General features: G+C 39.5%; 2 protein-coding genes and 2 non-coding genes across 4 annotated transcripts; all 4 read left to right on the top strand.

Moving 5' to 3' along the window:
• The first annotated feature begins 40356 nt into the window (after positions 1-40356).
• On the top strand, positions 40357-44212 carry Rpl21 (ribosomal protein L21). Its single transcript, XM_078016195.1, has 6 exons — positions 40357-40379; positions 41775-41853; positions 42133-42194; positions 42996-43108; positions 43782-43932; positions 44066-44212. The coding sequence occupies exons 2-6, from the start codon at positions 41787-41789 to the stop codon at positions 44153-44155; spliced, it is 483 nt and encodes a 160-aa protein (XP_077872321.1). The 5' UTR covers positions 40357-40379; positions 41775-41786; the 3' UTR covers positions 44156-44212.
• LOC120888762 (small nucleolar RNA SNORD102) lies at positions 42812-42882 on the top strand. Its single transcript, XR_005732449.1, has one exon. It is a non-coding gene; the product is annotated as a small nucleolar RNA SNORD102 (small nucleolar RNA).
• On the top strand, positions 43159-43285 carry LOC144365245 (small nucleolar RNA SNORA27). The gene has a single exon (XR_013423569.1). It is a non-coding gene; the product is annotated as a small nucleolar RNA SNORA27 (small nucleolar RNA).
• Positions 44213-54035: 9823 nt separating the features above from the next.
• Rasl11a (RAS like family 11 member A) lies at positions 54036-59564 on the top strand. Its single transcript, XM_005317051.5, has 4 exons — positions 54036-57178; positions 57546-57602; positions 57701-57780; positions 58844-59564. The coding sequence occupies exons 1-4, from the start codon at positions 57055-57057 to the stop codon at positions 59309-59311; spliced, it is 729 nt and encodes a 242-aa protein (XP_005317108.1). The 5' UTR covers positions 54036-57054; the 3' UTR covers positions 59312-59564.
• Positions 59565-72089: the final 12525 nt, after the last annotated feature.

Raw genomic sequence — 72089 nt, 5'->3', positions numbered from 1 at the left:
CCATTCAGGAACAGGCATGAGTCAGCCAGGGAAAGAGATGGATGGAGGGTGACTAAATAATGATCTCCTGCTACAGAAAGGACTCCGTCACAGAGGGAGGGGGAGGAGGAGAAGCAGGAGGCACATCAACTGTTATCTCCAGTAGGAACTAAGAGAAGGAAAAGTGAAGTGGAAGAGAAGAGTGTGGACCAGTGGAAGTGCACAGGCAGAGCCTGCAGGAGGCCCTGGGGTCCATCCCCAATGTTGCAAAAAAAGAAAAAAAGAAAAAAAAAGTGACTTAGGTAACATAGAAAGACAAATGTGCTGGTGGGGTTGGCTGTTAAAATACTGCATAACACAGCTATTCCATGAGGGAAATTGAGCCAAGGAACGAAAACCACAGATATCCAGGTTGTTCTTCCCATGCCTGTGCCCTGCCCCTACCATCCCCTAGGCCCCACCCCAGGGAGGAGAGCACATTCAGAGATGTTTTTTGGCATGGGGTAACTATGCTTCGAAGTTTACAAAAGAGATACTATATTGGTTTGAAAGGTAAGTTTGGGGTTTGTATGTGTACAGAAAATAATAACCAAACAATGTCCGCACATCACAGAAGAGATCCTATGAATAGAGAGGAATGCATTTTCTATCTCATGATTTTTTTTTTAAATTATAAAAGTAATAGAGTTCCTTCCAGTCAAGATGACATTTCATCTGCTGTAAACATTAAGCAATGCCAAGCAAAATTTAAAAAGTGCTTTGATTTGAATGTAGTTCGTTCTTGCCAAAACTCATATGGAGGCTTCATTCCCCAATGTAATGGTATGAGGTAGTAGGACTTTAAGGGAGATAATTAGGTCTTGGGGCACTGCCTGGGAAAGGAATAATTTCCATCTTGAGGAAGTGAGTTAGGTCTCCTGGGACAGAATTTGTTACCATTGGATCCAGTCGCTATAAAGCGAGTTTGGCTTTCAGGATTTCTCTCTCAATTCTTCCCTTTCCATATGATCTCTTTTGCACTTGCTCCCACCATGCAATGCCATCTGCCATGTTATGATGCAGCCAGTAGTGCCTCACCAGAGGCTGACTAGATGGGGCTTGGACTTTTAGCCTTCAAAACTATGAGCTAAGTAACCTCCTTTCTTTGTAAAGTGTACAGGCGTGGATAATTTGTTATAGTAACACAAAATAAACTAAGACACGAAGAGAAAACAGAAAAGATACGTCATGACTCAAACAAGATAATTACTATGAGGACCTAAAACAAAACAGAAACAGAAAGAGCCAAGTGAGGCAGAAACTGGAATGCATGGCTGTGAGTCTCAAAATAGGCAGGGCTAGCTGAGAGTCTGGCTTCTTTAGGGTAAATGGTGACTCACTGGAGAAGCCAGAGACTGTGTAGCTGAAAGCTCCGTCCTTGTCCCTGATGCCAATCCAATAACGAAGACACAGTTTTTAGAAAAAGGAAAAAGAAGGTTTTTTGCTTTGGTAGCAAAGGAGAAACATGGGGGACTCCTGGCCCAAAGGCTGTGATTCTGCATATCATCAGGAACAGCGGGCTTCCCAAGAGGTGACTCTAAGGCTACCTTCCTCAGGTTCTCTGCTACAGTGATAATTCACTGGTTAATTTGGAAGATAATCATTTATTTTTGGTTGTAGACGGACACAATACCTTTGTTTTTTAAATTCTTATGTGGTACTAAAAATCAAACCCAATGCCTCACATGTGCTAGGTGAGCACTCTACCACTGAGCCCCAGCCTCAGCCCCAGCCCCAGCCCCTGGGAGATAGTCATTTCTGAGATCTTCTAGTACCATCCCCAAAGTCTGGATTAATTCATTCCTATGGTGGGTGTGTACTCAAGGACAGATATCTCTGCCTCAGGAGGGAGAGAAAAGGTAATCCTGTTTTGAAAGGAAAGAAAGACGGAGACCAGGCAGAGATACACACAAGAGTTTATTTGTCAGAGCTGACAAATAAAGACCATCTCTCCATACAAGGAGAGAGGGGCAAAGCAGGCTTGGGGTTGAGGACTTTTATGGGGCAGGTTCAGGAATTAGAGTCAGGAGGGTCCCAATGTTATCAGTTAAGGGTGGGGTTAGTATGAGGGAGTGGTGAGCCTTTCTCAGAAATGGGCAGGAAAGTGAAGTTTTTCTTAAAATGGCACCTGTCACTTAAGATGGCCATCCAGATGCTAAACATAGACCCTACAGGTCTCCCCTGAGATTAGGGAGGAGGAGAGTTTAGGGAGGAGCAGGGAGTGAGGAAGAGAAAGAAATATGCCCATTTAAAAAATAAGTTGTAATATATCCTCAAAAAAAAAATACTTGGGAATCAACCTAACAAAAGAGGTGAAAGACTTATACAATGAAAACTACAGAACCCTAAAGAGAGAAATAGAAGATCTTAGAAGATGGAAAAATGTACCCTGTTCATGGATAGGCAGAACTAACATCATCAAAATGGCGATATTACCAAAAGTTCTCTATAGGTTTAATGCAATGCCAATCAAAATCCCAACGGCATTTCTTATAGAAATAGAGAAAGCAATCATGAAATTCATATGGAATAATAAAAGACCCAGAATAGCAAAAACAATGCTAAGCAAGAAGTGTGAATCAGGCGGTATAGCGATACCAGATTTTAAACTATATTACAGAGCAATAGTAACAAAAACAGCATGGTACTGGTACCAAAACAGGCGGGTGGACCAATGGTACAGAATAGAGGACACAGAAACCAATCCACAAAACTACAACTATCTTATACTTGATAAAGGGGCTAAAAGCATGCAATGGAGGAAGGATAGCATCTTCAACAAATGGTGCTGGGAAAACTGGAAATCCATATGCAACAAAATGAAACTGAATCCCTATCTCTCACCATGCACCAAAGTTAACTCAAAATGGATCAAGGAGCTTGATATTAAATCAGAGACACGGCATCTGATAGAAGAAAAAGTTGGCTACGATCTACATACTATGGGATCCGGCTCCAAATTCCTTAATAGGACACCCATAGCACAAGAGTTAATAACTAGAATCAACAAATGGGACTTACTCAAACTAAAAAGTTTTTTCTCAGCAAAAGAAACAATAAGAGAGGTAAATAGGGAGCCTACATCCTGAGAACAAATCTTTACTCCTCACACTTCAGATAGAGCCCTAATATCCAGAGTATACAAAGAACTCAAAAAATTAGACAATAAGATAACAAATAACCCAATCAACAAATGGGCCAAGGACCTGAACAGACACTTCTCAGAGGAGGACATACAATCAATCAACAAGTACATGAAAAAATACTCACCATCTCTAGCAGTCAGAGAAATGCAAATCAAAACCACCCTAAGATACCATCTCACTCCAGTGAGATTGGCAGCCATTATGAAGTCAAACAACAACAAGTGCTGGTGAGGATGTGGGGAAAAGGGTACACTTGTTAATTGTTGGTGGGACTGCAAATTGGTGCAGCCAATTTGGAAAGCAGTATGGAGATTTCTTGGAAAGCTGGGAATGGAACCACCATTTGACCTAGCTATTCCCCTTCTCGGTCTATTCCCTAAAGATCTAAAAAGAGCATGCTACAGGGATACTGCTACATCGATGTTCATAGCAGCACAATTCACAATAGCAAGACTGTGGAACCAACCTAGATGCCCTTCAATAGACGAATGGATAAAAAAAAAATGTGGCATTTATACACAATGGAGTATTACTCTGCATTAAAAAATGACAAAATCATAGAATTTGGAGGGAAATGGATGGCATTAGAGCAGATTATGCTAAGCGAAGCTAGCCAATCCCTAAAAAACAAATGCCAAATGTCTTCTTTGATATAAGGAGAGTAACTAAGAACAGAGTAGGGACGAAGAGCATGAGAAGAAGAGTAACATTAAACAGGGATGAGAGGTGAGAGGGAAAGGGAGAGAGAAGGGAAATTGCATGGAAATGGAAGGAGACCCTCAGGGTTATACAAAATTACATACAAGAGGAAGTGAGGGGAAAGGGAAAAATAATACAAGTGGGAGAAATGAATTACAGTAGAGGGGGTAGAGAGAGAAGAGGGGAGGGGAGGGGAAGGGAGGGGGGATAGTAGAGGATAGGAAAGGCAGCAGAATACAACAGACACTAGAATGGCAATATGTAAATCAAAAGTGTAATTCATGTGATTCTGCAATCTGTATACGGGGTAAAAATGAGAGTTCATAACCCACTTGAATCAAAGTGTGAAATATGATATATCAAGAACTATGTAATGTTTTGAACAACCAACAATAAATAAAAAAACTGAATGATAGACAAAGTAAAAAAAATAAGTTGTAATAATAAATAAATAAATAAATAAATAAATAAATAAATAAATAAATAAAAGTTGTAGTGGCAGAGCGGCAAGTGTTATTTTCAAAGCATAAAGTGGACCGCTGTTACAGCTGGACATTTGTTTTGCTTTTGGTATCAGAGATTGAACCCAGGGGACTTAACCACTGAGCAACATTCCCAACCCTGGTTATTTTTTTTTTTTTTTTTATTTTGAGACAAGGTCTCACTAAATTTCTTAGGGCCTTACTAAATTGCTGAGACTGGCCTTGAGCTTTCGATCCTTCTGCCTCAGCCTCCTGAGCTGCTGGGATTACAGGCATGTACCATCACAACCAGCCAGGGGCTGGGTCATAAAACTCCTTCCTTCTATACAAACCCCACTTCCCAGGGATAACCACTCCCCTTGCTTGGTTTTCCAGATGGCCTCTGTAGGAGGAGGACATTGTGGCATCTACAGGGCTTTCCACCTCTCTTCCCCTTTCTCTATTTCCATTCAATTGTGCCACTGCTCTTGCATCGTCATTCTGTTCTTTAACTATAATTAAGTCTGTTGTGCTTTGTCCATGAGTTTGTTGCAGAAAGTGATGTGACTGAAACCATAGAAAAGGGAAAGTATTCTATGTTATTAAGACTGTGTCATGATTAAATAGAACATTTTTTTTCTAAGTTCTATATTTAACTCAACATAATATGGTTTTATTTAGCTTCAGATTCTGACTTTCTTACAGGGCATTTGTTTTCCCCAGAGTTTCTGGTTCCACTTGTGTGTGTGTGTGTGTGTGTGTGTGTGTGTGTGTGTGTGTGTGAAGAGAGAGAAGAGAATTTGTATATATCTCCTCCTGTGGCAATACTATACTCTCACAATGCTTTTGACACCAGATGTATGGAGGTCTCTCCCACACACCAAGCAAATCTCCCGCAGACACCAGCTGTATGTCTAGGACTAATTCAATTCTGACACCATCTAGCTGGGTTAGAGTCAAATCCCACAAGTTGAAAGATTCAGTCCCACAGGTCTGCCCCTCCTTCAGACACCAGCAGCTAGCGGGTGTCGTCTATATTTCTGACCAACTAGCTGTAAATAGGGAGTCCCACGAATGCTAGGAAAGCTCCCAGAACTCAGAGAAACACATTTATTGATTTATTATAAAGGACATGACAAAGGATGAGCAGCCATGTGAAGAATGCATGGAGGAAGGGCTGTGAGAGGAGGCTTGGGCTTCCTTCCACACACCCTCCAGGAACCTCCATGCATTCTATAGCCTGGAAGCTCATCAAATCTATTTTTTAAGTTGTAGATGGACCCAATACCTTTATTATATTTATGTATCTTCATATGGTGTTGAAGATCAAAGCCAGTGCCTCACACATGCTTAGGCAAACACTGGACCACTGAGCTACAGCCTCAACCCTCAGCAAATCTTGTTGTCCAAGAGTTTTTATATAACTGATCTCCAGGCTCCCACACCCTTTCCTGGAGTTTGATGTGTGGAGCTGAAAGTTACAACCCTCTAATCCTCACTCACTTGATCTTTCTAATGACGGGCCTCACACTGAAGCAATCTCGAGGGCCCACGCTTAGTCACCTTATTAGAGTAAACTCAGATGTTATCAAAGGTTTTATTAACACTTTAGCTGGTGTGGTGACACATGTCTCTAATCCCAGTGGCCCAGGAGGCTGAGGCAGGAGGATCACCAGCTCCATAATTTAGTGAGGTCCTAAGCCACTTAGTGAGATCCTGTCTCAAAATAAAAAATAAAAAGGGGGGCTGGGGATATAGCTCAGTTGGTAGAGTGCTTGCCTTGCATGCACAAGGCCCTTGGTTTGCTCTCCAGCACCACAAAAATAAAATAAAATAAATAAAAAGGGCTCAGAATGTAGTTCAGTAGCAAAGTGCCCCTGGGTTCAATTTCCAGTACCAAAAGAAAAGAAAAAATAATAATACTTCACCCTCCGTTTAGCCTCCTATCATTCAGAAAACTCCAAGTGTTTCAGAAGCTCCAAGACAAGAACAGGGACAAAGACCAAAAATATTCTATATCATATGCCCCCCCCACACACAAAAAGGGTGTCTAAGCTAAGATCTGAAGAATGAACTGGTAGTACATGGGGGGAAGAGGAGGTGTGTGTGTAGAACCGGAAGGAGGAAGAGCATTCCAGCTTGAGGGAGAAACACATGAAAGTGTGCTGTTCCTGGGCAGGTGAGAGTGGGAACCTGAACTTCCTCATGACTCCTGGAGCAGGACTGACAAGGAACAAGTGGAAGAGAGGCCCAAACAAGTTGCCTCTGAAAGCTGACACCCTGTTCACCAGAGACTTTCCCTCCACTGTCACTTTTGTTTCCAAGGATGTGGGAGTCATCATGTGAAAGGACTTCTGCTGGAAATGCCTACATATGATACCTTCCTTAATTTTCCCAGAACACCTCAGAGATAGGCATTGTCATTACCAGTTAAGAAGAGAGGAAACTGGAGCTCAGAGAGGTTAAGGCAAGGTCACACAACTTGAGAGTGGTAATGTTGGGGCTTTAATCTGGGCATGTCCAGAGCCCAACTTGCTTTCCAACAGGAAGCACCCACATGGTAACAGCAATAGGGGATTCACCATTTTGTCCTGTGCCACCAAGTTCTGGATTCGTTTCCTTTGCAAATTGGCCCAAGTAAAGTTAATCCTTGTTTCCCCCCACCCGCTTACCCAACATTGCAATTCTAAACAAAAGGACCTTTCAATGACTGAGATACTAACTGCTGGAGACATCTATTGTAGGAAAAGAAATGAGGAAAACACTGGTCCTAAGACCTCCTAACCCGTAATCTTCCTTCAATTTTTCAGAACCTAGAACATCTGATGGTCTTCAGATAACATCAAAGTGTGGGCCAAGGACTTGCTAATCCTGTTCTTTAATTAAAAGTGGAATAATATTTGACTTGCAGGAAAGTGTGTTTGTCCAAAGAATGATAGGGACTGATCTAGGAAGTGAAGGTAACTGTTACCACAAGGATGTTCCAGAAAAAGAAAGAAAAACATCCCCTGAGGGATGGAGATGGCTTTCCTGTTTAGGTGTGAGACTCAGCAGACTCTCTTCCTCTGTGTTACCCCATTAACCTCTTTTCTTCTCCATAAAAGCCCATTTGTGTACCTGAGCTCCTTATGATGATAACCCTCTGAGATAATATCCCCTCATCTTCTCAGGATGCTTCCCCTTGAATAAAGCTGATTTCCTTCCCACTCTTGTCTCTCAAGTACTTGCTTTTGAGAGGTAAGCAGACTTGAGTCTAGGAAGAATCTCTCTCTCTTTCTCTCTCATTTTTCCATTTATTTACTTATTTTTATTTATTTATTTATTTTTTGGAATGGGAATTGAACCCAGGAGTTGTTAACCACTGAATCACATCCCCAGTTCTTTTTATATTGTATTTACAGATAAGGTCTTCTGAGTCACTTAGGGCATCGCTGAGATGCTGAGGCTGGCTTTGAATTTGTAATCCTCCTGCCTCAGCCTCCCAAGCCACTGAAATTACAGGCATTCGCCACAGTGCCCGACACATTTTTCCATTTTATTATTGTTATGGTTTGGATATGAGATGTTCTCTGAGAGCTCATGTGGTAATGCAGGAATGTTCAGAGATGAAATTATAAGAGCTGTAACCTAATCAGTGGATTAATCCACTTAATGGATTAATAACTTGAATGAATTACTGCGTGGTAACTCTAGGCAGGTGGGCCATGGCTGGAGGAAATAGGTCACTGGGGGCATGCCCTTGGGGATTATATTTTATCTCTGGCTTCACTTGCTGTTTTCTGCATGCCATTAGCTAAGCAGTTCCTCCACCATACCCTTTTGCCATGATGTACTGCTTTATTCAGGCCTAAAGCAATGGAACTTGGTTACCAGGGACTGAACCTGTAAGCCCAGAATAAATTTTCCTCTTCTGAATTGTTCTCCACAGCAGTGGAGAATGAACACAGATACATTATTTATTTATTTATTAAATATGCTATGTTAATACCAGCATGGTGGTGTTTTCCATTTGTATGTCCTGACTAATCTTCACCTTCTACATTTGCTTTGTGTCCCATAGTCTGAACTGAAGAATTGACTTCCAGCTGGGTTTGGTAAATTGCAAGTACCAGAAAGAAACTGAAAGGTGGTAGGTAAACAAGAGAGACTATGTGTTTATTACTCTGGATTTCTCTCGTTGGAATACTGAGGGTTGGTTGCTCTAAAGGCAACACTTTCTGGCACCTAGTTTGCAGCTAATGACCTAGAAAATGCTTTTATTATCCCCTCTATCAGCAAGAATAACTAAAGGAAGTTTGCCTTCATGTGTCAAGGACAACAATATATCTTAACTGTCATGCCTCAGGGCTAAATCAACTCCTTCTGTCATAATTTTGAGGAGCATTTGTTTATCTTGATATTTTAAAATCACACTGGTCCATTATGCTGCTGGCCTTATGCTGATTGGATCTAGTGAGCAGGAAGGACCATGTACCTTAGGTCCATTGGTAAAGCACACACATGCCAAAGAGGTCCTACATTGAGGACATTTCTTGAGGTCCAGTGATCTGTGGGGATCTCTTTCTAAAAGTGGGGCACTTTTCCCCACCTATCATGTAGGAGGCACAATGTTTACTGGGTTTCTTTGAATTTTAGAGGCAACTTAAACCATATTTTGGTTGCTGCTCCAACTTGATTCCAGGGCAATTTACAGGGCCATTTTTGAGTGGCATAGAGTACAAAGAGGCTTTGAAACAGGTCCAGACTGCATCACATGCAAGTTGACCAAAAGAACCCATAGGGTAGAAGAGTCTGGGAAACAGAATGCTTTATAGTAGCACTGGCAAGATCTAATGTAATCAAACAAAGCTATGATCTCTTCTCTGGTTAACTTTTTTCCACTTGAAAAGCAGCCCTGGGTTGTTAGAGGACTTAACAGAGTCTGAATATCTGACCCTAAGCCACAAATGACTGGCTGACATAAACTACCCATCGTGATGTGGACATACTCAGCAACATTCATTGTAAAGTATGAATGATATTGTAGGGAGAAAAAGAAGTATCTTTCCCTCACCCATCACAAGGTTCATGGCTGAGGCCTTTACAATGAAAGACAGATTAACAACAGAAAAACATACAGATTTACTTAAGTTTTTTTTTTTTTTTTTTTTTTTTTACAGGGTTAGGGGTCTTGTTTGTGGGCCAGCCATGGGCTGTGCGTGTGAGCTATGGGCATTTGAGCATATGAGAGGACTGGTGTTGTGTGCTCTTTGGGCCATACAACATGTGAGTCCTCTTTCCTCTTGCTCTGCCTGTGTTCCCACACAGCTCCTGAGATGGGTGTGACTTGCCAAGATGTCAGTCAATCTACTGACCATAAAACATCATGAAGCTAGACTCAACTCCCTGAAATCTGATACCTTGCCTTATTTGGAAGGAATATTCCATTGAACCTCCTTTGTGGCTCCACTCTATAAAAATAAAGAATTCAGGTGGCTCTCTCTCTTTCCAATGAACCTCTAAGGTCAAAGTCATGCCAGATTTTGAAAAGGTTTTCTATGTGCTTGCGTGCTTTCTTTGCCATTTTCTTAAGTTATTGGTGCAACCAGCTTTTGTGAACCTAGCATAGGTCCCCAGCCCAGCTAGCTGGTGATGGGGGGTGGGTACCAAGGATTGAATTTAGGGGCACTCAACCACTGAGCCACATCCACAGTCCTATTTTGTATCTTATTTAGAGACAGGGTCTCACTGAGTTGCTTGGCACCTCACTGTTGCTGAGACTGGCTTTGAATTTATGATCTTCCTGTCTCAGCCTCTTGAGCCACTGGGATTACAACGTGTGCGCCATCATTCCAGGCTTTATGTAACATTTAATTTCTGCAGAAATGAGAACCCAAGGGCTGGGGGTATAGCTTAGTTGCTAGAGTGCTTGCCTCACATGGCCAAGGCCCTGGGTTCAAACCCCAGCACCACTTAAAAAAAAATGGTAAGATAGTTAAGTGTATGGACAGTTCAGGAGAGAAGGAGCAAGGAAAATTCTTCAGTTTCTGTGGTTGCTTCTTCTGTTTCTGCAAATGCCAAGGTGCCATATTTGGGGTAGTGTTTCCCTCAGTGTGATTCAAATCACAGTTTTCATCTTTATAGTGATACAAAAGCAATATACATTTAGTAGACACTGTAGTTGGAATTCAGTATTTGGATCTTTTCCAAGGCTACTGCTATGTGGTCTCATCTTCTTTTACCATTCTGGCCAACAGCAGTGACCACAGCTCCCATAACCACAGCTCCCAGTCAGACCTGCAATCATGAATGCATCTAAACAACGTTCTGTAGTGTGATATGTTGCCGAACTGTGATGTTCCGTAGGTTGTTTAGTTGGATTAACTGCATTTTTCACTTATGATATTTTTGACTTATGATGGATTAGTCAGGATGTGATAAGGAACACCTGTGATGAGACCAAGCTCTGGCAGGTCTGAAACCACAAACTTCAAGAGCAGGTGGTTTAGGCTCCATAGTACCTTCCTGCTGTTTCATTGCTCCTCCCTCAACGTACACCTGGGAAGCAGAATTTCAGGTATTATGGTTTCATCAAAGTAAACCTGGAACAGAGACTGCAAGAGGTGAGGCAAAGAGGAGGTTCCTTACCATTTTGAGACCTATCTTCTATATCACCCTGCCTGACAATGATGATCATGACCTCCACCCTGTAGAGGAGGAAAAGGTGTACCCTTTTCTAACCAGAACTTGGCAGCCTCAACTCACTTGATCTCTTCCTGAAGGTAGCACCTCTCTTACTCTCCTACCAAGGAGTTGTAATACAATGGGCTGTTAATGTTATTATTATTTTTTGTACCAGAGATTAAACCCAGGAGCATTTAAGCACTGAGCTACATACCCCACCCTTTTTATTTTCAGACAGGGTTGTTGCTTAGGGCCTCATTAAGTTTCTGAGTCTGGATTTGAACTTATGGCTCCTCTTGCCTCAGCCCCTCAAGTTGCAGTATTACAAGTGTGTGCCACTGGCTCAGAATTTTTTTTTTTTTTTTTTTTTGGTGCTGGGCATCAAACCCAAGCCTTCATGTATGCTAGGTAAGCACTCTATCATTGAGCCACATCTCCAATCCTACTGTTAACATTTAATAAGTTTGCTTTTCCTGATCTTTATCAGACTAAGAGTCTATGGAAATGGAGATGGCAGAGGACCATATTAAATAACATCATAGAGTTAGAATCAGCAAAATCCAAACTATGGTTTATTTCACAAATAAGTTTCAAGAAAGCAAAAGGTTTTGAAGAAACCTATAGATTAAAAGAGATCTAAAACACAGATAAAAATAATCACAGGACAAGTGAAATGTGATCAGTAACTGAATATTTGACAATACTAAAGGAACTTTTGTGAAATTTTTAAATTGTCAAAATGGCCAGTTACTTGGGAGGCTGAGGCTGAAGGACTACAAGTTCTAGGCCAGTCTCAGCAACTTAGAGACCCTGTCTCAATAAAATAAATAAATAAATAAATAAATAAATAAATAAGAAGGCCTGGGGATGTAGCTCAGTGCTTGCCTAACATGTGGGATGCCCTGGGTTCCATCCCAGTGCCCACCCACCCACAAGAAAAAAGGGTCTGGGGATGTAGCTCAGAGGTAGAATACTCTTGGGTTTAATCTCCAGTATTCCACCCCCAAATTGTCATACTGATATTTTGGTTGTTTTAAGAGATACACACAAAAATATATATAGATGGAATGAGCTGATAACTGGAATTTGCTTTAGAATAATTTAGAAGAGGAGGAAGTGGGTGCCGGCATGGATGAAATAACCATAAATGGTAGTTACTAAAGCTAGACATGGGTCATTAGTACATGGTCTAATTTATATGTGTTTGAAGTTTTCTGTAATTAAGAAAAAAGTTTAGAAAGCAAGTAGTATGAGAGTCTGAAGCATTGGGACTTGAAAATGGGTTCAGAGCAAAGTCCTGTGACGAGATGCAGGATGCAGTGCAGAAGGATAGAATGCTCACCACTTCACGTCAGGATTAAGTGGAAAAACTATTCCCAGTGGGAGACAGATGTTCAATTATTTCATTATGACTGGATCTACCCAAATGGTGATTTGAGCTGCTTCCAGGCTAAAGCTCGAACAAGAATCTTAAAGAGAAAAACAGGGGGCTGGAGATATGGCTCAGTGGGAGAGTATTTGCCTAAAACATACAAGACCCTGGGTTCAATCCTATCACAAAAAAAAGAAAGAAAAAGGGCGGGGGAATAGACCTATCTCCAAATGTACTGAAGTGCCACACAGGATAAAAAGCAACTCTGACTATCCAGTGTTTCTCAGACTTTAATCATGCATACACATCTCCTGGGGACTTTGCTAAACTGCAGGTTCTGATTCAGTACGTCCAGCTTGTGGTCAAGATTCTGAATTCTAACAACTTTCAGGTAATGCTGTCTTCTAGCCTCACTTTTGAATATATAGAACTGTGTCTCACAGACTTCTTATACTTTAAAATCAATTATCTGGGGGCTTTAAAAAATTCTAATGGCTAAGCCCCTCTCCCAGATTTTCTGAATTCAGTTTAACTGGGGCTTGGGTATCATTTTTCAAAAATCTTCCAGGGAGTGCTAATGATTCCTTGGAGGAATATTTTTAGGATCAAGTGACATAGTCAATTATTTCCAATTCATTAATGATGCATTAAATCGATCATTTATTCAATCATTCATTCATTTATTCAATTTTAACCCAATTGAATAGTTGATTTTAGAGAAATCATGTCTATGAACTCTCCATTTTTCTCCATTTTTAGCATCTTCTAGAAATTTCTACCTTCTTTCTGCTGAGTTTTCACTGGGATATTTCATAATAAGATGAAACTCTGAATAGCATCCTTCCCACAAATTTCACACTATGTTGCTCCTTTTGGAACTAGACAATCACAAAGGAGAACAAAATTAAGTAGTCTAGACAAGGAAGAAAAAAGTCTATTTTCAGTTTATATTTTATTAGAGGTGACTTGACAGTCAGATGATTTGTTAAAATTATCCAGAATAAAAAAAGAATGAGTAGTTATTTAAACTCTATTATTTCTCAAGTACTTCACAAGGAAATAATTCATATAACTAAACTCCTAGGTGACTTCAGCAAAGGGCCAAAGATGTAGACCTTTGCACCCAATATTTTTAGAAGGGGTAGAAAAACAAAATTTCTGTCTTGTTATGAATGTCCTCATGGATGTCTCCTTATCCACATGTGTGGAAGTTGTAGGGTACATGCAAGTGGACTTGATGGGTTATTGGCTATAAGAGTGCACTACTACACAAGACTCTCAGCCAAATCTGATGAGATAGGTATGAGATGCTACTGTCCCTTTATTGAATGATACCACATACAACTCCATCCTTAGTACAGATATCAGCAAAAATAGCTGAGTAGAGATCTTCAGAATCTTGTACCTTCACAAAAGCAATGAATAAGCTTGTAAAAATGGTCAAGTTCAGAACTTTTTCAGAACTCTAGAATCTAAGTCAAAACTTATAACAACCAAAGGAAAGCTTAATGGAGAGAAAAAGCTAAATTTCTATAAGAGAGCTCTGTGGCATTTTAATTTATCTAGTTACTATTTCCAGTTGAACAACTCAGCGGCAGACTTGAAGTCAGAAGCCCACTTTTCTGGTTCAGGGACAACACAGATCTTATTCTCAAGGTATTATGGTTCTATGTTTTGACCTGGACAACTCTATGAAGGATGTGCTCAAGGGCTTTCATTTGTCTTGGTTCTTTCCCAGGATTGAGGTCACTTTCAGGGTGACATTTGTCAAAAACATTTAGAAGCAAATGTATTACCTACTGCTTCCTGTGGCAAAGGAATACAGTTGGACAAAGAATAAACACACTAAAAATCCAGGGAAGAAAAAGGCTAGAGAAGGACATATTTCAGGGAAGAAATGTTTTGAAAGGCTCCCTTGTATTCCAGGGAATCTAGAAGCCACGTGCATGCCTTGAGCTGGACACATGCTCAGAAAATACCCAAGAAGACCCTGAGCTCTCACTACTGGCTGACCTCCAGGCCTTACTAGCAGGAAGTAAATGACCTGGCTATGTCCTGGTGTACCCCAACACAGGACCAGTTTGAAAAGAGGATGCATTTGTCTTTGGGGCTTTTTGTTTTGTTTAGCTCCAAACATTTAAGGAAATCCGTGCCAAACCACTAGATGATCACTAAGCTAATGGACTGGAGACTTCAGTGGACACATATAACAAAGAATATACTTTAAATTAATTGAGCCACATCTCCAGCACTATTTTGTATTTTATTTAGAGACAGAGTCTCACTGAGTTCCTTAGCGCTTCACTTTTGCTGAGGATGGCTTTGAACTCATGATCCTCCTGCCTAAGCCTCCCGAGCTGCTGGGATTATAGGCAGGCGCCATTGTGCCCAGCTATATTACCATATGTATCTCAATTAATCAAATCTCCTTTTGATTTATACGAACTTATTTATACTATCTATGTATATTACAAACCCAGTAATATATCATTTTTAAATTATTGCTTTATATAATTTTATGTCTTTTAAAGAAGCTTAGAGAAGAAAAGGTATAAATACATATACACACACTTGCATATATTTTATAATTTGTCATGTTACCCTCTTTTTTTACCATTTCTAGTTTTCCTCACTAGTTCATGTGGACTTTTGTTTCCACCTGGTGTAATTTCTTTAGTTCAATATATCTTTGCCCCCACACACTTCCTTTATGCTGTTATTAACCAATATGCATTTCTGTGGGTAGCTCTTTCAATACAACTGTATAATATTCTTTTAAATTAATCAAGTAGAAGAAATAGGCATTTACCTATAATTACCTAATTATATTTACCACTATTTATGTATGTGTGTATAAATTTGAATTACTCTTAGGGTCACTTGCTTTCAGTCTAAAGAACTTTCTTCAGTATTATTATAAGGTGGGTCTTCTCACAATTCTCTCAGTTTTTGTTTACCTTGGGAACGCCTTTATTTGGCCTTTATTTTTAAAAAGTTTCGCTAGACATACAACTCTTATTTAGCAGTATTTTTTTGTGAACACCTTGAATATACTATCTCACTCTTTTCTTGCCTCCATTATTTTTGTATAATGAACAAAAAAAGTAAGCTTCAGTAATAGTTGGAGATTTCAATACACCAATCTCAATAACAGAATGATTAGACCAAAGATCCCCCAATAAACAAAAAAACTTAAACACCACCCTATTCTTACTCGACCTGACATCTATAGAATACTCCATCCCCAAAAAGAAAATACATTCTTCTCAAGTGTATATGAAACATTCCTCAAGACAGACCATAGGTTAGGCCACAAAACAATACAAAATTAAAAATTTTTGAAATCAAACATGTATCTTCACTGACTATGATGGACTGAAAGTAGAAATAAATGACAGAAGAAATTCTGGAAAGTAATATGTGAAAATTAAACAATACACTCTGAAACAATGAATGGGTCAATGAATAAATCACAAGAGAAACTAGAAAATACTTTGAGGTGAATGGAAATGAAAATACAACACTCTAAAACTTATGTGATGCTGCTAAATAATCCTCAGAGGAAAATTTATAGCTGCAAATGCCTATATTAAAAAAGAAGACCTCTATAATTATTTTAAGATGCTAAAGAAATAAAAATCTCAAATCAATAACCTAACTGTATACCTTTGGAAACTAGATAAATGAAAGCAAACTAAACAAAAGCTGAAGGATGGAATAGTAAAGATTAGAGCAGAGATAAACAAAATGGAAAAAACACCAGAGAATCAAGGAAACCAATTTGGCTCTTGGAAAAGATTTAAAAAAAAAAAAATAAACTTTCATGTAAATATCCAAGATAAAAAGAAAGTAGGCTCAAATTAATAAAATCAGACATAAAAGTGGGGGCATTACTACAATACCATAGAAATTTTTAAAAAATTTATCTAGGTTCTCTTATAATTTTTACATGGCAATTCTTTGAAATACAAAAAGTACCAAAATTGGCTCAAGAAGAAATAGAAAGTTTTAATAAATCTAATAAGTAAAGAAATTTGATTGCTGTTTGAAACTCCCGCAAAAAGGTGAGGAACAGATAGCTGCACTGGTGAATTATATCAAAGGTTTAAAAAAATAATTAACACCAATCATTTTCAAACTCTTCCAAAAAATAAGAGCAGAATGGAGTACATCCTGATTCATTCTCTAAGGAATGGTGGTACATGCCTATAATCCCAGCAAATCTGGAGGCTGAGGCAGGAAGATCACAAGTTCAAAGCCAGCGTCAGCAACTTTGTAAGGCCCTAAGCAACTTAGAGAGACCCTGTCTCAAAATAAAATATAATTTAAAAAGTGCTGGGCATGTGGCTCGGTGGTAAGTGCCCCTGGGTTCAATCTATGGTACAAAAAAAAAAAAAAAGAAGAAGGCAGATAAACAAAAAGAACATAGTATGATTCCATTCATATTAAAAATTCAGAATAGGCAAACCAAAACAGACAGAAAGCACACAGGTGGTTTCCAGGGTTTGGGAGCATGAGGACAGTAGAGAATGACTGCTTAATCACTGCAAAAGGGTTTCCTTTTGGGGTGATGTAAATGTTTTGGAACTTGATAGTAGTGATGGTTGCACAAATCTGTAGACTTACAAAGTACAAAACTATACACTTAAAATAGTTCTAGGGGATTGCCCCTGTACCGGTGTGGAGGCAGTGTGAGATCGGGAATAAAGAATCGCTGTTTGAACCTACAAAGGATTCCAACATGGCGGCGGGCGCGGAGAGATCAAGTCTCTGACCTCTTCAGCTGTGCAGGCATAGGGAGTCGTAAACAGCCTAATTCTGTTTGCTGAGGATCACTAGGCAATGCTGAGCTGACGTGGATCTGGAACGAGCAGTCTGGGCCTCTCAGAACACACACTGAACCTGGATCGGCTGAATTCAAGCTCCCGTTCGCCTGCTTCCCGCAGACAAACAGCTGTGACTCAGCACTAATCCATCCGGCTGAAACAACTGGTCAGCCCTTCTGATCCTACGGAGGTAAATGCCAACCGAGCCTTCATAGGTAGTGGCCACAGGTGTGAAACGGGGCTTGGGAGAGACAGTAAGGACCCACCCGTTGCATTGGTCACCCGGCAAAGGGAAACGAACTGTCGCCATTTGCAAGAGATACCACCATGGCAGACAACTGACGTCATCAGACTGCGGCGGAGGAGATAACTTCATTGAAACCTGCGGCTACAGTGACTTTTTCCATTCCCTTCTAATACCTTTCCTCCCAAGCATCAAATAAATTTATAGGAGTAAACAGTAACGCAGCAGTCAAACAGAACAAGAAGTAACATGAGCAGCTTCAAAAAGCAAGGAAGAAAAGGAGTACAAACAATGCAGGACAGCCTAAATATTCAGGAGGACCTAGAGTCATCAGAAAAATGGTCATATAAAGAACTCAAGGAACACCTTAGACAGATGGAATGGAACCTTAAAGAGGATACGAGACAGCAAATTCAAGCAGCAAAAGAACACATTGAGAATGTATTACACAAACAGATAAAAGAAGAAGTTAAGCACCTTTATCAGGAGATAGAGATTATAAAAAAGAATCAAAACATAATCTTGGAAATGAAGGAAACTATAAACCAAATTAAAAACTCAATTGAGAGTATCACTAACAGAGTGGAGCAAGTAGAAACCAGAACGTCAGATAATGAAGACAAATTATTTCATCTTGAAAAGAGTCTAGCCAACTCAGAAAGGCTGGTAAAAAATCACGAGAAAAACATCCAAGAGATATGGGATAACATAAAAAAGCCAAACTTACGAGTCATCGGGATAGAAGAAGGTACAGAGATTCAAACCAAGGGAATGAGTAACCTGCTGAATGAAATAATTACAGAAAACTTTCCAGAAATAAAAAAGGAAACAGATATACAAATTGAAGATGCATACAGGACACCGAGCACACAAAATCACAGTAGACCAACGCCAAGACACATTGTTATGAAGATATCCAATATACAGAACAAAGAGAAAATATTAAAAGCTACAAGAGAAAGGAGACAGATTACATTCAGGGGTAAACCAATAAGGTTAACAACGGATTTTTCATCACAGACACTGAAAGCAAGAAGGTCATGGAACAATGTATTTCAAACACTGAAAGACAATGGATGCCAACCAAGAATTCTGTATCCAGCAAAATTAAGCTTCAGGTATGACAACGAAATAAAAATCTTTCATGATAAACAAAAATTAAAAGAATTTGCAGCCAGAAAACCAGCATTGCAAAGCATTTTGAGCAAAACACTACACGAGGAAGAAATGAAAAACAATAACCAAAACCATCAGAGGGAAGTGCCTCGGTAAAGACAGAGGGCGAGGGGGAAAAATAATCATGGAAAAACAAACTAAATTTAAAAAAAAAAAAAAAAAACGATAAATAATCAAACATGGATGGAAGTACAAACCATATATCAATAGTAACTCTGAATGTTAATGGCTTAAACTCTCCAATAAAGCGACATAGGCTGATATCATGGATTAAAAAAACAAATCCAACAATATGCTGCCTCCAGGAGACACATCTGATTGGAAAAGACATACACAGGCTGAAGGTGAAAGGATGGGAAAAAATATACCATGCACACGGTCCTCGTAAGCAAGCAGGGGTGGCCATCCTCATATCAAATAAAATCGACTTCAAGACTAAGTTAATCAAAAGGGATAAAGAAGGACATTATATACTGTTAAAAGGAACCATTCACCAACAAGACATAACAATTATCAATATTTATGCACCAAATAATGGCGCTGCGACATTCATAAAACAAATTCTCCTCAAGTTCAAGAATCAAATAGACCACAACACAATAATTATGGGTGACTTCAACACACCTCTCTCACCATTGGACAGATCCTCCAAACAAAAGTTGAACAAGGAAACTATAGAACTCAATACCACAATCAATAACCTAGACTTAACTGACATATATAGAATATATCAACCATCATCAAATGGATATACATTTTTCTCAGCAGCACATGGATCCTTCTCAAAAATAGACCATATATTATGCCACAGGGCAACCCTCAGTAAATATAAAGCGGTGGAGATAATACCATGCATTTTATCTGATCATAATGGAATGAAACTGGAAATCAATGATAAAAGAAGGAAGGAAAAATCCTACATCGCATGGAAAATGAACAATATGTTACTGAATGATCAATGGGTTACAGAAGACATAAAGGAGGAAATCAAAAAATTCTTAGAGATAAATGAAAATACAGACACAACATATCGGAATCTATGGGACACAATGAAAGCAGTTTTAAGAGGAAAATTCATCGCCTGGTGGTCATTCCTCAAAAAAAGAAAAAACCAACAAATAAATGAGCTCACACTTCATCTCAAAGCCCTAGAAAAGGAAGAGCAAAACAACAGCAAATGTAGCAGAAGGCAAGAAATAATTAAAATCAGAGCGGAAATTAATGAAATTGAAACAAAAGAAACTATTGAAAAAATTAACAAAACTAAAAGTTGGTTCTTTGAAAAAATAAATAAGATCGACAGACCTTTAGCCATGCTAACAAAGAGAAGAAGAGAGAGAACTCAAATTACTAACATACGGGATGAAAAAGGCAATATCACAACAGATGCTACAGAAATACAGAAGACAATTAGAAATTATTTTGAAAACCTATATTCCAATAAAATAGAAGATAGTGAAGACATCGATAAATTTCTTAAGTCATATGATTTGCCCAGACTGAGTCAGGAGGATACACACAATTTGAACAGACCAATATCAATAGATGAAATTGAAGAAGCCATCAAAAGACTACCTACCAAGAAAAGCCCAGGACCGGATGGGTATACAGCAGAGTTTTACAAAACCTTTAAAGAAGAATTAATACCAATACTTTTCAAGTTATTTCAGGAAATAGAAAAAGAGGGAGCTCTTCCAAATTCATTCTATGAGGCCAACATCACCCTGATTCCGAAACCAGACAAAGACTCCTCAAAGAAAGAAAACTACAGACCAATATCTCTAATGAACCTAGATGCAAAAATCCTCAATAAAATTCTGGCGAATCGAATACAAAAACACATCAAAAAAATTGTGCACCATGATCAAGTAGGATTCATCCCTGGTATGCAAGGCTGGTTCAATATACGGAAATCAATAAATGTTATTCACCACATCAATAGACTTAAAGATAAGAACCATATGATCATCTCAATAGACGCAGAGAAAGCATTCGACAAAGTACAGCATCCCTTTATGTTCAAAACACTTGAAAAACTAGGGATAACAGGAACGTACCTTGACATTGTAAAGGCTATCTATGCTAAGCCTCAGGCTAGCATCATTCTGAATGGACAAAAGTTGAAGGCATTCCCTCTAAAATCTGGAACAAGACAGGGATGCCCTCTATCACCACTTCTATTCAATATAGTTCTCGAAACACTGGCCAGAGCAATTAGACAGACGAAAGAAATTAAAGGCATAAAAATAGGAAAAGAAGAACTTAAATTATCACTATTTGCAGATGACATGATTCTATACTTAGAAGACCCAAAAGGGTCTACAAAGAAACTACTAGAACTAATAAATGAATTCAGCAAAGTGGCAGGATATAAAATCAACACGCATAAATCAAAGGCATTTCTGTATATCAGCGACAAAACCTCTGAAACGGAAATGAGGAAAACTACCCCATTCACAATATCCTCCAAAAAAATAAAATACTTGGGAATCAACCTAACAAAAGAGGTGAAAGATTTATACAATGAAAACTACAGAACCCTAAAAAGAGAAGTAGAAGAAGATCTTAGAAGATGGAAAAATATACCCTGTTCATGGATAGGCAGAGCTAACATTATCAAAATGGCGATATTACCAAAAGTTCTCTATAGGTTTAATGCAATGCCAATCAAAATCCCAATGGCATTTCTTGTAGAAATAGATAAAGCAATCATGAAATTCATATGGAAAAATAAAAGACCCAGAATAGCAAAAGCAATTTTAAGCAGGAAGTGTGAATCAGGCGGTATAGCGATACCAGATTTCAAACTATATTACAGAGCAATAGTGACAAAAACAGCATGGTACTGGTACCAAAACAGGCGAGTGGACCAATGGTATAGAATAGAGGACACAGAGACTAATCCACAAAGTTACAACTATCTTATATTTGATAAAGGGGCTAAAAGCATGCAATGGAGGAAGGATAGCATCTTCAACAAATGGTGTTGGGAAAACTGGAAATCCATATGCAACAAAATGAAACTGAATCCCTTCCTCTCACCATGCACAAAAGTTAACTCTAAATGGATCAAGGAGCTTGATATCAAATCAGAGACTCTGCGTCTGATAGAAGAAAAAGTTGGCTCCGATCTACATATTGTGGGGTCGGGCTCCAAATTCCTTAATAGAACACCCATAGCACAAGAGTTAATAACAAGAATCAACAAATGGGACTTACTTAAACTAAAAAGTTTTCTCTCGGCAAGAGAAACAATAAGAGAGGTAAATAGGGAACCTACATCCTGGGAACAAATTTTTACTCCTCACACTTCAGATAGAGCCCTAATATCCAGAGTATACAAAGAACTCAAAAAATTAGACAATAAGATAACAAATAACCCAATCAACAAATGGGCCAAGGATCTGAACAGACACTTCTCAGAGGAGGACATACAATCAATCAACAAGTACATGAAAAAATGCTCACCATCTCTAGCAGTCAGAGAAATGCAAATCAAAACCACCCTAAGATACCATCTCACTCCAGTAAGATTGGCAGCCACTATGAAGTCAAACAACAACAAATGCTGGCGAGGATGTGGAGAAAAGGGTACTCTTGTACATTGTTGGTGGGACTGCAAATTGGTGCGGCCAATTTGGAAAGCAGTTTGGAGATTCCTGGGAAAGCTGGGAATGGAACCACCATTTGACCCTGCTATTGCCCTTCTCGGACTATTCCCTGAAGACCTTAAAAGAGCATGCTACAGGGATGCTGCCATATCGATGTTCATAGCAGCACAATTCACAATAGCTAGACTGTGGAACCAACCCAGATGCCCTTCAATAGATGAATGGATAAAAAAAATGTGGCATCTTTACACAATGGAGTACTATGCAGCAATAAAAAATGACAAAATCATAGAATTTGCAGGGAAATGGATGGCACTAGAGCAGATTATGCTTAGTGAAGCTAGTCAATCCCTAAAAAACAAATACCAAATGTCTTCTTTGATATAATGAGAGCAACCATGAACAGAGCAAGGAGGAAGAGCAGGAAGAAAAGACTAACATTTAACAGAGTCATGAGATGGGAGGGAAAGGGAGAGAAAAGGGAAATTGCATGGAAATGAAGGGAGACCCTCATTGCTATACAAAATTACATATAAGAGGTTGTGAGGGGAATGGGAAAATAAACAAGGAGAGTAATGAATTACAGTAGATGGGGTAGAGAGAGAAGAAGGGAGGGGAGGGGAGGGGGGATAGTACGGGATAGGAAAGGTAGCAGAATACAACAATTACTAATTGGGCATTATGTAAAACTGTGGATGTATAACCGATGTGATTCTGCATTTGGGGTAAAATTGGGAGTTCATAACCCACTTCAATCTAATGTATGAAAATATGATATGTCAAGAGCTTTGTAATGTTGTGAACAACCAATAAAAAAAAAAATAAATAAAAAATAAATTTGTTTTTCTAAAATAAATGTACTTTTTTATTCCTATAAAAAAAAAATAAAATAAAATAAAATAGTTCTAGGGCAGATTACAGGTATAATAGGGTGTACCTGAAATCCTAGCTATTAGGGAGGCTGAGGCAGGAGGATCAGGAGTTCAAGCCCAGTCTAGGAAAGAGAGTGAAACCCCTTCTCAAAATAAACAAAACCCAATTATATAAAATGGTTTCTATAGTGAATTTTATGTTATGTGAATTTTATCGCAATTAAAAAGGGAGAACTAAAGCAGGAAATTCACCCATTTGAAAAGGACTCCAGGATTAGTATTTTTCTTAGTCTGTTTCTTGTTGCTATAACAGAATACTTGAGACTGGGTAATTTATGAAGAATGAATTCTTCTGGGTATAGTGGTATAATCCCAGCAATTTGAGAGTCTGAGGCAGGAAGATTGCAAGTTTGAGGCCAGTCTCAGCAACTTAGCAAGGCCCTAAGTAACTTAGTGAGACTTTATCTTAAAATAAAGTAAAAAAGGCTGGAATGCCATCCTCTGGGTTCAACCCCTGACAAACCCCACTCCCCCCAAAATAATAAATTCCTTGTAATTCTAGAGATTGGGAAATCCAAGATCAAGGAGCCTCACCTCAGGAAGACCTTCTTGCTGTCCAGAGCAGATTGTGCAGGGCATCACATGGTAAGAGAGAGTAAACTTGCCAAGAGAACATGCTTGTATAACAAAGCCACTCCTTGATGATCCATTAGTCCATTAGCCCCTGAGTGGATTAATTCATTCATGAGGACAGAGCCCTCCCTCCAAAGGCCCCACTTCCAAATACCATTAACATATGACTTTGGGGATTAAGTTTCCAACCCATGAATCCTGTGGGACAAACATTTAAACCACAGCAGTACTTTTGTAGGTTACACATTTATCCATCCAACAGATAAAACCCTAATTTGTACCTATTCTGAATGATTTCTCCTCCTCCTCCTCCTCCTCCTCCTCCTCCTCCTCCTCTTTCTTCTTCTTCATCATCATCACCATCATCATCATCATCATCATAATTTTGTAGTTCTAGGCATCAAATCCAGGGCCTCACACATGCTATGCAAGTGTACTATCACTGAGCTATGTCTCCAGCCTGACTTAGCATAAAAGTGCATAAAGAAGTATAGTGTGCTTCATGTTGAACAGAAAGATATATTTTCCTTAGTTTATGGTTCTGTATTTCATTCTAAACATAGTCAAGCACATTAACATATAAACGAAATAGGAAATGTACACATTAAAATGGTGTCATACCTACCAGTAAGAATAAAAGATGATTGATCACATCAGAAAAACCATAGGATCCCAGTGTGGCAAATCCCAGTTATGGTTTTAGTCTTTTCTGACATCATGGAGAGACCACACCCTCATGGAGGGAACCACTGGCTTGGCTTGATGGGTCTTTGGTGATGCCTGTCCTTTTTTCTTTAGCATTGTCCCTAACTTCTAACGGTACTTGGGGACAGTGAACCGCAGATTGGATAGCAATTCACCCTTTATCTTCTGCTAAGTACAGTGATTCTACATTCAGAGAGTAAGTCACATAGCTTTTGCTTAACTCCCTGGTTTTGTTATTTTTTACTTCTGATACTTGGAATTTTGTATTCAAGAGGTTCATTTTTGTCAGCTTATGAAAGGGCCACTTTCCTGAATTGCTTGCCTGAATTTTTGTACCATTGGTCTCAGGAGAGTCTCTCTTGGTCCATCTCGTGTTCCCTTGTTTTATGAACATTTAGGTCCCAGGTTTTGAGACAACTGCTGCGTAAAATAGGATGAAACAATCCTGATGGTGTTGTTTGTGAAAAGAATTTGCCAAATGCCTTCACCAGAAGCTGTGGAGTCTGCAGTTGTTATTCACTAGTGAAGTAGCAAGCAAAGAGATTATGGTAGCTGTCTACTATTATAGTTCAGTGATTCCTTGAACATATCGCTGAACTCCAAGATGAATTCTGTCTGTACTGGGTTTAATGAAGTTTCTGTTGTTGCTGGAAAAAAAAAAAAGATGATCGACAACCTAGAAATTTTTTTATTACTAAAACTGAAAGTTATCTTTTATTATTTATATAAAAATTTCTTTTAAAAATCTGCCTCTGTTTTATAGAAATTTGTTTTTTTCCTATTCCACATATCATTGATCAATAAGAATAACTTGACCAGCCTCAGCAATGGTGAGAAACTAAGCAACTCAGTGAGACCCTGTCTCTAATAAAATACAAAAAATTGGGCTAGGGATGTGGCTCAGTAGTTGAGTACCCCGAGTTTAATCCCCAGTACCACCCCCACCCCTAAAAAAGAAAAACTTGATAATTTTTTAAAAAACATTTTTTTAGTTGTTGATGGACCTTTATTTTATTTGCTTATTTATAAGTGGAGCTGGGAATGGAATGCGGTACCTCACAGATACAAGCTCTACTGCTGAGCTATAACTCTAGCCCCTAACTTGACAATTGAAAACAATTTTTTTTCTTGTTGTAGATGGACAGAATGCCTATATTTTTTATTTTTATGTGGTGCTGAGGATCAAACCCAGTGCCTCACACATGCTAGGCAAGCACTCTACCTCTGAGCTACAATCCCAGGCCAACTTGACAATTTTGTATTCTCCAATAAATGAAGACTGCTCATGGGTATGGATGTAATCATTTATTCCAGGAAACAATTCAAAATGTATTGGCTCTGTGTGCCCCATGCTCTTCTCTTTCTCTCCTTGTTTGATGCCTCCAATTCTGGGATGTCTTTTCTTGACCTCCTTGATTAAAGATCATGTTACTGATGGTCTCAGAGCCACATTGGTCCTTCAGGCACATATGAAAAGTATTGTTAAATAATCTTCTAATTACTAGGTTAGGATCTGTCTCCCTGGAGATGATATAATTTCCTTATAGGAATGGACTTTGTTCTTATCTCAGGAATGGGTCCTGGTATCAAGGAGACAGGCAATGAATTGCTTAATAAAAGGTTAATGAATAAATGTTACACATAGAGCTTTTTGTGAAGAAAAAAAATCATTTTTTTCTTTTTTTTTAATGGTCATGTTTCTGGTTTCTATAGAGAACAGGGTCAATCCTTATTCCTGTCTCATCCTAGCTTTTGACAACTACGAATCTACTTCCTGGTCAGTATGTTTATCTATTCCAGTTTTTCATAGAAGTAGAATCATACAGTATTTATTTTGTGTCTAGCTTCTTTCACTAGCATAACATTTCTGAGGTTCATTTATACATCTCAGTACTTTATTACTTTCTCTGTCAAATAATATTGCATTATATGGATATACTACATTTTGTTTGTCCATTCACCAATTGATTGACATTTGAGTAGCTTCCACTTTTTGCTTATTGTGAATGTTGCTGCTCTTAACATTCATATAAAAATCTTTGCATAAGGTGCAAAGGTGCATGCCTATAATCCTGACTCTAGAGGCTTAGGCATAAGGATTTCAAGTTCAAGGCCAGCCTCAGCAATGAGACCCGTCAAAAATAAAAAGGAGGGCTGGGGCTGGGGCTCAGTGATAGAGCACTTGCCTAACACGCATGAGGCACTGGGTTCAATAAAATAAAATAAAAGGTAAAATAAAATACATAAATAAAGATATTATATTTACCTATAACTAATATATATATTTATTTAAAAAAATAAAAAATAAAAAGGGATGTAGTTGTACTTCAGTGATAGAGTGCCCCTGGATTCAATCCCTAGTTAAAAAACAAAAACAAAAAACCTTATCTAGGAGTGAGATTGCTAAGTCATATGTTAGCTACCATTTAACCTTTTCACAAATTGCCAAAGCATTTTCCAAATTGGCTGCGTGATTTTACATTCTCTCCAGCATGAGGGCTCCATTTTCTCTATACCCTTGCAAACATTTATTGTTGTCTTTTTGACATGATGTCACTATTGCTAAAGTGGTATCTTACTGTGGTTTTAACTTTTTCCTCAGTTATTCATAAAGTTAGGCATCTTTTCATGTATTCACTGGCCATTTGTATATCTTTTATAAAAGTCTTTTGCCCGTTTAATTTTGTTGTTGTTGTTGTTTGTGGTACCAGGGATTGAATCCAAGGGCACTATACCACTGAATTACATCCCGGGCCCTTTTCAGTTTTTATTTTGAGACAAGGTCTCACCAAGTTGTCAGTGCTAGCCTTGAACTTTCGATCTTCCTGCCTCAGCACCCTGAGTAGCTGGAATTACAGGTGTGATCTACCACACCCTGCCTATTACTATATTTATTATCTGTCTTTCCTCACTAGAACATAAACTTCAAGAATACAGTGATATTTTTCCCTGTGTATTTCCAGCACTAGATCACTGATTGTCACATACTAGCTGATCAATAAGTGCTAAGCCTATGACATAATTCCTATCCTTATGAAACCTGCCATATAATTTTTTGAAATTCACTTTGCCAAAGTAATCTAACCACAGCCCCAGAAGTTTCCTATCATTTCCTTCCCAGTTTCAAGCATCTTCAAGATAACTACAATAAAATTCTATCAATTTTAATTAAACCTTGACAATCTCATGCACATGAATCAGTTTCAGATAGTAAAGAAACTAAATATGAAGCACCAAAAATATTTGAAAACCAGTTTGAAGAGAACAGTTGGCAGTAGAGTTGCATCTATAGAATTTGGAAGCATAGTACAAATTAGCAGCATTAATATCTAACACATGTTCTTCACATTACATTTTATGTATCAGCTACAAATCCCAGTGCTAAAACTTTTTTTTTTTTTTTGGTACCAAGGATTGAACTCAGGGACACTCAACCACTGAGCCACATCCCCAGCCCTACTTTGTATTTTATTTAGAGACAGGGTCTCACTGAGTTGATTAGCAACTCACCACTGCTGAGGATAGCTTTGAAATCACGATCCTTCTGTCTCAGCCTCTTAAGCTGCTATGATTATAGACATGCGCCACCAAGCCAGGTGCTAAAATTTTTAAAAGCATTTTATATCAAATGTTTTGCAGAAATATTTTGATGTCATTATGATTCATTTTAATGGTTATTGTCAAGTTTCCCCAAAAAGATCTATTTTAAAAAATTCTGGCAATACGAAACTTCAGCCAGAGTAATTTTCCTAATGGCTAAAATGGTTTTAGTCTTTTATCAGCAAGTACTATAGTCCAACTATTTCAACTACAGATTGTTATTATTCTGTCAGAGTATAGCCAAATACCTGAATGATAGCTCAGAGGTAGAGACAAGATACAGGACCAGTCAGCAGAAATTTTATAATATACTCAGATAGAAGCTTAATTGCTCACCTATTTCATTTGACTATTTTGAGGACACTCTTTGTGAATCTATTTTAAAAACTGCTCCTGAGATAAATTTTAATAAGCATTGATAAATGCTAGTTCCTTATCTGATTCCCCATAAAATTTGACCTGGTTGGTTTATAAGCAGTTTTACTAAAAATTTCAGAACCTGACAGAATAATATTGAAGAAAAATCAGCAATAATAACAGGACAAATCAAAGGAGAAAATTCAAAACCTTAATCCTGAGGTAATCCAGCAAAGTTATAGTATGACTTATCCTGAATTCACAAAGGAAAATGGAAATAATCTTGAGCCCATATTCATAGAAAATTTTGCAAAAGCCAAGATCACTATGGGAACATGGTATTTTCGTCAAGGACTCATCCAAATAGTAAATTAGTCAAAAGTTTTCTTAAAAAAAGGGTGGAGGGGACAGAGAACATCTCAGGAATAACCAATGGCACCCCTGGCTTTGCTCTAGGAGAGTCAAGTAACATAGTAGTGGCACAGAATGTAGACCAGGGCAGTGTTTTTCAGCTTTTTAGTCTTGGGACCCCTTTAGCTCTTAAAAATTATTGATAACCAGTAAGAATTTTTGTTTATATGGGCTTATCTATCAATATTTATTGTATTTAAAATTAAAATGAAGGGCTTTTAGAAATACTCATGCACTGAGTGTGGTGGCACATGCCTGTAATCCCAGAGACTTGGGAGGCTCCGAGTTCAAAGCCAGCCTCAGCAATTTAATGAGGCACTTAGCAACTCAGAGAGACCCTGTCTGTAAATAAAACACAAAAGAGAGCTGGGTCTGGAGGAAATGGAGCAACTGTTAGAAATGTAATAAAAGACAAGTAGCTAGCCAGCTGCCTATTGGGGATAAAATTCTCAGAAGTCACTATAGACATCTTCTTGGCCACAATCTTTTAAGACTTACCATCCTTAAAGTGAAAACAGTTTCCTCAGTACAAGTAAGGGAATGGGGACTCCTTTAAACAGCTTTCCCCACCTTCAAGATTGGTTGACTCTCCTGAGCATCACTTGTAGATAAGGGAGGCCTATAAGAGCGAATCTGGAAGCTTGACTCACCTTGTAGGCAAGAAAGCAGCACACCATTCGAATCAGGAGACTAAAGAAGCTACAACCAGAGACTCTAGAAGGTCACATTCAGGTTTACAGGAAGAAAGCCTTATGTTCGGTAGAGCATAAGAGCTCCCTGAGACATCACCAAGGAGCTGAGTTGTCCCCTTCTAAATTGGAACACACATTGTCCATCCTGGTTGGGTTTTTACACATCATTGACTTATGAGCTTGAAGTTTCCTCAAGTTTTTGGCTTAATAAATGCAGTGAATATATAGATAGTAATAACACCTACCTGAAACAATACATCTTGGAGCTTTTAATCTAAATCACATTGTTTTTTCTTAAGTACTACTTTCAAAATAAATATTTATATAACTATTCTGACTGAAAAAGATAAAAGGGCTGGGGATATAGTTCAGTGGTTAAGGACCCCTGGGTTCAATCCCTGGTACCAAAAGAAAAAATTTTATATAAAACTAATAAAACCCTCTTATTAACATATTATATGACAAATAACTATATCTTCCAAAAAAACTCTAGGAAGTGTGGTGTTGTTTTACATTTTCCCCGAAGTCCTTCATATCTAGCTAACTAAGGACAGCTGGGTACTCATGCCTGCTTCTGTACCAAACTTACTGCCATATGCTTTAGGTTGAATGAAATCTATGAAGAAAATTCAACCTCATGGACATGTTATAAAAGGAAGAAGTATTTTAAAACCTTTTCAGATTATGTGGTTATTTAATACTGTCCCAAGACTCCAGTGACATATCTTTAAAAGGTAGGTTGCGATGTGAAATCTGAAGGTCTGACAATGAAGTTTTCATACTCTGTAATACTGAACTCTATTGGTTTATCTTACACTTCAAATGAGTCTTTTCCCACTCATTATTTTGTAATGTTGCAAGTTGGTCACTTGGAAAATATGGTTTACTTAGTTATATAAATCTTTCAAATGCTGGCACATTTCTTTATTCAATATAAAACAAACCACATTTGTTAATATCATCTGAGCTCATCAGAAAAGTTTTGGGGAGCTACCAAGTGGTGAATACAAGTTTTCCAAAAATTTAATTTTCAATTAGAGGCTCCAATTTTCATTGGTGGAAAACACTATCAGTTGTTTTCATGGAAGGAGCAGTTTTGTTAGGTTTTTTTTTTTTTCCTCCAGAAATACCTACCAAAACCTGTACCCAGGTCTGAATAACTAAATAGTTTGCTCTTTCAAGGAAAAAAATGTCCAGTAGAATAACATAGGGGTTAGTTAAGCTTTCAACTCAAAAGTAAAGTGCTTTTCCCAGGAATTGTCATTCTGGTTAGGTAGCACTATGCTTTATATATATTCCCCATTTTGTCACACACTGTACAAAAAAGCAATATGTACTCAAGGATGAAAATTAAAGGCAAATGAGAGCCAAGCACAGTGGTACATGCCTGGAATCCCAGCGGCTCAGGAGGCTGAGACAGGAGGATTGAAAGTTCAAAGCCAGCCTTAGAAACTTGATGGGGCCCTAAGCAACTCAGTGAGATCCTATCTCTAAGTAAAAAATTTTAAAAAGGGGTAGGGATATGGCTCAGCGGTTAAGTGCCCCAGGGTTCAATCCCTTGTACCATAAACAAATACATAAATAGAGACAAATGAGGTATTTTTTTTCAGTTGCAAATGAGGTCTTAACATGAAAATTGTGTGAATGTGGTACTGGGACAGAACTCAGGGCCTCCTTCATTTTAAGCATGTGCTCTATCAGTGACTTGCACTCCCAGTTCCATGAAAAAGGTTTGGAACTCAAAGATCCCTTACAAGGGTCTCAAAGACATCCAGGGTCCTACAGGTGGACTAGGAAAAGAAAAGCTGTAAAAGAGAGCAAGAAACATTTTCCTGATATGCTTTGTATCTACCAGGTTCCAGAAATTCTACAAAGTGGAAAAGATGTCTTACATCCATTATTTTACATAGTACTGTAAACAGAAGATCCTCTTAAACATGTATTAGTGCTTTTGTTTTAAAAACTAAGAAACATAAGCTTATAGGAAGTGACAGAAGAGACTTGGGACCATGTCTGTTTCCAAAACTCATTACTTTTTATTTCCCACAGTGGAAGTTACTTTCTCCTTTACTACCTTGGATAGAGAAACCCCTATCTTCTATAGTACCCATAAATGTTTTTTTCTGCTATCTCCTAGCTTGTTTTCATTTCTGTGCAGGCTCAGTCTTTGAGTGAAATTATTTCTACTACCAGTTGTTTAAGTCAGAGGTGACAAAAATATCACCTGTGAAGGTAAACTTTTCTTGCTGTCAGCTCACATTAGGTATTGTGTTTAATTTTCAGTGAGTCTGGAATTAATTAGCCTCCAAAACTTTTCAACTTAGGCCCAGTTAGCCATAATCAATCCATTCATCAATCAGGGATAACAGAAGTGAAATTTCTCAGTCCTCATCTCAGTCAACATGAAATAAATGTGTATGGAATCAGAGGATAAGCCTCTTCCTTTATTCTTCAAAAATACAAAAGAGTAACTTTTCCAGGAAGATGGGTACATAGCTCCAGGTGCTGGTGTAACCTAGGAAAATCAACATAATCATGAGAAGTGAGCCCTGGTGACTGCTACTGACCAACTGGTCTTGAAGTTATTACAAGTCTACTAGGTGCTTCCCACCCACGTCAAATCTCTAACATATTTGTCTCCATGTTTCTAAACAGTGTTTTACTCTCTAAGCAGAACCAGGAATTGTAAATAAAGGCAATGGCTTTTTCAATTCTCCTTATCACTTCTATGCATTTCCTGTCTCAACATATTTGATAATTTTTGAGTAAGCACTGCCTCATATGGTCCCTGCCTTACAGTTTACGGCAGTTAAAATGTTTAAGGAACTGCAAAAAAAAAAAAAAAAAGAAAAGAAAAGAAAAAGGATTCAGGAAAAGAAAAATCCAGATGCAGATAATGAGAAAATTGCATACCCAATTATAGATTACAGACCTGGTTGTGCTTCCCTGTGTTCATATAGAGAATCAGATTTCAGAAGAGTACAATCTTTGCCAAACTGTATCTCATCTGGTTCATTTTCCTTCTTTCTGGAATCTCAACTTAAAAGTTTGGTGGAAAAAAAAAGATTAACTATTTCATGTAATTATTATTAGTGATATATTTTCAATTATTCATATTTCTATCTTTCATTACTTTAGCTGTCATTACAGTGACATTTTTCTAGAGACAAGAATTCTCATTATATACTTTCTTTACTAGAAACTCCCCATCAGTTCTTGTTTGAAACTGTTCTCCTGTCAATCTACCAGACAAGGGGTAAACTACAAATGAGAGGTGAGATGCTCAAACAGGCACCTAACTAGAGCTTCACAGAGATGACAGAACCATGAGCTTGGAAATTTGTCCTCTTGAAGTTAAACTGCCAAAGTGTTCTGAAAACCAGAAAGAGACAACATATGTACTTTATTAAAATTCTTTCACAGGAGAAAACACAAACATAAAAACACTGTAACATAGAGGTGAGTTTAGTTTCATGACGAAAAGCTGTGTCTTATGTAGTCTTTTACTTGAGTCAAGTACAAAATAAATTTTTTTATTTCATTTTTTTAAATTTTAATTTGTTATATAGACAGCAGAATGCATTACAATTCAAATTACACAGAATAAATTTCCTTCATTTTTATAGGTCACATTCTTGCTTATTTGTTGATCTTATTTTCTAAAACTATTGGTCTTAAATTTCTCTGAGTTCTTTAAGTTGTTATCCATCTTTCTGCCTTTACATAAGTTGTTCCTTCTGCCTAAAATACCCTCTGCCTAAAATACTCTCACTTTTCATTTTTCTGGTCAAAGTGCTGTTCTTTCAAAAAGCTAGATCTCCTCTCTGATGCTTCCTCTTTTGCCCAGGTTTTTCTCTCTTCTGACCACTTTCCTTCAATCCAGAGGCAAGGGTTGCCACCACAGAACCCCTAAACCATTCATACTTGGGCATCTTCTATTAGGCCATTTAGGATGGTGTAATGAACTCTCCTTTCTCCCCCACCTTGCTCTCTGTGGGTTCCTTGAGGGTAAGCAGCATGTTTTATTCATGTTTATCATCTCATCACTTAGTACAGTACCTGATTTAATCTAGATTCTCATAAATAGTAAATGAATTTTGAGTTCTACTACTTTCTACATTTAATTTATTTCACATTTCTTTTAAAGTTTCAATACTTTTCTCATTCTCTGAACATTAATGATCTCAAACTTGAGACAAATTGACAATTAGAGACTCAGGAAACCACTTTGATTTTAAGATCTGTATAATGGAGCTAGTGACACAGCTATTTTAAAAGCCTGTAGAGCAGAAGGGTGTAATTCAGTGATAGAGCACTTGTATACATGAGGCCCTGGGTTTGATTGTCAGCGCTGTGAATAAAAGAGAAGAAAAACAGAAAAGCAGGTGATAAAAATAAATGCCTATCTGGACACAGTGGTGTGTGCTACAGTCCAGCTACTGGGGAGGCTGAAGCAGGATGATCACTTGAGCCTAGGAGCTCAAGGTCAACCTGGGCAACATAGTGAGACCTTGCCTCAGTAAAATATAGTAAAAGTCCTTATCTCCCTCAGAGAAAAATGCTAAACAAATAAAATGAGAGCTGGATGCAATGGTGTACACTTGTAATCCTAGCTACTCAGGAGGCTGAGGTCAGAGAACCACAAGTACAAGGCCAGCATGGTTAACTCAGTGAGACTTTGTCTCAAAATAAAATATTAATAAAACAAAGGACTGGGGCTGGAAACAGTGGTATGCACCTATAATCTCACTGACTCAGGAGGCTGAGCCAGGAGGATTCCAAGTTTGAGTCCAACACTGGCAACTTAGCAAGACCATTTCAAAATTAAAAAAAAAAAGTTTTAAATGTCTGGGGATGTAGAGTGCCCCTGGGTTCAATTAGAGACTCAGGAAACCACTTTGATTATACACACACACACACACACACACACACACACACACACACACACACACAGAAAGAAAGAAAAAAAATGGGGATGTAGCTTAGTGCTTACCTAGCATGTGTAATGTCCTGGGTTCAAGTCACAGTACTATACATAAATACATAAAATTTTAAAACCATTAAGCCAAACAAAAACGGCCAGAGAAAAGAGGACATATTGTATGGTAGCATTTATATGAAATTCAAGAATAGGCAAAACTAACTTATGGCTATAGAAATCAGAATATGGGGGGCTGGAGGTATAGCTCAGTGACAAAACACCTACCACCAGATCCCCAGCACCAGAATCAATCAATCAATCAATGAAACCAGAATACTGTATGGTTCTAGTGAGAAGAGATTGACTAGAAAGGAGTACCAGGGAACTTTCCAGGAGGATAACAATGTATCTTGACTAGGGGCACTGGTTATAAGGCTACATACATCATTCAAAAATCATCCAATCGTACCCTAGGATCTGTGTGTCTTATTTAAAAAATCTCTATCAATCTCTCTCTACATATGTGTATACATACACATATGTACATATATATACATGTGCACACAGATGTACATGTATATACACACAAATATTTACACTAAGACTATAAGAGCAATGTGCAAAGTGTAAGATAGTGGACCACAGCAAGAACACACTTAATCTTGTAATTCATCTTTAGTATACTATCATTTTAATTTCCTTACTTGTACTTTCTTTGGTACCAGGGAAAGAACCCAGGAGTGCTTTACCACTGAGCCACATCCCGAGCCCCTTTTTATAATTTTTTGAGTTGCTTAGGGCCTCACTAAATGGTTGGCTTTAAACTTCTGATCCTCCTGCCTCAGTCTTCCAAAATTCTGGGATTATAGGCATGTTCGACCATGCCTGGCTCTTAATTGTACTTTTCTTAGGATAACAGTAATATCATTTTGGTTACACATAGCTCAGATCAACTGAGATAAATGTTAAAAGGAAGAAAACTGCTTGGGAATTAAAATCTTGCTAATAACAAAGATAAAAAATTGTTAATTAAAATAAAATAATAAATACTTTCATCATGAATATTTAGATTTGCTCAATAATTGAAACCGGGCTGGGGATGTTGCTTAAGCGGTAGCGCGCTCGCCTGGCATGCATGCAGCCCGGGTTCGATCCTCAGCACCACTTATCAACAAAGATGTTGTGTCCGCCAAGAACTGAAAAATAAATGTTAAAAATTCTCTCTAAAAAAATAATTGAAACCATATATTAAAATTCCTGGTTATTCAAAGTTTTTCACCCACTGTAGATAAATTCTGCAATGTTACTACAGAGTCTTGAGTTAAGGCCATCTTCTAGTCCAAATAATTGGAGATTATTTGTTTCAAGTAACAATATCTTACCCTGATTGACTTAATCAAAAGTCGTGCAATGATGCATGCCTGTAATCCCACTGACTAGGGAGGCTGAGGAAGGAGGATGGCAAATTCAAGGCCAGCTCTGGCAACTCAGCAAGACCCTGTTTCAAAATAAAAAAACGACAAGGATGGGGATGTAGCTCCGTGGTAGGAACAGCCCTGAGTTCAATCTAGAGTACTTCAAGGAAAAAAAGTCACTTTCAGAATTCATGAATAATCAAGAACTGGGCTTATAATAAGCAGAAGCAGGCCAAAGGAACTGAAGATTTTTGGTAACAGGAAGTCTGATAAGTATAACCCTGCCACAATCAGCAGCCTCTAGATGTTACTTATGTCCTTGCATCATTCATTCCAGAACCTAAAGATGAAACATACACACATTCAGGTTTCAGCTGTTTTTGAGTTAAGTCAATGTCTGCCTCAGGACTGTATGGGAAGAGCTTCCTCTTCTGGTCCCTTTGGTTTTGATGTAGGTGGGGATTACATTTTCCTAAAAAATATATATATACATGCATATATACATATCCCCATATACATATACAACAGGAATTAGTTCCCCAAAGTAAACAGAGAGACTCCTGGGAAGGGGGAATGAATCTGAACAGCTGAAAAACAACAATGTCCACTTCTCAATCCAACTCATCTAGTATTGGAACTCTCAACAGCCAATTCAGTTAAGACAATAAATGGGTTAACTTGATTATTAGAAATTCTGCTTCTAAATAATTCATCCTTAGAAATTTCCAGACTGATTAAATGCCTTCATCTAATTTTCTTCTCTCCTGAAACTCCATTACAGGTGTGTGTGTCTGTGTGCGTGTGTGCGTGTGTGTTTGTGTCTGTCTCTCCCTGTCTGTCTCTCTGCCTGCCTGCTTATCTATGGGGAAAATGCAAAAAAGACAGCAATGATACTTTAATGCTAAAAAAAAGAAGGACAAATATTAATTATTGATTTGTGAAAGTTGAATGCCAAATCAGTAATGGAAAAAGCTGAAAAGCAATCCTTTTTACAATCTTTCCAAAGTATAGGAACAGGTGGCACCAGTTACCTTGTAGGATTGTTGTGAAGATTAAATGAGATTTACATTTGTAAAAACTTACAGGCACACAATAAGTAAATATTAGTTATCACCTCTACCATCATCATCAAGTCTTGTTAAAACTTGTCATGGATCCTGGAAGATTCAACAACACTATTCACAGTCTACTTTTCCAGCTTCTCATCGTTTTTTTTCCAGCAATGCCACACTGCTTGAACTTACCTGTGCATACCATGTTGCTTCTACTTGGAATGTTGTTTGAATTTTCATCTAACTCCCACTCATTTTTCATCTCATAGGCATCACTTCTTTTAGGAAGCAAAGCAATGAGATAGATCTATTTGAAGGGCAAAGGGAAGAGAATGCATAAAGATCCCAAGGCTAGAAAGAGCTTGAAATGATTATGAAATTGAAGAATATAGGGGTATTTCAATTCATGAGGCAGAAAGTGGGAGATACCATGTGAACCTGGAGAGGCAAGAACCAGTGTATGAAGGATTGTGTAAACCAAGGAAAGCAGTTTATATTTTTATTGTAAGGGCAACAGAAAATCTTTGGAGGGCTTTAAACTATTTTAAAATACATTTTAAAATATGACTATTGCGTCTGTATAGACAATGACTAAAACTAGGACGAGAGAAAAGTGTGACCATAAATGCATACTGCTGTGGTTCAGAATGAAATACCAGTGGTGGTATTGACAAGAGATGCAAAGAGGTAGGCCAACTGCTGGTATATTTTACAGGTGGTACTGGAACAAAACTTGCTGATGGATTCAATTTGGAGTTGATAAGGGACAATTTAAAAATGAAAACAAGGTTTCTAGTTTATATCTTTTACTGACATGGAAAATATTGGAGCAAAAACAGACTTGGGGTAGGAATAGGAAGTTTTATTTTGGATATGTTAACTTTTAAATGATAAGTGTTATCCAAGAATAGATGTCACTAAACTTAAGTGTTGAGGAGATGCCCAAATTAAAGAAATAAATTTGGTAATAAGCAGCATAGAGAAGAAATTTTAAATTATGGGAGAAAACAGAATTACCTAGGAAGATAATGCAGAAAGAGAAGAGCAGGGGATTTAGTTCCAACACACAAAAGGAAAGAGAGAAGGAAAAACAGTAAAAATAGACTAGAGAGGTCAGAAAGGGCAGTGTTTCAAGAAGCAAGAAGTGCTCAATAGAGTCCAATGTTTCTGAGCAATCAAGACAGATAAGAACAAGAAATGTAAGGGGCAACACAGAGACTGTTGTTGCTTTGATAAGAGCAGTTTTTGTAGTGACTGGAGGGAAAGTCAAATTAAATAGAAAACAGAATGGGAGATGGGAAAGAGATGATAATGTTAATTTTTAGGTTTAGTCATATGACACTGCTGAAATTGGCCTTTTTTTTCTCTTTTGGCTGTGCTAAAGATTGGCCCCAGGGCCTCACATGTGCTCTATCACTGAGCTATATCCCCCAGCTACATTTTGATGTTCAAAACCAATAATTTCATGACTTTTTTTAAAAGTTTGATGGACAAGTTTGGAGCTGATGCAGTTTTTTTTTAGAAACAATTCAGAAGCATCAGGAGAACGAGTTAAAGAAATGAAAATTTCAAAAACAATGGGATATTATTTATATTCAATCGGATAAGGTTTTTATGTTATTTGGCTCATTTTTTAACAAATGCATCCTAAACATCATACATAAAACCATGAGAAAAACAGCAAATTCCAATATTGGGCATACCATAAAAATACTAGCCAGTAGTTCTCAAAACTGTCTTAAGTCATTAAAAATGAGGAAAGTCTGAGGAACTTCCACAGCCAAAGGTACAAAAGGAGACATAACTATACAGAAACAAAAGAGAATATTAGGTTAAAAACCTAAGACAATATAAATTATGAACTTCAGTTAAAAACAGTGTTCAGTACTGGTTTATTAATTCCAACAAATGTACTATAATAATGCCAGATATTACTAAAAGGGGAAACTGGATGCAGGGCACATGGCAATTCTCTGGATTATATTTTCAGTTTTTTGTTACATATCTAAAACAACCATAAGAATATGATAATACATACTTTAATAAGGTTTAATTAAGAAAACGGTAATCACCCATTGACCCAAAACCCAGCTTTATGGTCAAAACTGTTACAGCCTCCTTTGGTAGTTCCCTCCCTATATGACCACTTTTCTAAACTTGATTTTCATTTCCTTGCATTTTTTATTACCCTAAGCAATATATAGTACTGTTGAAATTAAGTTGACATACTATTTATTTCTACAGCTTCCTCTTTTGCCTCATCATGTTTCAGAGTTCAGTCTTTTTTTACTAGCATATAACATTCCATCTTGTTAGCGATCCAGTGTATTCATTCTTTGATAGATGTTCTGCATTTCTCGCTTCTATCCACACTATAGTTACTACACTTTTGTCCACCTATCAAAATTTCTATAAGTCATACACTTAGGAGTAGAATTCTAGGGTTTAGAATTGTAAAATCTTCAATTTTAACAGATTTTGCATAATTGCTTTCAGAGTGGTTCTAACCTACCAGCAGGTGCGTTCAGACATGTAGAGGGAGTAACAACTCTAGAAAAGACTTACTTATAAACCAGGTAGCTTTTTGTTTTTAAGTACTACGATTGGACCCAGAGTCGGTTTACCACTAAGCTACATCCCCAGTTCTTTTTCTTTCTTATTTTGATACAGGATCTCACTAAATTGCTGAGGTTGTCATCGGACTCACGATCCTCCTGCCTCAGCCTCCCCAGACGCTGGGATTACAGCCGTACGCCACCGCGCCCGCCCAGGTAATATTTTTGCTTCACTATAAAATGGGTTTTGGGTCCACGTAATCATTTCAGCAAAAAACCAACATCAACTACTAGCACTTTATAAGGTTCTGACGCCGCTAATCTCGACACAGCCTAGCCCAGGAGATTCTGACACACAGCTCCCTTCCGACGTAAGCGTGACGCGGCGACGGACGTCCGCACGCTCGGGACGACGCGACTTGTTTGACGCCCTTGAAGGCCCCTTTCCGGGCTGCCTAACGCGACACAAGTGTCAGCTTGTGTTAACTGAATGCCTCTTGTTTGTGTAAGGAGAAAATATTCCCACATAGTCTCCTTGTTCTCAGGGCCAATTCGCTTCCCTAGAAGAGCCTCTGTCGGCTGGCTTTTTCTTCAGGCAGCGCCGCGGGCAGCCCGCAGGCCCTTGTGTTGCGCGCGCAGCGACACCGCCTCCTTCTTTTCGGCCGGAACCGCCATCTTTCAGGTAGGGACTGCGCGTGGCTCCCAGGGCCCTGCGTTCCTTAGGCTCGAATTGTGACTCTGCAGCCTCAGATGAAATGCACTGGGATACTAGAGAGTCTGTTTTCCCAATCTGGGGCCCACTGTCCTGGGTGGTTGGGTCTGTGTCCTCCCAGAACGGGAGCAGCATGCTCCGTGTTAGGGCCTGGGCAGTGGGGTGAGGACCCGACCTGCGGTGCCGTGGCCCTGAGCTGCTACGGTTAGGAAGACGAAGCAGACTCATTGGGGACGAAGTGAGTTAATGTGGCAAGGATTCAGCCTTTCATATCTCTGTGACTTCGGTCGCGGAGTCCTGGGCCCTCGTAGGCTGTGCGGGGCCGCGTGGCCTGATGCTTTTCTAACTCCTTTCAATGTAATGTGGACGGGTAGGCACTTCCGGGTCTTAAGAACGGGTTTAAAACAAGTCTTGGGTTAAAACAAGTGAGCCTAAATGTCTGAATTTCTGGCTTCGTGGTTGGATAACGAAGTGGCTGCCCGCCGAGTCAAATCTCGTTAACGAGCCTCAGATCACTCTTGGATTGTGCGTGAATTGATAGCCTATTGCTTTTAGTTTTGGCTCGGGATTGCGAGTGGATGAAGGGAATATGTTAAGGTTGCCTTACCAGTGCTCATATATCAAGAGGGGAAGATGTGTGTTGAGTGAAGGCATTCCAGAACAGCAATATGTCCGTTTTAGGAGTTTAGGGGTGAATTTTTAATAATTACTTAACAAACTGCTGGCTTCACCCCACATAGCGATCCTAGTTGGCAAATTTGATACCATTGTAGATTTCAGGCATCATTGGTTTGCATGGGTAAGGTATCGTTTTGGAAAACTGATTCAATTTTGTGTGTGTTAGGTCTAGGCATAAAATAGATGCCAGGAAAATGAGTTTAGAGGAGAAGAACTTACTGATTAACAATTGCTTAGTTGCCTTTTTGTAAAAATTGAAGGATGCATCTATTAAAACAGTAGTTTGGCAAGTTAGATGAGACATTTTTGGCTCTGCCACACAATTTTTATTAAAAAAAGGTGCTTTGACAGTTGTTTAGGATTAAAGAGTGTATATTAAGAGACTGATATATTCTTAGACTGCTGTCAACAAATTTAAGTCTTCCTTTATAATTGGCCTTGTGGGTAGGGGTTATTGCCCTGGATGGCCCAGTGATCAAAAATGTGTTTTGGCCCTTGAGGGAGCCCAGGAAAGGTTCAAATCTGAATGTTTATAGGTGAATTTTTAGATGGTAAATTAGCTTTCAGTTCAGTTATGCTGTACTTGTTCTAAGAATTGCTTAGTGCTCTGTAAACACTACTTCAATTAATTATAAAAGTGTTTTTAAAAAGAGGGACGAGAAAAAGGATCTTATCTACTGTATAAAAATGTATGGTTGAGTTTTATTGGGTTCTCCAATAAATTATCCTTTAGACAATAATTTCCAATGCTCTTGGCATTCGTTCTAGCATGGATTGTACAGATAAAGGGAGGTACAAGACCTTTTAATGTTTTTATAAACTGTTGGGAAAAAGTAGTGATTGTTCATCTGATTTTCTTTAGACTGTTCCCTAATTTGAAATTATAGGATTTTTGTTGGTAAAGGGGAAATGCTAATTTTCAAAATCTGACTAATTTTATGCTTTCTTCTTTTAGTAATTTGCCAAAATGACGAACACAAAGGGAAAGAGGAGAGGAACCCGATATATGTTCTCCAGGCCTTTTAGAAAACATGGTAAGTTTGTTTACTTGAAGCCAAGCTTATACATTTGGATTTTTGTTAGTATTTGTTGTGGTTCATAAATAGCATATTTTTAAAATATGGCATATTTTGTAATAGATAAATAAAAAGTATGAATTTTATGTAGTTTCATAACTAAATATGCAGGATTAAAACTTTGGAGAGAAGGTTGTAGTAGACTAATTTTTTTGCTTTCAGGAGAAATTTTCAAAAATAGTATGATATTTTTATTTTAGACTTGTCTTGAGACTGACTACTGAAATTTTTTTGCAGGAGTTGTTCCTTTGGCCACATATATGCGAATCTACAAGAAGGGTGATATTGTAGACATCAAGGTAAATTATAAAATTGAGGAATAACACTATAGATGTTAGAAAAGTTGGAATTAATGTAGTGCTGGGTTTTAGGTACCAGTATTACATCTATTGGATCCTTTTGCTCTAAATTTTATGGGAGGAAATCTGCTTGAGTTCATAAGAGTAAAGAACAGGGTTTGGGGGGGGAGGTATTGGGGATTGAACTCAGTGGCACTTAGTTGCTTGGTGCCTCGCTTTTTGCTGAGGCTGGCTTTGAACTTGGGATCCTTCTGAGCTGCTGGGATTACAGGTGTGTGGCACGGTGCCTGGCCAGACTGTTTTTTGTTGTTGTTGGTTTTGTGGTTTTTTTTTTTTTTTTTTTTTTTTAGTATTTAAGTATTTTGTAGTAGATGAACACAGTACCTTTATTTTTATGTGGTGCTGAGGGGATTAGATCGGACCCAGTGCCTCACATGTGCAAGGCAAGAGCTCTACCAATTGAGCTATAACCCCAACCCTGGACTGAATGTTTATATCTAAGTGAAAAGGAATGCCTTAGTATAAAATTTATTAAAATGGAGATTATTGTTTTTATGGAAACTCCAGTGAGAACTGTATTCTTTTGTGATCAGTATTTAAATATGTTCTGGCTCTTGAGCTTAATGATGATTGTCTTTTTGATTGCTTGAAGCAATGTGAAAAACACATTTCACCGGCTCTGAAAGCTCAAGATGCCATTTAAAGGAAATTTTACGACATCTTATTTACTTCAGTAAAAAATTAAAGTTTAAGAGTAAGGAGGAGTTGGCTGGAATAACATTTGTCTCCTATCTTATCCAGGGAATGGGTACTGTTCAAAAAGGAATGCCCCACAAATGTTATCATGGCAAAACTGGGAGAGTCTACAATGTTACCCAGCATGCTGTTGGCATTGTTGTGAATAAGCAAGTTAAGTAAGTAATGAATGGTATAGTTCTTTGTGATTAAGTCATATTCATATACCCCCACCCCTTTCACTTTGCCAATTGGACTTATGTCTTTATTGGTCATTCAAGAGGGGCAAAGGAACTATCCTCTTAAAACTCAGGCAGACTGAGTGTCTGTCATGTAACCTGTCAGAGGAAACAAATTGAAATAGATTTCCTGGAAGGTCCTACACAATCTGGTATGAAGCAGTTCTAGTTTTATAACATAAGAAGTTTATTAAGTTTTAAATTATACTAGTGATTTGATTTTGGTTCAACTAGTGGTTCAGAGGCTGTCACTTCATCACAACAGCTTCAAAGTAGGGGTGGTTAGAGGAAAACGAATACCAGTAAAGGCAGGAGAATAAGGTGAGGGAAGTGGGGTAGAAAATGAGCAGGGCACCTGGGACTGATTGGAGTAAATCGAAATTCAATACATATAACTTTAATGTACTAATAAAAGAAAACAAAAGGATTGTTTACTTCAAGGCCTCTTCCAAGTAGATCAATAATTGAAAAACTAATCAAGCCATCATAACCTTGTTGGTTTATTCGGAGTAAAAGATTCATGATTTATCTAATAAGTGGAATTGTCAAAACCATTTTCTGCACTGCTGTTGTGTTTAGATGAAACACTTATCAGAATTTCTGCTCTCACCAGGGGCAAGATTCTTGCCAAGAGAATTAATGTGCGTATTGAGCATATTAAGCACTCTAAGAGCCGAGACAGCTTCCTGAAACGTGTGAAGGAAAATGATCAGAAAAAGAAGGAAGCCAAAGAGAAAGGTACCTGGGTTCAGCTGAAGCGCCAGGTGAGAGCTTGTCTTGGCAGGGTTTACTGGTTTTAATCTTGGGGAACTATTAAAACTTGCTCAGATATTTTTTATTGGAGTTTAAGAATTGAATGTATATTTAAAGTTTATTTTCTCTTTTCCCCTTCAATAGCCTGCCCCACCCAGAGAAGCACATTTTGTGAGAACAAATGGAAAGGAGCCTGAACTGCTGGAACCTATTCCCTATGAATTCATGGCATAATAAATGTAAAAAAAAAAAAATTAAAGACCCGTAGACTACAAAAATGATTTTTTTTAATTGAGCAGAAGTGTGTATGTAATTGTGTCCCAGTGTTGTTTCTCTGCCATTCAAATTTAGTATTTTTATTGCAGAATAATGTGAAATGACTTATGGTGGTACATCAAATATATACTCAATTGATTAAGAAATGGCCAAAGATTATTTATGAAATTTGGTTGCTTGGTCTCTAAATTACCTTGAAGAAAGATACACAAAATAAGTGAAAGGAAAACTGTGTGATTACAGTTAAGCTTAGGAAAAGTTGATTGGTTATAATTGTAAATAGCTTGATTTAAGGATTATGAATTTACCTTTGAAGCCAACTTCCTTAAAAAAAATAGTACCCTGTTCTTTGGGTGTTACTAGTTCTGAATCGCTTTCAACAATAGTGTAAAAACATTTGTCTTTCTCCTACTGTAACAAAATAATACAGACTTTACTAATTTTGTAAACAAATTATTTCAGAGTTTTGGAGACTGGGAAGTCCAAGTCCAGATGCTGACAGGTTTTGTGTTTAAGGGCCTGGTCTGCACTTAGGTTTTCTTTTTCTTTTTTTTTTTTTTTTTTTGCTGTTATTCTCCTGGGGGGACAAGTCCAGAAGAGAAAAATTACTAGCCAGTTGGGTTGGGCTAGTTTCTCTAGCCATTGTATTCAGGAGAGGAAAGTCTAGGCTCTTTTCCTAGGATTTCCCAAGGACTTCATCTCTAGTGAAGGAGTTTCAGCATGAATTTCAAAAGAGACCCATTAAACGACAGCATTATTCAGTTTACCAAACTTAACTATATTTACCTGGGTTTGTGCGTTTTTACTCCATTAGTCTTCATCCTTGAAATATTGGTATTCCTGAATTGTTTTTTCTTGGCCCCAGTCTGTTTTATTTCTAACTAGGTTTGCCACATGTTTCTAGTTCTGCTACTGTAGTTTGTACTTAACTGTGTTTGTAGCTGCTTTTAATTTTATCCCATTATGATCTGGTGGGATGCAGGGTATTATTTGTATTTGTAACTGCTTTTAAGTAGTGTTCTGTACATGCTTCCGGACTTGACCATCTTCCTTTTTGTAGCCTATTTAGCAAATGCTGTGGTTGTAGAAAAGATCCTAATTGGTGGCCTGTAGTTTTCTCTCCTAATAGAGAGAAATCCAGATTTGGATCTCTGAATGCTTAACATAATAGCTATTAACTGTCTTGGAACGGGGAATTCACTTTCTAGAGGGTTGCCTTTAAGTGGATGATTATTGTATTTGAAATTCATTTTTCACCACCACTTCCAAAAGCAACAATACTTGGATCAACTGGAGTTCCTGTCTTATATTTTCTGATGGGTCTTAGTGGGTTACTGTGCACCAAATTGAAGTCAGCTTAAATTTACATGTCCCCCACTTTACAATTTTAAAATTGAATATCTTTCATACCTATTTATTTCTGTCCCTGTTCCATCTAGTCATGCTTCCATCAGCTACAAAGTTCAGAAGTTACTGTTAGTATGTATACTGTAAATTACTTGACCTGTGTGACTCGGTTCCCTTTTTGTAAAGGGAATTATTAAAAGATTAATGGGAATAATTTGTAATACACTTAACATGCTCTTACATTCAGTAACTGCCAGCTTTTTGTTATCTGCATATTCATATTTTTCACTGCAACTGAGTAGAGAAGTATAGTTTTTAAGGATGCTCGTGATCCCCCACCCCTTTTTATATATTCTTAGGATTAAGTACTATATGATGTTGAAATTTTTATTTTATTTTTTTTTTAGCTAGCAACACTGGGATCCTATACGGTGAACCTCATCCCTAGCTCTTTTTAGTTTTTATTTATATTCAGTGGGACACTTAAAGGGCTCATGACAGCCATCTTAATGATAGGTTTGAGAAGGGATTACCATGTTTTATTCATTAAAAAAATGACTCGGGAGAATATAATACAGCAGTTATTTTATGTCAGGAACTGGCATACTGGGACTTTTAACATTTTAACCAATGATCCTTACGCTAAGAGTACCCCTAAACTGTCTATAAAATGGAGGTTGATGATTCTGATAGGTAGGGTGAATTGGTGGTCTTTCTAAATTCTTTAGGTTACAATTCAAGGAGTTCCATGTAGAAACCCTCACACTACCATAAGTCTAATCCTTTGTAACAGTTGCTACTTTTAATTTCCAGTTATAATTTTTCTACTTTATGCCTTTTTATATCTTAAGATAAACTTTGTCTTTTCAAGTTCCTTTGCACATGTGCTTGCCTTTTCCTTGCTTCAGTGGTGAATTCCTGCTTGTTCAATATAGCTTAAGTGTTATAGGGGTTAGCATACCCGATGCAAGAAGAGAAATGCACAAAGTACTTGGGATCAGAGAAAGACTAGCTCTTAAAGGCTCCCACAACATTATTCCCATGTTAGAGGTTTTGCTACTTATCTTCCCTTTGCCTTGGTTAAATTCTGTCATTCAACTTTGCATTCTTAGTTCCTAGCACATTGCATATTCAATAAATGCTCTTTGAATTAGAGGAGTAATAGGAAACACTATTGTTAAAAATGAATAGATACTTTAATTCTAATTTCTGTGTGTTTAATTTTATTTACATATGGATTTAAGAAAACAAGTGTTTGCCTAAATTTTGAGGTTCATTTAAAACTTGCTTCATGAGTAATTGGGATTATTCAGTCACCTGTGTTAAGTGGAAGAAGCATCAGGAGACAAATTACTTTGTTCATTGCCCAGTTAATCATATTACTCTCACTTGGAGGTTCTTTATGTCCTTAAGGGCTATGATTCTGTTTTACCACAATCTCATGAAAAGAAGTATAATTGTGACTTTTCAAAAAGGAAATGAGGGCTGGGAGTGTAGCTCAGTTTCAACACTTGGACCCTGGGTTCAATTCCTAGTACTACACAACAAAAAGGAAATGTAATGTAATACCTCAGTTCAAGAGGGCTGGTGAAGCTGGATGTGGAAGAAGAAAGGAAGGAAGGGTGATGGCTTAGAGAGCCACTATCATTTGGGCACATATTCAGAAAATAAGAATTTGTTTATGTACAGCACCACTATTTTTAAAACATCAGTGGAGACGCTATGAATTTGTGTTAGTTTTTAGTTTTTTTTAATTAAACGGTTTCTCACAAGCACAGCACAAGATTTAAAAATATGTGTACCTTATAGATTCTTGATTGGTTTTGATAAATTGATTTCATAAAGTGTTGTACAGAGTGCATTCAATCTTCAGTGCATGAAAATGCTTGTCTCATCACTCTCATAAAGCATTGATTATTATAGACTTTGCTAATTTGGTTGGAGAAAGTGTGACATTTCTTTATTACTGGGTTTGGCTTCTTGAACACTTTCCTGGTTTCATTTTATCTGCTCTTTGCAAGCTTTCTTAGATCTCTCTGACCTCTCTCAATATTGAGTACTTTTATATTCTGGGTGGTATTCAGCCTCATTGTTTGAACAATGATGCTGCCCTACAAAACACTGCATCTTCTGGCTGTGGCAGCCTCTTTGACTTGTACAACATTCTGCCCCAAAGGATGATTCAATTACACTTATAGCCTTCTTGCTGTGCCTTTGCTATGCCAAGCACATTTTTGCTTCAGAGATTTTGTACTTGGACGTTTCCTCTGTGGGGAATGCTTCTTCATAGGTCCCATTGGTTTCATCCTAGTATTCAGCCTTTGCTCAGATTTTATCAAGCCTGTCTCTCTGTATCCTATATATTATTTTCTATCCCTTGTTATCCTTATAGTACTTACCATAACCCAATATATGTTTTGTTGGGAAAGGGGTCTGAGTTTTTATGAGATTATAGTTTTAGCACATTAGGGAATATTTACTGGTACCTACTCTACTGGGGAAGAAGAGCAGAAAAACAACAGCATAAAGCACCATTTTTTAAAAAAATGTATTTCTGTAATTTGTTATAAATGACAGCAGAATGCATTTCAATTCATAGTACACATAGAGCACAAGTTTTCGTCTGTATACATGTACTTGGTGTAATTATGTCCATTTCATTCCACCATCTTTCCTATCCACATGCCTCCTCCCTTCCCCCTTTCTCTCCTTTGCCCTATCTAAAGTTCTTCCATTCTTCCCAAGCTCCCCCCAACCATCCCCATTGTGAATCAACATCCACATTATCAGAGAAAACACTCAGCTTTTGTTTTTTTAGGATTGGCTTACTCAGCATAGTATTCTCCAACTCTATCCACTTAACTTGCAAGTGCCATGATTTTGTTCTTTTTAAATGCTGAGTAATAGTCCATTGTATATACATACCACATTTTTCTTTATCCATCTACTGAAGGGTATCTAGGTTGGTTCTACAGTTTAGCTATTGTGAATTGTGCTGCTATAAACTGTGATGTGGCTGCTTCCCTGTAGTATGCTGTTTTTAAATTCTTTGGGTATAAACCAAGAAGTGGGATAGCTAGGTCAAATGGTTGTTCCATTCCAAGTTTTTTTCCATACTGCTTTCCAGATTGACTGCACCAGTTTGTAGTTCCATGAGCAATGTATGAGTGTGCCTTTTCCCCACATCCTCACACTTACTGTTTGTTTGTTTGTTTTGTACCAGGGATTGAACTCAGGATACTTGACCACTGAGCCACATCCCCAGCCCTATTTTGTATTTTATTTAGAGACAGTGTCTCACTGAGTTGCTTAGTCGACTCTAAAGATGCTGAGGCTAGTTTTGAATTCGTGGTTCTCCTATCTCAGCCTCTCAAGTTGCTGGGATTACAGGCAGGCACAACGGGTGCCCAGCTGTTTGTATTCTTAATAGCTGCCATTCTGATTGGAGTGAGATAAAATCTTAGAGTACTTTTGATTTGCATTTCTCTAATTGATAGAGATGTTGAACTTTTTTTTTTTTGTATATTTGTTGATTGATTGTATATATCATGTTCGAGAAGAATCTGTCAGTTCCTTGGCCCATATACTGATTTCAGGTTGTTTTGGTGTTAAGTTTTTTGAGTTGTTGATATATCCTAGAGATAAGTGCTCTATCTGATGTGCTCCCATTCTGTAGGCACTCTATTCACCTCACTGGATTGTTTTTTATCTCAACATTGTAAAAACTATGCTAAGCCCCAGGCTAACATTCTAAATGCAGAAAAATTGAAAGCATTCCTTCTAAAAACTAGAACAAGACAGGGATTCCCTCTTTCACCACTTCTATTTAACATAGTTCTTGAAACTAGCCAGAGCAATTCGATGAAGAAATTAAAGGGACACAGATAGGAAAAGAAAAATTCAAACTATTACTATTTGCCGATGATGATTCTATGCCTAGAGGATCCAAAAAATTCCACCAGAAAACTTCTAGAACCTAATAAATGAATTCAACAAAGTATCAGGATATAAAATCGAAACATAATCTTGGGAATCAATTTAGTGAAAGAGGGGAAAGACCTCTACAATGAAAACTACAGAATGCTAAAGAAAGAAATTAAAGAAGACCTTAGAAAATGGAAAGATCTCCCTTGTTCTTGGGTAGGCAGAATATATATTATCAAAATGATCATACTACCAAAAGTGCTATACAAGTTCAATGCAATCCCAATCAAAATTCCAATGACATTCCTCATAGAAAAAGCAGTCATGAAATTCATCTGGAAAAATAAGAGACCCAGAATAGCCAAAGCAATCTTTGGCAACAAGAGCGAAGTAGGTGGCATCATCATACCAGACCTTAAACTATACTATTGAGCAATAGTAACAAAAATGGCATGGTATTGGCACCAAAATAGACTTGTAGACCAATGGTACAGAATAGAGAACACAGAGAAAAACCCACATAAATACGGTTATCTCATACTTACTAGACAAAGGAATCCAAAACACATATTGGAGAAAAGATAGCCTCTTAAACAAATGGTGCTGGGAAAACTGGAAATCCATATGCAGCAAAACTGAAATTAAGCCCCTGTCTCTCACCATGCACAAAACTCAAAAGTGAATCAAGGACCTAGAAATTAAACCAGAGGCCCTGCACCTAATAGAAGAAAAAGTAGTCCCAAATCTTCATCTTGTCGGAGTTGGCTCTGCCTGCCTTAAATAAGTCTTAAAGCACAATAAATAAAAATCAAGAATCAATAAATGGGATTGATTCAAACTGAAAGGTTCTTCTTAGCAAAATAAGACACCATTCTTAAGGAGGTGACAATATCGGAGGGACAGAAAGACATGAATACTTACACAAAACAAGCCAGAAGTTATGGGGGAGTGTAAAGGGGAATGGAAGTGGGGAGTCAGTGAACACAGGGCTCTTGTTTTTGTCCTCTTCTTGATAACTCATTCCTGTCTTCATTGACTTAAGCCAACAGACTCAGAAAACTAGCAAATCAACCAAGCAGTCTCCTGTGCTTTCCTGGTCTCTTTCCTAACTAAATTTCCTGGTCGCCAGCGACAAATTTGGTTTCCACCTCCACCACTCTGAAGCAACTGTATTCTCAGAACTTGTTAGTTAAAAAACTTGGAGATCTTTTTCCAGTTTAATCTGCAGCTCCCTAATATTAAACCAGACCAACAAATTTTCCTTTTCTACCAGAGGATTCTATCATCTTTATTCAGGTTCTTCTACCCATTTGGCACATCCTTGATGTTCCACATTTGCTACTGTCTTCCTTCTCTATAAGTTCTTTCCGGGTGATCTAAGCCAGTGGTTCTCAAAGTATAGTCCCCTACCTAGCTGCACAGCATTATCTGGGTATACTTGATAAAAGTGCAGATGGAGGGCTGGTAAAGTTGTTCAGTGCCACAATGCTTGCCTGCATGCCAGAGGCCCTGGATTCAATCCCCAGCACAGAAGGTGGGAGGGAGCAGATCTACCCCTACTGAATTTGAAATTCTGGGGATAGGGCCCAGCATGGCAATATAATAAGCTCTCTGGCTAATTAAGTAACATGCTTAAGTTTGAGAACCACCTATCTTTGTCTTTAACTTTCTCTGATACACTCGAGACTTGAGTAACAGCTCACATTTGCTGAAGCTTACACTCTCTCTTGGCCAGCCCCTGTGGATGTCCTACAAATATTATACAATTAATTTAGAAGGTTGTGTAAAAGGAAAGACGAATTAAAAATCTGAGATTTGAGCAATGTGTGTTTATGTGTGCTGACAAAATTATGTGTCTGCCTTGAAATGCAAGTTTTTAAAATAATGAGCAACCACCACAAATTGTGAATTTATAAGTTCACCTCTTACCAGACAATTCCCTTTTGTTAAGAAAAATATTCTAACTATAAAACTTCTCACCTGGGCTGGGGATGTGGCTCAAGCGTTAGCGCGCTCTCCTGGCATGCGTGCGGCCCGGGTTGGATCCTCAGCACCACATACCAACGAAGATGTTGTGTCCGCCGAGAAATAAATATTAAAAATTCTCTCTCTCTCTCTCTCGCTCTCTCTCTCTCTCTCTCTCTCTCTCTCTCTCTCTCTCTCTCTCTCTCTCTCTCTCTCTCCTCTCTCTTAAAAAAAAAAAAAGAAAAAAAAAACTTCTCACCTATTTTTTTTTAAGCCTGTTAGAGCCATGACACTAAATGAGACTGCATAGCCCCTTGAAACATTGAATTTTGTCTCTTTATCTGGCCTGGTATCTTCTGAGGTCTTCTGTTTTTGTTCAGTTGAACCCAATCCCAAACTTATATTCTTTGAAGTTTTCCTCTATTGTGGCAAAAACAAAGAAACAGGTTCAGGGGCTGGGGATGTGGCTCAAGTGGTAGCGCTTGCCTGGCATGCATGCGGCCTGGGTTTGATCCTCAGCACCACATACAAATAAAGATGTTGTGTCCGCCGAAAACTAAAAAATAAATATTAAAAAATCCCCCCCTCCCCCCAATCTCTCTCTTAAAAAAAAAGGTTCATATCTCTTCCATATTCCCACTATTATAGCATTAACAATTTCTCTGTATTGGGATAGAAAAATGCTAAAATATTATAAAGCAATTCCTAAAATTTAGTGATAGAATTGCTAAAATACAAACAAGGTGGACTTTTCTGAGCACAAGAATAATAATTTGAAACTGGATTTACTTGCAATGAGTGTCTATGCCATATTTCTCCATTCCCAGCCCTACTTAAGGGGAGAAAATTGTATTATGCATGCAAAAAACTCAGCACAAAAATCTATTAGGTTCCTAGTTTTCCATTACAATAGGCAGAATCTGCAGCTGTTATGCTAAGGTGGAAAATATGTATAGAGAAATGAATAAACAACTGAGCTTCTGTATTGTGTTTCTTTCCAAATAGTGAAAAGTGTGTGGTGAGGGAGCACCGGACAGACCATCTCATAAGCCATTAATGGAAAGGGCTCAGAGAAATTGCTCTCATACATACTTTTCCATCAAGATTAGAGCTTTATGAAATTATTTGGCTTGGGAAATAAATCCAGTGGGGTACTCTTTAGTTAGTCTCTGGAAAATGAGGTGATAGCTCAATTCAAGATGCAATTGGATTTTTACTTTTGCTCCACCTGAGCAAGAAAAGAAAATTAATTGCTCATGGGAGATGAGTAAGTAAATTGTTTTAAAATCCTTGAGAAGAGAAACCATATCTGTTCTTTGTAGCTCCTAGCGCTAACACTGTTGCCTGTGAAAAGTCGCCCTTTGCAAGAACATTCAATACCTTTTCTGAGCTTCCTGGTAAACTTCTTAGCATGGTGCATGTTGCGATCCACAGGCTGGCCCCCAATCCTGTGGTCCCCACCATGTCTCTCCTCTATGAGACTACTCATAATTCCTCAAACTTGCCATTTGCCTTCTCACCTTTTGCACATACTCTTCACTCAACTTCATATGCCTTTACCCTCCCTCTGAGCCTCCATCTATCAAATACTACTCAGGCTTGGAGATCAGTTGTTCTTTCCCTGTAACTCCCTGATATCTCCCTCATCTCAGATTTGATCTCCCTGTAGCTGTCCTATTGGAGCTTACACCTGATCTGCTTTGTCCTTGCATTTACCTGTCCAGAGTATTCTTCATCCTGCTCTCCACACCAGTGGAAAGGGGTAGATTTACAGTCAGAGGGCTTAGGGTCTCTACTACTAAATGTAGCTTGTCTAAACCCTAATTTAGAAGTTTTGGGGTTTTTTTAACCTGTTACACAGGTTTGATAAAGACTTAAATGTTAAGAATTGAGATAATATTTGAGAATTTTTTTTGCTAAATTCAGTAATTTATAAATGATAATTAATTTCACAACAACAGGGATGTCTGTGAAGGCAGGCAGGAGTGTCTGGTACTTTGTATGTTTAATAATATAAAGTTAGCTGTTCTTTGTGTTCTGTACTAGAGCCTTGCAGACAGTAGATTTTTAACAGTTTTGACTATTGTTAAAATAAAATAGGGAATTAGTAGAGGACAGAAGCATCATTCCTATTCTGGGGAAAGTACCTCAAAAGCAGAGTCTGAAGCACCAGAAACTCATTATCGATGGATTTAGGATACACGGTAAAGATAGTTGATATTGGGTTATGGATGGTGGGGTGTGCGATGTTCATGAATTAGAGGAGGACCCTTTTTCCCAAGGGCTAGAATTCAAGCTCTTGTTGGACTGGTAAAGAGTTAATAATTTCCCAAGTCTGATGTTATTTGTGTATTACTAAATTCTGACCTTCACACTCATTCTAAACACCCACAGATTTGTGTATTTGAGTCTTTGCCTACGCATTTCTATTATCTTTTAAAAACTACTTCAGCATGCCTGTGTTATAATGGTTGCACCACAATTTTACATAACTCTGGACACAAAGAAATCTAAAATGAAATAGCAGAACACAAGCAGCAACACTTGAGAAATGCTATTTATAATTCTTCATTTCAGTAGCTTATTGTCTCCTCTAAAAGGTCACAGTTTATCTGTATTTGTAAATGAAAGGAGGATAGAATAACATTTTGAATTCTTCTCAGCAAAGGTGCAGGGTAAGTGCGAAATGGAGGATAATTGCCACTGAGCAAAGGATAGTCTTAGGAATCTTCACTGTTGGGTGATCTTAAACTAAAATAATCTTATTCCAGAGAGGGGATGTAAAGTAGGGAACGTAAACAGATATGCTTAAGATTTAATAAAAAATGACTCATTTTTTTCCCTTGAAAGTTCTGCATTTTCACCCCAGAAAAGTGAAGTGGGTTTGTGGCAGATCCCCTGAGCCGCTACCCAGCGGCCACGCTCTCTTCTATTTCTTAATTTTGAATGGGAGCAGCACTGTGTCCATCCCCAGGGAGTACCCATGATCACCTAAGCTAGTCATGGCAATCCCAACCTTCATGGATCATCTCTTTCTTGATTTCTTTGCTCTGGCCCATGAAATGTAAGGGAAAATCGATTGAGTTCTTGTGAGAATTGTTTTATTTCACAATAAAAGAGACAAAGCAAGATAATTCTTCCCTTTTGGTTTGGGTGAAAACAGTGCTGCAGAGCCATCTTGTAAACAGTGCCAGACCCCATCATGGAATTACCCAACAACTCCTAACAGCTTCACAGTGGCTTCCTAAACAGTTTTTTCCTTTTTAGTGCCTCTTCCTCTGTCAGGGAGGAAGGTGCCCTGTTACAGATATTTCCTGTTAAACTGAAGTACAATGGAAGAAGATTGCCTTGTGAACAGCCAAAAGTCAGTACAACTTAAATAGGGCCAGTTACCGCAAATGTTTCCTGGGATGCTTCCTCCTGAGAGCAGGTTGCTTACAAATGCAAGGGATGATGATCATAAGTATGACTTCTGTATTTTCTAGTTCCTACAGTGAAGCCATCATTCATCCATTTATTCATTCAGAAAATCAGCCAATAAACAAACATTTATTGAGGTCCTTGAAAGTCCCAGGTACCACTACATGCTGGGCACTAGTGATAGAAGTAAGCTAGGGTTCTTGCCCTCTACAGACAGACATGAAACAAACATTCCACCAGAAAGTAATGACAGTTGTGATATACGCTGCCAAGGGTGCCCTGAGAGTAACTAATTGCAAGATAGGAGTGGGAATGGTGGCAGTGATCAGAGAAGACTCTGCAACAAGTAAACTGAATTACCATTTATAGTCTATTTCATGATTATTCAGAATTCTTCAGTTGAAAAATGAGAAGAGCAGTAAAGATGGAAAAGAGGAGACAGCAAGAAACATGGCAGTAGAAATAATAGAATGTGGTGATTAACCCATAATGTGAGAGGTTGAGGTCAAGGACAGCTCCACAGGCCTGCTAGGGCTGCTGGGTGCATGGAGGCACATTCATCAGTGTGTTCAATTCCAAAAATGGATCCCATTCTCTACTGCTTTCTGTCCTAACTATTTCAAATGCAAATTTGCTGCTGCTTCCATAAAGCTGTGGAGTGCATTTCCTCACTCCTTGAATTTGTGCTGACCTCATGACTTACTTTGGCTGGCAAAAGGCAACAGAAGTGATTTGTTTTACTTTGGAGCCAAGGCTTCAAGAGGTATTGTCCACTTCCACTCACTCCTTGGAACTTGCCACATAAGAATAAGCCCTCCAAACTGCTGGATATAACACATGTGATTTTGTCACTGCTCCTCCCCCATTATTGCCTTTAGCCAGTTAGTTGTCAGACTTGAGCAATGCAGGAGCATAGTAGCCAGCTCTCTGCCTCTCCCAAGACTAGGAACTCTGCTAGTGCAGCAAAGAGCTCAGCCAAGATCTTCAGAGCCTGGCCTAGATTAAATGACTCACCCACTGACCTTATAGCCTTGTGAGCAATAGCAAGCAGTGATTGTTGTCCTATGCTATTAAATTTTGTGTGGTTTGTCAAGCAGCAAAAACTGATAAAGCCAGGATAGAGCAAGGGAATGAATAGGGTGGGGCTAATAGGCAATTGGACAGAAGAGTTTGGAAAACAGCAGATCAAAAGCATGAGGTCTTTATTAGGCTCCTGCCTTACTATGGTGGGCTCCTGAATTCCAAGAACTAGGCCATTTTTCTCTTCTGTGTCCTCTTCCTCCCTTTCCCCTGCCCCCTCTCTATAAACTCCACCGTGTATCTAGAAGTAAATACTTGAACAATGAAGTAAATCCATGACTCAAGTGCGTAAACAGAATTAATGATGGAGAATTAGTCCAGAACCAGAGCTCTCAGCAGGTGGAATGCTCACTGTTTACCAATGAGTCAATTCAGCCTGCGCCAGCAGGGAAGGGGCTGCCAAGGTTTGGATGCTGAGCTGCAAACGACTGCCCCCAAGGGGACTTCACATGTAAGTGACTGTAGTTATCTCCAGTGATACTTGGAGGGGTTGGGGGGCTGGGTGGCTCTTGCCTCCTCCATCCTTTTTTCCAAAAGAATGTCACACCTCAGCACCTTTTGAAAATAAAAGAGCAGCATTCCACAGGATTCTATCCCTTCCATTGTTGCAGAAATATCCGACCAATTGCGTTTTTCCCTTTTTCTTTCCTCCATTAGCTCTAATCACAGGTTGACCTACAGAGCTAGTGACCAAAACTGGCCACTGTGGGGCGGAGAGGGCCGCGGAAGTGCCAGATACAGCCTGAAAGCCAGGATGATGGTCTCTATGGCTGGTGGCCGTATTTCCAGGGTTCGCGAGCTCAGAGCGGTGCAGGTTCCCTAGCACTGCGCGTCAGACTGCAAAGTGGTGCGCACGCCTGCGGTGACGGTCCCTTTGGATCACCCTGCTCCCGCCCCAGCTCGCCGCTACGGGGAGGGGCGGGGAATAGGAGGAGCTGGAGGCGGCCACCGCGCTCCCCCGCAAGCCGAGCGCTTTTAAAGCCGCGGAACTTGACAGCTAGGCTGGCCTCCGCCACCGTCCTGGCGCCCGGTGTTCCCGCGCTCTCTGCTCGCGAGCCGATTCCAGGTGCGGTCGAGGCCGGGACCGCTCGGCTTGCGCGCTTCACTGCCCGACGCGCTCCATGCGGCCACTCAACATGTCGGGGCACTTTCTGCTGGCTCCCATTCCTGAGTGCTCCTCCGACTACCTCCTACCCAAAGACATCAAGCTAGCGGTGTTGGGAGCCGGGCGTGTAGGAAAGAGCGGTGAGTGTGGCGGAGACCCGTGAAGCGACAACTGGAGGTCCTCCAGGGAGGGAGCTTTGGTGGAGGTTGGAGGGCTGGGGACCGGATGAATCTGGCCGTTTTGGTGCTAAGAGGGTCTCCCTTCAGTCCCGGCCCGTTACACCCGCCTGCCTCTTCTGGGCGCATACTCCAAGACTTTCGCTGGGGTGGACGCCTGTTTGAGAATGGAATTGTCCCTCCAGTATGTCCCTTCATAAAAGCTGAGGGAGACCAACTTATGGCACCTTCGGTCTTGCAGAACCTTGGGCTTCAGGGAGTGCATGCGGCTCAGAGGCCCGTCACTGTTGTCTTCTACTCTTTGAATTGATTTTGCCTATTTCCTTTTCAGCAATGATTGTGCGCTTCCTCACCAAGAGATTCATTGGCGACTATGAGCCGAATACAGGTTAAAATAATTTTATAATCAATATTTTTGTGCCTTCATGTTTCTTTTTGCTGATCCGAGTGTGGGAATTTAAAAGCAAACTCTCTTTCCTTCTCTAGGCAAGTTGTATTCACGTCTCGTCTATGTGGAGGGAGACCAGCTGTCTCTGCAGATCCAGGACACTCCTGGGGGTATCCAGGTAAAGACTGCCAGGAGCAAAGAGCCCCTGCTAGAACATTCTGGGTGGGGGATGGAAGTGGGGCCAGGGTGGGGATGAGGGGAGACCAGCATAAAGCTGGTCAGAGGCTGTGCTATTGGTCCCAGTGACATGCTAAAGGTATACATTTAAATGTAAGAGTCAACCGTTTACAAGTGTGGGACTGGGAATTGTAGTGTTGGAAGTCCTCCAAGGTGGGGTTGGTTAGAAGTAGCTTCCTCTTAGCTCCCTGACACTTCTCTCTGCTGCCCTGGCAGACTATCACTACTTAGATGGGTCTTACCAGTTTCAGAGATCAACCATGAAACAATTAAAAAAGCAAACCCAGTCTCAGGCTATAGCTCAGTGGTAAAGAATGTGCTTAGCATGTATGAAGTCCTGGGTTCCATCCCCAGCATCATATAAAACAAAATAAAACAGAAAAGCTGGTGGGATTCTGGTGGGAGAGGGTCTTTCGGGCTAGCAAATTCTCCTGGAGTGCTTCTGTTACTGGCCGTTCCCCCAAGTCAGTAATTGCAATCAGATAACCCCTTGGCCAGTTCTGGAATATAACTTAACTAACAAGTTACTAATTGCTAATCCCTTCCAGGGAGGAGAGGTCTGTGAAAGAACCCAAAGAGAGGAATTTGTTTCTGTAACATTCTCAAGAAGTTGCTTGCTAAAAATATTTTCATAGATTTGGGAATAGATATTTATCTTGGCTTCTTTTCAAAGTTTTGTTTATTATGAATTAGTTCCCTAAAAATTGAGCCATTCTGGTTTGAAGTAATTCTTCAGTCAGCCAGGGTTCACCAGAGATTGCCTGTCAAGCAGAGGGTTTAAAAATATCCCATGGATATCAGCAAATAAAATAAGCCAAGCAGGGAGTTTAAGAATTTGCACTCTCCCTGTCAAAAGTCTCCTTAACAGAAGCTGAGTAGAACCTGAAAACCATATTTAGTGTTTTTCTTTTCCCAGTGTTTCTTCCAGGGTTACTTTGATGTTAGAGTTGAGCTTGCCTCTCATCGAGGGCTTCCTTGACTGATCTCATTTTGATCTTCCTCAGGCCCAAGACAACCTCAGCCAGGCCATTGATTCTCTATCCAAGTGCGTGCAGTGGGCCGAGGGCTTTCTTCTTGTCTATTCCATCACAGACTATGACAGCTACCAGTCCATCCGGCCCCTTTATCAGCATATCCGGAAGGTTCATCCTGATTCTAAAGCCCCTGTCATCATAGTGGGCAATAAGGGGGACCTTCTGCATGCCCGGCAGGTACAAACGCATGATGGTATTCAGCTAGCCAATGAGCTGGGCAGCCTATTCCTTGAAATTTCCACTAGTGAAAACTATGAAGACGTCTGTGATGTGTTTCAGCATCTTTGCAAAGAAGTAAGCAAGCTGCACAGCCTCAGTGGGGAGCGGAGAAGGGCCTCTATCATCCCCCGGCCACGCTCTCCCAACATGCAGGACCTGAAGAGACGCTTCAAGCAGGCTCTGTCTTCCAAAGTAAAAGCACCCTCCACCTTGGGGTAAAACATCTCAGACAGACTGACATCCTTTTTATTATGCATTTGTGCAGCTACAAAGACTGGACCTCTCCCTTTTTAATCATACATTCAGAGTTTATTTTTATAAAGACTTTATTGGTTTCCAAGTGTATGTGTGTTACTAAAAATTCAAACTGAATGCCTAGAAGTTGGGTAGTTTTTTTAAATAAAAGATTTTTTTTTAACTGTAACTGCGAGCCACTTTTCCATTAAAGGCAAAATGGCAACATTGCTCCTTATTTTCTAATGTCTTTTTATAGAAATCATACTTGCACCAGAGCCCAGAACTGCTCAATGCTTGCCTTGAGTTTGAACTCTGATTGGTGTCTTTCAGTAGGGAGTGGGTTATGTAGAGGGAGTCTGCTGTGGGGGAAAGAAAGTATGTGGAGGAGGAAAGGGATTTGAATAACTGCAGGATAGCTTTAAAAGTAGGGCACTTTGCCACAGTCCTGAAATTGACACTGTGGTTTTCACAGGAAGGGGTACATTGTGAGCTGATGCTAAAAAGTTACAAATCATGAATATTATTATTTATTGGTGCAAATACAAGTGCAGTCTTTGTACCCATTAAAAAGAAAAAAACAACAGCAATAAAAAAAATCTAGAATTCCTTAAATCAGTAAGTGGGCCTTACCATCCAGGAGTTGACTCGAAATTTTCCTTCCCTTCCTGTCTCCTTGACCCTCTGTTGAATATGGTGGGAATAAGGAGATGATCAAAATACGGTTTCATGAATTATGTATATTGTATCCAAAGAAAATTTTTCTTAAGTTTACAATGCTTAAGGAAATAATGTGAACTAACCTTCCAAGGAACAACTTCCATAGATGAGGTACATTCATCCACAGTGAGTGAGCTCCAAAATTGTTGGAGCTCATTGCTCGATTAGAATGGGAACAGGCCTGTATGGAAAGAAAAGTCTAATTAAAGTTTGAGGTGAATCCTTTTTGAGAGGAGGGTAATGGGGATTGCATCCAAGGCCTAGCACTCTACCACTGAACTATATGTCCAGCTCCTGAGGTGTGTGTCTTTATACAATTATCTGGAGCAGCTGTTTAACTAATGAAGTGAAGTACAAGACATGTGAGGTCTCTCAATCTAGAGGGAGGTGCAGGTGTTGGTGGGTGTGATAGGTTTTCCTCACTATGACCAAAATACTGGACAAGAACAACACAGAATAGGCCAAGTTCATTTTGGCTCATGGTTTCAAGGGTGGGCTGAGTCCATATTTCTAGGCCCAAGATGAGGCCAAACATCATTGCAGCAGAGTGTGGTGGAGCAGCACTTCTTCAATCATGCAGGGCCAGGAAGCAGAGACAGTAAGAGGAAGGGGCCAGGAAAAGATGCAACCTTTCAAGACATGCCCTCAGTGACCCACCTCCTCTAGCCACACCTCACCTACCTACAGTTAGCACCTCGTCCATTCAAACTAGGACTGATTAGGTTACAGGTCTCAAAATCTGATCATTTCTCCTCTGAATATTTCTGAATTGTTACAGGAGCTTTCAGTGGACACCTTACATCCAGACCACAGCAGTGGGTAAGGCTTTGGAAACTCCCTCCAATGTTAATAGGGTATCACCCTATTACGGCCTGAGCTCTAGGTTTTCAGAGAAGCAGCCTGCAGACTGTAGCCCTGTCATTGCATGTCAAGCTCTTGAGTGTATGTATTTCAAAGTCCAGTAATTGAGGTCAGTAACTAGGACAGTAACTCACATATGGTGTCTGATAAGGTTGGATATCACATTCCCTAGGGAAGAGGGAGTTCCCTCCAAGTTCTCCCATGTGGGTTCTGGTATAATGTTGTACTTTCAAAGACAAGAGGAATACACTCCAAAAAGAGACCTGGCATAGCAAGCTGTGTAAGTGTTTGGAATCATCTCAAAGTTGTATATCACCCTCACATCCATCCAGGCTCCAGTTCTGTCAGTCTCTCTCCTGTTTTCCTCTAAAGACTCTTCTGCCTTAATATGGGTTTTTGCATCTCTTGTCTAGACTGGGAGGCAAGCAGCTAAGAAAGCCTCTGTTTTCTTGGCTTCCAGCAATTGATATCCCTCCAATTCTTTTCTTTTTCTTTCTTTTTTTTTTTTTTTTTTTTTTTTTGTGGTACTAGGGATTGAACCCAGAGGCACTTAACCACTGAGCCACTGCCCAGCCCTTTTTTGTATTTTATTTAGAGACAGGATCTCACTGAGTTGCTTAGGGCCTTGCTAAATTGCTGAGGCCGGCTTTGAATCTACAATACTTCTGCCTTAGCCTCCCGAGCTGCTGGGATTACAGGCCCTCCAATTCTTTCTTTACACCAGAACAACCTTACCTATACCAACCCTAATAATTTTATTTTCATGATTGAAAAAAATATTCAGCTGGCTTCCGTATCTATAAAATACACATGAGATGTGGCATCAGAATTTTTATCACCTCTCCAAAAGCAAACACACATTCCCAACAAACACTCCATACCAACAGAACTGTCTTCCTTTCTCAGTGCATACCAATCTCTTTTATACCTCCTACCTTGGCATAAACGAACCTATTGGCAGACCTCTGCCACAAACGAACACAATATTTTTTTCCTGTTCTACACCTTAGGTCTGGCTAACTCATCTTCCAAGACTAAAGTCACATGCTAGATTCAGCTCCAGGATGCCTTCTCTAATTGTCCCTCTCTACCCCTGCATTTGTATTATAACCCAACTATGTCACATAGTTATTTGTTACCCCACTATGTAGGGAGTATCCCTTGAGAGCAATAACTTCATTTTATGACTTTGTATTCCCAGCTTCTAGTCCAGGGCTTATGAATAGAGTGGTCATTTTTCAGTAAACATGATGAATAAATAAATGAACTATTTTTTTGGTGCTAAGGGATAATAATAGGAGATTATAGTGAAATAAATTATTACTTTGCAAAATAAAGACTCTAGGGCTTTTTTTAATATTTATTTTTATAGTTGTAGTTGAACACAATAACTATTTTTATGTGGTGCTGAGGATCGAACCCAGGACCTTGCACGTGTGAGGTGAGAGCTCTACCGCTGAGCCATAACCCAGCTCCCAACTCTAGGGTTTTTGCATAAAGACTTTTCACTAGCAGTGACAGAATGGAACTGATTGATATCACAGCTTGTGGCGATTGCAGATCATTACCTTTCCATCCAAGGACATCTCTGCCCCTACCTGTGGTATCGAGGGGAGCTCACCTATACAAAATGGCACAAAGGTTTAAAAAAATTAAATAATATATCTAAAGGAGTGTCAAAATACTTAAAAATATATATTTTGGGGGATTCTATCATCTTTTAAATAGGGCCTTCTCTTTGTTGGTTTGCATGCTCTCAGAACAAAAGGAGTTCTATCATTATCCATTGTAGCTTCCTGCTATGCATTCTAACATAGACAAAAGAACAACCGATTCTCTGATTCATGGCTGCAGTCTAAAGGTGTCCAGATCACTAGCTGGTGCCAGAGGCTTCTCTGCTCTCAAGGATCTGAGATCAAATATCCCACGGGGGAAAATTTAAATCATAATGTAAAAGCTAAACAATGCACAAGTCGTTTCAGGCAGCCTCTGATCAAGTTTCCAGGCGTGAATGGTAAGAACAGAAAGTCCCCTGACCTGAGAGATCAGAAGTTGAGTCCCAGGGCAGCCTCTGGGGGCTCGGATGAGCAGATGGGCCTAGCAGAAAGTGCTGTCTTCAGGCCAGAATCCACCCAGCACGAAAGCTGCTGGCCCGTGCTGGTCCCAGAGGGAGCTTGTTGCCTGCTGTCTCTTTTTCTCAGCCTCCTGCTGATTGGCAGTGAAGTCTCTTGGGGCTAATGGTACTTAGGGAACATCTGGAAGGCTCTTGGGATGGTAGCCTTGAAAGTGGAAGATATAAACATGCAGTTATCAGGAAACAGAACAGGAAGTGGTTGGATTTGTGTGTAAAGAAGAGGACCCTTTGAGGGAAGCTGAACGCTAAGCCAACTCAACCCCTCCCCTCAAAAGTGGAGAGAGAAGCACATGCGTGTGATCCCTGATACTTGGGAGGCTGAGGCAGGAGGACTGCAAATTCAAGGTCAACCTGGGTAACTTAATGAGACCCTGTCTCAAAGTGAAATGAAAAGGGCTGGGGGTGTAGCTCAGTGGTAGAGTGCTTGCCTAGCATGCATGAGGCCCTGTGTTCAACTCCAGTGTCCAACTATACCCCAAAAATGGAAAGGGAAGAGCCATTAAAGATTTGGGTGCCATCATTTTCCTCTGAAGCACTGGAAAGAAGCATTGGGAAGAACATTGGCAACTTGGGTGCATGTGGAAAGGACAGTGCCTGTACATTTTTTTTTACCCATAGATCTGCCTGGCCTCTGAGGTGTCAGGTGAGAATCACCTCCATCTTCAGGAGGCAGGTGGAACCACAGCCTCCCTTGGTCTCTGCTATAGTTTGGATCTGGAATATTTACCAAAAGCCAAAAGGTATAAAAGGATTTGTCCTCAGCTTGGCACTATTGGGAGGTGGTGGAACACTTAAGAGGTGGGAGAAATCTTCAGGTCATCAGGGTATGACCTGAAAGGGTCTGGTGGGACCCTAATTTCTTTATATTCCTTTTTTGGGTCCCTGCCGATAGGGGAGCAATTTTCCTCTGCCACATGCTTCTGCTGTGATGTGCTGTGTCACCGCAGGCCAAAAAAGTAATGGGTCCAGCTGATCATAGACTGAAACCTCTGTGAGTCCAAATAAACCTTTTCTCTTTATAAGTTGATTAGAATAACCGAAAGCTGACCGGCATAGAACTTCTTTACTTCCCAGCCGTCTCTGCCTCAGTAATAAGAATTGTATGTGTGCACGTGTGTGACGCTGGGGACAGAATCCAGGGCCTCTCACATTCTAGGCAAGTGCTATACTCTGCAGTTACACTCCCAGCCCCTCTGTCTTTGATATTTCCATTCACTCGTCTTTCTCTGGTCAAACCTCAGTTAATAATTTTGCTCTAAACCCGTCTGCATGATTTAATTAATGTTGCAACCAGTGTAGTCCCAGAGAAATGGACAAAAGCCAAATGGCTGGATTGTACATCCTGCAAACATTCTGTACTTCACATGCAACTCAAGAGAAGCAAACTGGAATAACGGAAAAATAAATCAATCATAACAGAAGAACACAAATTTGTTTTGCTTATGTCGAGGTGAAGGGCACAACGGAAGTTCTAAAGTTTAATAATATGTGTTTAGAGAAAGGAATTAAATAAACATCTGTGGAAGGCGGAGGGAAACAATAGAGTGAGTAGGAAAGATGAGGCGACTATTTAGTCATTAATTTTGGGCTCAAATGGCTTTTTTGCTCCTTGCATACGTTGCAATTTGAACATCTCATTGTGCAAAGTTACTAATTCAAATTTACAATGCAAAGATATTGTGTGCAATGAATAAGCTATTCTTACCATTTGATCGCTCTCTAAAAGGTGGAATGTTTTGAAGGCCTTTGTTAAAATTAGTCTCAAGCTGCTTTGAAAGATGTCATAATGGGAAAAAAAAAGATTATTTTCTAAACCCTGCAGTTAGTGAAGGGCTGTAGGAAAAATTAATCTATGTAAGTGATGATTTGTTTGCAATAGCAGGACAGGTTACTGCATAAGAGTAGAAATTTGCCTATCCCAGACAGAATAGAGTCAGCTCTTATGCCTGGATGCCATTGCGTACTTTGTCCAGGTAGGACGTCTTCTCCATTAAGGTTGGGACAGATCGTTATTCATCCTTGACTTCATAGCACCTGCTGGAGTGTCAAATACACAACAGGATTCTTGAAAATATTTGCTAAGCTGAACCATTAGAAAAATTAGAGTCCCTGAAGTTATTTTTGGATCACTTATGAATTCAGACATATAAACCTACATTCTGAGTTCCTTCCATTGAATTATCCCAGACAGCTCCTCTTCCCTTCTTGCGTCGGAGAGCAAACATTCTCCAGAGATGGGCTACTCGAACACAAAGGGTGCCTTCAATTTTCTAGAAAGACCACTAAAATTGTGATTTGCATGATTTCAAATCACATTCATGGAACACCTGCTTCATGCATTGGTGTGTGCTTGGCATTGCTGTGGTCAAGACAGCCCTACTTTCCCAGAAACTCAGTTCAGTGGAGATCTGGGGGCCCAGCTCTGAGGGTGTGACTCTGTGGGGTAAGATGTGAATTTAAGACTCTGACGCCCATCTGAGGATGTTGGCAAAATCCATGAAGAATGCAGATCACTGAGCTGCATGGGGAGTGAGAATACCCCAGAGTGTGAAATTACTCTTAATAAAGCCTTATTTTCTTTAAGGCATATGCTCAGTGAAAATTAATGAATTGAAATAATCCTATGTCTTATCTTCATTCTCTATGTAAATTAGGAAATATATATATATATATATATATATATATATATATATATATATATATATATATTTATTTATTTATTTTGTATTGGGATGGAACTCAGGGGTACTTTAGCACTTGAGCGACATTCCCAGCCCTTTTAATTTTGTATTTTGAGATAGGGTCTCACTAAGCTGCTTAGGGCCTCACTTAGTTGTCCAGACTGTTCTGTAACTTATGATCTTCCTGCCTCAGCCTCTCGGATTGTGGGAATTAGGTGTGCACCACCACACCCAGTATTGTTATTTTTTAATAAAACTATTTTTATTCTTTTTTAAACTTTTAATGAATAAGCTTTTAACTTAAACTTTTATTCTTTTTTTAACTTAAAAACTTTAGAATTCTTTTTAAACTTAAGATATAGCCTATTTTTATTAGAGTATATTTATTATACCAAACAATGGATTTAATATGTGCCTATAACATATTTCAATCATTTTTACTCCTCCTGTTACCCTCCCCTCTTGATCTCCTTCTTTCCTAATAGGCTCCCTTCTACTTCCACTTAATTTTTTGTATTCTAGACTCCTCGTGTGAGAGAAAACACATACTACCTGTCTTTCTAAATCAGGTTTCTTTTTCTTTTTTTTTGATATTTATTTTTTAGTTATAGGTGGACACAATATCTTTATTTTATTTGTATGTGGTGCTGGGGATCGAACCCAGTGCCTCACACATGGTAGGTGAGCGCTCTACCTCTGAGCCACAGCCCCAACACCCAAGTTTATTTTTCTTAACAATCTGATCTTCCAACCATTTTCCTACAAATGAGGTTTCCTTACCTTAAAGTGGATGTAACACTGTCCATCAGGTAGAATTCTTGGTAAAAATCTGACACAGATGGTGCTCAGTAAGTTGGAGCTGTATATATTTTTAAAGACATATGAGTTGGGCTGGGGATGTGGCTCAAGCGGTAATGTGCTCGCCTGGCATGTGCAAGCCGCTGGGTTTGATCCTCAGCACTGCATAAAAATAAAATAAAGATGTTGTGTCCACCGAAAACTGAAAAATAAATATTAAAAAATTCTCTCTCTCTCTCTCCCCTCTCTCTCTTTAAAAAAAAAAAAGACATATGCGTACATTACATATGAAGCTCTTGTTGAAAAAAGAATACTTCTCGGTCTTGCTTGCATGTCTAAAACATGCAGTACTTGCTTAGAGAGATGATTTTTCCCAATTTTTATCTGGGATGAAGAAGGTTTTTGGAGGAGTAGGAGCAGTTATTTCTTCAATAATAATACCTAACAGTTATGGACTCTTTACTATCTGCTGGTGACTGAGTCCACTTTCTGTTGCTATTGCCACAGGTGGAGAGGTTTATAAGGAAAAGGCACTTGTATAGCTCATAGATCTGAGCGCTGGGAAGGTCAAGACCAGGCAGCCATCTCTGAAGGTCTTCCTTTTATTTATTTGTTTAGCAGTGCTGAGGATGAAACTTGGGGCCTCCAACATGTTAGGCAAGCACTCTACGGTGGAGCCACACTCCTAGCTAGGTGAGGGACTCCTTTTTGCTGGTGAGGACTCGTTCTCTCTCTTTTTTCTTATACCAGGGATTGAACTTAGGGGTGCTTAATCACTGAGCCACATCCCCAGTCCTTTTCTATATTGTATTTAGAGACAGGGTCTTGCTGAGTTGCTCAGGGCCTTGCTAAGTTGCTGAAGCTGGCTTTGAACTAGCGATCCTCTTGCCTCAGCCTCCCAAGCCTCTGGGCACCACCGTGCTGGGCTAGTGGGGAACTCTCTTTAGAGTTCCATAGTGGCACAGGGACCATGTCCTAGCTCAGGTCTCTCCTCTTCTTATTAAACAGGACTCCTGCATCAGGGCCCCACCCATGCCTTATTAGCCTTAACCTCTACCAAATTTCTCACCTCCAGACGCCAGGGTAGATTAAGTTTCCACCCTTTTAAAACCTCACAATGGGGATTAAATTTCAACATGAGTTTTGGTGGAGGTGTTCAAACCATAGCAACCAGGCCCTTAAGTTTTTTTTTGTATGTTCATTGAGACAGAATTATTATCACTCTCATATTTCAGTTGAGGAAACTGTGGCTTAGATCAGAAAGGTCAAGTAATGGTCTAAAGTCACAGAAGTCAAGAAACCAGAAGATGTGGCTCCAGGGTGGGACAAGAATTCCCTTTAGCTCAGGCCTGTTTCTTCTAGCCAGATCTCTGAGCATGCTAGGATCTTTTGAGAAACTTGTTAAAAGGCAATTCTGGGGTTCGATCCTAGGAATTCTGTTGCTGTGTGTCTCAGCCTTGGGGGAGGAATCTGTTCAAACGAGCTCTGGGTGTCTTAAGTTTGAAATTGCCAGCAAAATCGCAGCATGGATGCATCCCAGGCTCCCTGTTTACCCAGGGGAGCAGCTAGACTAAGAAGGAAGCAAAATCCTTGATGAGAGGACATGTGCGCATGGTTCAGTGTGCTTCTGAAGCTGGGCACTCGTGCATTGACCTCGTGGAGTTGCGTCCAGTCTTTCTCGGCACCACCCATCAGAGCCGTGTCCCTCTCTGTGAATCGGAGACACCACTTTGAGAGTCATCTTGGGGTGAGGACAGTAGGTGGGAGATGGAGGTGGTGGGCATTAAGTCAGCATGTCCCAGGGACACCCTCCCGCTTGCCTCATTCTGTTCTTAGACTCTCCTGTGACCAGTGCCCTGAGAATCAGGCCCTAGTGATTCATATGTGGGGAGACAGCAGGTTAGCACCCTGCGGGGGAGGAGGAGGACGACTGAATGTAACCCCGGAGTCCGGGGGCTGTGGGAGTGGATGGTTTACCACAGAGGAGGATCAAGGTCAAAACAGAAACTCACAGTGCACATTCAGGAACTAAGAAGTCCATCTCCTGCCACCAGTCTAGTCCAGAGCTGTCTTTAGGAATTGCATGCCTGTGTGTGTGTGTGTGTGTGTGTGTGTGTGTGTATCTGTACATATGCTGGGCCAGTAAAGAAAGGCCAGCAAATTTCCCCACATTTGGAGAAAGTAAGAGGAGGCGGCACAATATTTGAGAGGCCCTAGCTGGGGCCTGTGTGCTGGTCCCATCCTTGTAACATAATAATAAAGCTAACAACAATAATCTGTTACCATAGTTACTAAGCATGCACTCTTGGTTCATGTGATAATTGTATCAGTGAGAACTCTCCAGAGAAACAGAGTACAGACAGGATACACACACACACACACACACACATACACACACACACACACGTATATGTATATATGTATGTGTATATAATATCCATATATATATCTTAACCTAGATCTAGACCCAAATCAGTATCTAGGTATACACAGACCTACATAGAGATTTACTGTAAGGAATTAGCTCATGTGATCCTGCAGGGTGACACGTCTCAAGGTCTGCCCATCAGCAAGCTGGAGACTAGGAGAGTGGACGGTGAGTCCAAAGGCATCTGCTGGCAGGAGTCTGTGTTTCCTGGGGGAGGTCAACCTTTTGTTCTATTCAGGCCTCTGAAGGATTGGAAGAAGTCCACCCACTTTCCGGAGGGCAATCTGTTTTACTTAGTCTGATTCAAAATGTTAATGTCATCCAAAAACACCTCCCCAACAGACAAACTCAGAATGGTGTTTGAACAAAAATCTGGGTACCATGTGGCCCAATTATGTTGATGTCTAACATGAATCATCACATATAATAAAGAGTTTTAGATGTATTGTCTTATTTAAGCTTCTCAATACGTCTATCAAGTAGCTGATCTTTTTTTTTTTTTGTTGTTGTTGTTGTCTTGTTTGTTTGTGGTACTGGGGTTTGAACCTAGGAACATTATACCACTGAGCGACTTCCTCAGTCCTTTTATTTTTTATTTTGAGAAAAAAGATCTTGCAAATTTGCCCAGACTGGCCTGGAACCTGTGATCCTCCTGCCTCAGTCTCCTCATTGTCATCACCATTTGACAGATAAGGCAGTGAGAGGTTAATTAGCTTTCTCATGGTCTCTCAGCTAGTAAAGTGGCATAGCTAAGAATCATACCTGAGTCTTTCTGATTTGAAAGCTACTATACTGCATTGTTTCTGTTGTCCCACCATACCCACCCTCCTGGGCCTTGCACACCCTCCTCATCTCCTATCAGTCTGTAAACCCCAGGAACCCCATCACAATATGGTCTCCTCCTCACAAAAATAATAGTAGTAGAAGTTTCAGTGGGACACAAGGTGCCTAAATAAAGACTTCATTTCATAAAGAGCTCATTAGAACAGATTCCTCCCCCAAGGCTGAGACACACAGCAACAGAAATCAGTGTTTGTGATTTGAAAGCCACTGTACTGCATCGGTTCTGTCATCCCACCATACACACCCTCCAGGGCCATACAGCTCCTTCCTCCTATCACCCAGTTGCCGTGAACACTACACAGTATTCATCAAGGGTGTCATTTGTAAGCAGTAGGATACCCTGTCTTATTTAGTAAAAAGTGTTTTATTAACTCATGGGATCACTGAAAAGAGGTGGAGGACCACAACTGGGGCTGAGTAGCTGGGAGGGAAGCTGAGTAAATGAGCATCTGGCATGTTCAGCATCTGGGGTTCAGGGGTCCTTGGTCTCATGCAGACTCTCCAGGCAAAGGCTTACTCCAGGTGTCTGAAGGGCTTTGGATACTAAGAGTAGCCAGAAAAAAATGGCCATGACTACTGCACACGTTCAGTGAGGAGTGACTGATGGGAGACAGCTCCTACCTTCACAACTAAACATGGTAGTGCCAAGTCCAGGTCCAAGCTGTGTCCCAGGGACTTCCACTGGGGAAACTGAGGTTCTAAGCTAATAGGTTAATGTCCCAAATCTGTTTGTTAGGAGGGTTGGTATAATGGGTTGAATTGTTTTATTTCTCCCAAATGGCTTTGTTGAACTCGACCCGCAGTACCTCAAATGTGCGCTCATCTGGAGATGGGTCTTTACAGAGGTGATCAAGTTAAACAGAGGTCAATGGCTCAATGCACAATAGCAAAGCTATGGAACCAACCTAGGTGCCCTTCAACAGATGAATGGATAAAAAAAAAAAACGTATTATATATACACAATGGAATATTACTCATCCATAAAGCAGAATGAAATTATGGCATTTGCTAGTAAATGGATGGAACTGGAGACTATCATGCTAAGTGAAATTAGCCAATCCCCCCAAAAAAAACCCAAAGGCTGAATGTTCTCTCTGATATGTGAATGCTAACACATAATAAGAGGGGTGGGGAGGGAAGAATAGAAGTTTATTGGATCAGACAAAGGGGAATGAAAGGAAGGGGAGATGGATGGGAATAGGAAAGAAAGTAGAATGAATCGGACATAACTTTTCTACTTTCATGTATGGATATGTCACAACCAGTGTGACTCCATATCATGTACAATCATAAGAATGGGATCCTAATTAGAACAAATTATACTCCATGTATGTATAGTATGGCAAAATACACTCTACTATCACGTATATCTAAAAAGAACAACAAAAAAAGAGGTTAGTGGGTTGAGCTGTAATCAATATGAGTCACATTCTCATAAAAAGGGGAGATTGTGGCACGGAGACAAAGGGTAGGCTAACTGAAGAGACCCAGGGAGAACGTCAGGCAAGTCTGAAGGTGGAGATTGGGTGATGCACCTACAGGCCAAGCAGCTACCAGAAGCCAAAGAACAGCCTGGACCAGCCCCGTCCTTTGTGCCAACAGAGAGACACAGCCCTGCAATCACTCCATCTCAGACTTCCAGTCTCCAGAAAGAGCAAAAATGAATTTCTGTCCTTTAAGCCATTTAGGCTGTGGTACTTTGTTACACAGCCCTAGCTGACTGAGACTAGCACAGGGCAGAGTACACAATCAAGCCCAAGTCTGTCTGGACCCAAAGCCAGTGCACTATCCACTGCCCACACTGCTGCCTCTTATGGGTAGCCCAGAGTGGAAGGAAATAAGATACTGGAATAGCATTTATTTTTTTTTTTTGCAGTGCTCCCCAGAACCTCGTGCATGCTAAACAGAGGCTGAACCTCTGGGTACACTCCTAGTCTGTACTGAATTCATGAATTTTGAATTAGGAGGAGGCTTTAGCTGATACAAAACCCAAATGGCTTAAATATGGGACAAGTGACTTTCTCCCATGTGCACGGTTCAGGCGGGGCCTCATGGCTCTGCTCTTCCTAGAGAAAAATCCCTTTTGCAGGGGTGCAAGAGCCCCCTCTCTGTCTTTTGCCATTCCCAGGCACCATCCTGCTTCCTGGGGTCTGATTCTTGGCCATGTCCATGTTCCAGAAAGCAGAAAGAGGTCGCAGGGGTCGGGGGGAGTGGGGTGCAGGCTCCTTTCTTTTCAGGCTGGGGCCCCGAGACTGGCCACATCCTTCCTGTTCACATTCTATGATGTGCCTGAAAAAT

Source organism: Ictidomys tridecemlineatus, chromosome 6 (genome assembly GCF_052094955.1).
Source record: "Ictidomys tridecemlineatus isolate mIctTri1 chromosome 6, mIctTri1.hap1, whole genome shotgun sequence".
NCBI classification, from domain to species: Eukaryota; Metazoa; Chordata; class Mammalia; order Rodentia; family Sciuridae; genus Ictidomys; species Ictidomys tridecemlineatus.
Note: the sequence above shows the minus strand (reverse complement) of the source record. Positions and strands in the feature narration are given on the sequence as shown.

What these genes read in the sequence shown, in the direction of transcription:
- Rasl11a (XM_005317051.5), top strand. Translation starts at nt 57,055, where the DNA reads ATGCGGCCACTCAACATGTCGGGGCACTTTCTGCTGGCTCCCATTCCT. An exon ending in CGGGCGTGTAGGAAAGAGCG is followed by an intron (nt 57,179 to 57,545) that starts GTGAGTGTGGCG and finishes TTTCCTTTTCAG; the next exon opens with CAATGATTGTGCGCTTCCTC. An exon ending in CGACTATGAGCCGAATACAG is followed by an intron (nt 57,603 to 57,700) that starts GTTAAAATAATT and finishes TTCCTTCTCTAG; the next exon opens with GCAAGTTGTATTCACGTCTC.
- Rpl21 (XM_078016195.1), top strand. Translation starts at nt 41,787, where the DNA reads ATGACGAACACAAAGGGAAAGAGGAGAGGAACCCGATATATGTTCTCC. An exon ending in GTGATATTGTAGACATCAAG is followed by an intron (nt 42,195 to 42,995) that starts GTAAATTATAAA and finishes TATCTTATCCAG; the next exon opens with GGAATGGGTACTGTTCAAAA. An exon ending in GGGTTCAGCTGAAGCGCCAG is followed by an intron (nt 43,933 to 44,065) that starts GTGAGAGCTTGT and finishes CCCCTTCAATAG; the next exon opens with CCTGCCCCACCCAGAGAAGC.